The sequence below is a fragment of the Lissotriton vulgaris genome, chromosome 9 (assembly GCF_964263255.1).
Source record: "Lissotriton vulgaris chromosome 9, aLisVul1.2, whole genome shotgun sequence".
Taxonomy (NCBI): Eukaryota; Metazoa; Chordata; class Amphibia; order Caudata; family Salamandridae; genus Lissotriton; species Lissotriton vulgaris.
Window position 1 is genome coordinate 791296797 of NC_141697.1, and position 72089 is coordinate 791368885.

The 72089-nt window shown below is 43.6% G+C and overlaps 1 protein-coding gene and 1 non-coding gene across 2 annotated transcripts; one reads left to right on the forward strand and one right to left on the reverse strand.

Annotated features, from left to right (window-relative positions):
* Window positions 1-16378: 16378 nt before the first annotated feature.
* TRNAS-GCU (transfer RNA serine (anticodon GCU)) lies at window positions 16379-16460 on the reverse strand. Its single transcript has one exon. It is a non-coding gene; the product is annotated as a tRNA-Ser (tRNA).
* Window positions 16461-17092: 632 nt separating this feature from the next.
* B4GAT1 (beta-1,4-glucuronyltransferase 1) lies at window positions 17093-54787 on the forward strand. Its single transcript, XM_086938526.1, has 2 exons — window positions 17093-18760; window positions 48589-54787. Exons 1-2 carry the CDS (start codon window positions 17618-17620, stop codon window positions 48778-48780), a joined length of 1335 nt encoding a protein of 444 aa, XP_086794652.1. The 5' UTR covers window positions 17093-17617; the 3' UTR covers window positions 48781-54787.
* Window positions 54788-72089: the final 17302 nt, after the last annotated feature.

Genomic DNA, 72089 nt, shown 5'->3' on the forward strand with positions numbered 1-72089 from the left:
TTGATGCCGGGTCCCCCGAGGGGGGGCCCCGCCTGCCCAGTTCTTGCCCTGAGCCCCGTGAGGCTCCGTCACGGCCCCTGGGGCCCCCAGTGATGCCGGGTCCCCCGAGGGGGGCCCCGCCTGCCTGCAGTTCTTGTCCCTAGCCCTGCCTGGGCCCCGAGTGGCCCCACCACGTGTCCCTGGCCCTGCCTGGGCCCCGAGTGGCCCCACCACGTGTCCCGGACCCTGCTATGTCCAAGTCCCCCAGCGGCCCAGCACTTAGTGGGCCGCTGCCACGTTTAGGTTTGCCCTGGGCCCCTTGCAGCCCACTCAGGACTCCGAGACTCTAAGGCGCCCTCGCCCCAGGAAGGCCATCTGGCCTAGGGGGCGCTACTGACTATTATCAATGTGTTGCTGAGACTGATTATGTGTTGCCCTGCTGATGGGGGCCTCTGTTGTGTTATGTACCTTGCCATTCCTTCCCTCCTGTATAACCTTGCCTCATGTATGTCTATGCTGGTTAGAGTGAGTTCTATTGCTGGTTCTATGAGACCCCGGGGCGGGACGTATTCTATGCTAAGCTCCTGGTGATTGTGTCCTAGTCCTAGTCCGAGGAAGCTCCCAGTGAACATGTGTTCTAATGCTAGATCGATCATGTGCCTACTCCTGGCAGGGGCCCCTTGGCCCTGCCCTGTTCTTTCCCCTTGTAACCCCTGCCGTACCTCGAGCCCCTTGTAAGGTGTATGTTCCTATGTGTCCTTCGTAATACAAAGACTATTTTCATATATATATTTGGTGTGGAGTTCCTTTTGTGGGGGGGGCCCGGGAGGTTGTTGTTGGTGGGTGCGTGCGCAAATGCTTCACACATGTCCTCCGAGATAGGCCTGACTGCCCGCGCCGCGTTACCTAGAGGGCGAGCAGGGGTCGACTTTACATAGGAGTGGTGGTCTCTGACTGGCTGTGGCGCAAGCCCTGGCCGGCCGGGGGTCCCATTTCCTACAGTTATGCTCTCTAACATACAGAACAGTTGTTTCCTTAGTTGTAGCCCTCCCATAACACTTATTAGAATAGCATGTATTTCATTTCCAGTTTACTTTCAGTCCAGTTTGCTTTTCTTGGGTATACAAATACCCCATGTACCTTAGTAAAAACGTTCCTTTTAGTGAATTGGGCGCCTTCAGTCATTGTGATGTTTCAAAGGCTAAGATAAATGTATATAAAAATTACTAAAAAAAATACTGTACAGTTGTTTTCATTACTACATATACATTGTTATTTATATACTTACAATGTTGAATTTGAGGTCGTTTTTAATGCTGATGCACTTTCTTTGTTGTTTGATTTAAGTTTTGTTGCTGATGTTTCTGTTGGTAGAAAAAAAAGATCATTTTAATATTTTTGTTTAATTGTGAAGGAGGTGGTGGGAATTTGGGATAAAGGTGGAGTTTGTGGGTGTTTTAGGTAATTGTTTTAATTCAATTTCCTTTCATACTTACTTTATTTCTCAGTCGATTTTTCCAGTGTTTTGTAATTGTTTGGATGTTTTAAGAATTATCTGTAGAGGAGACATAAATAGAAAAAATATATATTAATTATTTATTGAGTATAAATAGTTGTTTTTTAAGACTAGCAGTGTGTTAGTTTATAGATGACATTTTACTTACTTTCTGAAGTAGGAAATAGATTTTTCTTTAATGAAGTCCTGTGTTCTGGCAGCAATCCGGCAGAGTTTCGCCTTCTTGTTTCTTTTTGGTTTGAGGTGTAAAACAATGATTCATTTTCTTGTCTTGATATAGTGTTTAATTAATCGTTTGTTTGATTTCATTGGCTTATTTTAATAGTGTGTGTTTTTCATTGGTTATCATTTATTGTTTTAATTGTTTTGGTCGTTGTTTTCCATATATGGATATTTTACAGATTTAGTCCATTAAAGTGTATTATATTGTATTTGATATAAAATAATGTGTGCATATTATTTAAGTATAATATTTATAGAGTTATTATTAGTGTGTTTGTAATATATTTTGTGATTATATTTCATAGTTAAAAATATACAACATGTCAATATAACAACAATATAGACATCAATAATATTGTTTTAAAAAATATATTGACATGTTAAAAACTGTTGAAACATACAAAACTTAACCCCAAAAATATAATGTTATCAATAAACATACACTGCATACAAAATAAATCAAATACATGCTTGTTTCCGGTCCAGGGAAGACATGGCTTGGCAGATCGGGCTGGACTGTTCCCATGAGGCACAGGGTCAGACTGATTTGCATATGGCCATGTCTGAATCGGGGTGGTGGAGGAAGCCAAAGAATGGTGATGGATTAAACCCAGATCAGTTGACTGGGGGTGAGTGTTTGATTTGCTCAAACGCTCCGCCTATCATCCCCTTTGGTATCGCTTTGTTCGCCCTAAGTTGGCAGGGTATTCCCAGATGTGGGTCCCTTGCTCACTTTGCCACTGGATTCAAGATAGCCTGGCTGATGAGGGTTATGAACCCGAAACCGGTCCTAGGATGCTTGTTTCCGGTCCAGGGAAGTCCTGGCTTGGCAGTTCGGGCTGGACTGTACCCATGAGGCACAGGGTCAGACTGATTTGCATATGGCCATGTCTGAACTGGGGTGGTGGAGTGAGCTAAAGAATGGTGATGGATTAAACCCAGATCAGTTGACTGGGGTGAGCGTTTGATTTTCTCAAACGCTCCGTCCATCATTCCCTTTGGTAACACCACTCAAGGAGACATCTTACACTTAATATGATCATGCTAGGACTTGCAACAAGTAAGGTCACAGCTGCTAAAAGCCCCCTTTAAGCAGAAAGGCATCCACACTAGGAGGCAAGCTGTGCTGGCTTGTTTCAATCCGGGGGACAGGCAACCAAACTGCAAAATGGTAAAATTTCTAATGTTGGCCGAACAAAAAATGCCTGAAACAACAACCCAATCTCAGCCACAGAAGCAAGAAGATGCCGGTGGAGCACTTGACCTACAAACCGGGTGCGACTTTTCTTGATCTTAAGGAGCACATTTTACACCTCTTGCAACTCTGAGAAGGTCCCAACAACTGATCTAAACGCAATATACTGCTCCTCATCACACGCACGTCTGACATCAGCAAAGCTTGGGTACTGTACTGCACATCCTGGGAACCAATTGATTCCCACAAACGCTCGCACTGATAAATTTTAACTACTGTACAGTATTTTTTGTATGTCTTTTACTGATTTTATTGGTGTACAACATTAGTTTTAAATGTATTTTCTCTTTTCAAAAATGTTGCAATGGTTTTTAGTAACTATGCAAAATAAAATCAAACCTCATCTAAAAAGCAGGACAAGCGGAGTTAGAGAGTCCAGTGTCCACTACAAGCTGTTTTGCCTACCACTCGAGCGCAGGAGCGCTACAGGTCACCTCTACCAACCGCGCCGCCGCTCCGGGACTACGAATCCCGGCAGCCTTTGCGGCGGCGCGCTGCCCTGACGCGACTCGAGCGCCAGGAGGGGCTACAAAGACGCTGAGCCCTCGGTGGAGCGGGGGAGACCTCATCTAAAAAGTGGGACAAGCGGAGTTAGAGAGTCCAGTGTCCACTACAAGCTGTTTTGCCTACCACTCAAGCGCAGGAGTGCTGCAGGTCACCTCTACCAACCGCGCCGCCGCTCCGGGACTACGAATCCCGGCAGCCTTTGCGGCGGCGCGCTGCCCTGATGCGACTCGAGCGCCAGGAGGGGCTACAAAGACGCTGAGCCCTCGTTGGAGCGGGGAAGGCCTCATCTAAAAAGCGGGACAAGCAGAGTTAGAGAGTCCAGTGTCCACTACAAGCTGTTTTGCCTACCACTCGAGCGCAGGAGCGCTGCAGGTCACCTCAACCAACTGTGCCGCCGCTCCGGGACTACGAATCCCGGCAGCCTTTGCGGCGGCGCGCTGCCCTGACGCGACTTGAGCGCCAGGAGGGGCTACAAAGACGCTGAGCCCCCAGCGTCGCGGGACGCTCGCGGGACGCCCGGAGCGAAGCCCGGGCAAAGGGCGGGCCCTCTACGGCCCTCAGCGGCCAGAAGAGGCTGAGCTGGGGCACCCCCCTGAAGTCATCGTGTTAACAAGGTATTTGTGTATCTAGCACATTATAACGACTATCAAAGCCATTTACATTGTGTTGTCAAGCGACCTATTATGAGGAAGCTGGCTAAAAGTACAAGGATGCCTACACTAAGATCGAGCACCAAACAAAAAACGGACATCCCACAACCAGTACCAACACTAACTGCTATTGACAAAATGCTACAGCAGACAATAGGGGTCGTAACTAATGCGATAGCAAACACTGAGAGAAGGATGTCCCTACCACCAATGAATATTGTTCAAGACACACAGGTGGCTACCGATCTCTCTGTAGTTACTCTAGATGCTACAGATGACCCAGATACTAGTCTCGGCGTCACTTCTTCTTCCTTTGTTTCCGTGCGCCCAGGCCCCTAGCGAGAACACGAAGGAGACAATGAATATAAACACTAAAAAGGCGAAATCAAATAATATGGAGGGAAAAGGGCCCAGAGAATGCTTAAAACATGGGGGAAAAAAGGCCAAAGTAAAACCACAAACCATAATTTAGTGGCACCCATAAACCCCTCCACATCTGGAATTCCTTGCTGGATCACTAATATGGGGGCTGATCTGAAAGCTGATTTAGAAGATACCATCACTGCGCTGATCAAACCCCTTATGTCTAAAATTGATAGACTAACCTCTTTGATAAATAATAAGGGAGTTGGCCCAACAAGACAATTGGCACAGGATAGTGCTTCAACAAAAGTGAGACATGATGGGGGCTCACCCAAAAAAATAACAAAAGATAAGGCAGCACCAACAGCTGAATTGGCATCAAGTAAACCAAAGAGAGCAAAACAAATGAATACTCAAGATGTACAAAAAGACTCAATATCTCTTAACCCTGGCAGTACCAATGTGACAACACAGGCTCAAACAAAACAACGTCAAGGAACTGCTCAAGTACCAAACGGAAATAAAGACCAAAGTCCAAAAGATAACCCTAAGGCAAAACCCACCGCGTCAGCGAACGCCCTGGAAAATAAACCAACATCGACCCGATTTAGGACAATTAATCATCCTCCTGAAGCTTTGCCCTTCGTGGCCGTGTTGACAGGAGTCCCACCACTAAGAGAGGGCAAAAGGGAAACACATTTGGAATCAGTGGTTGCAGATAAATAGACCCTTACCCCCTAATATTTGTGGTGAAATCCTCATAGTAAGAAGGGGGGGAGTGGATTGGGAGAGGAACAAAAACAATAGCAGGGGATATAATAACAGTTATTTCAGAGACATTGCAGCAGTAAATTACATATGCAATGCACCCCCTAGTAGATCTCATACACAAATCCATCCCGTACATTTATCATACTTTTACCCCTATACACCCCAAAGACCTGTGCAGAGAAATGGAATTCCGATGAATAGGGTCCATCAGATGGAACCCCAGTACAGACCGGCCCAATGGCAAATGCCATATCAAGCGACCCCAACCTATGATCCCTTTTTAATTCAGCATGCGCACTGGAATAGGTTTAGCGCACTTGAAGAGGTCGATTGACATGCACTGGAAAAGTCTAGTGCTTTTGACACTCCCATAAGATCAGAGGAGGAAGGGCCAACCGTAACAGGAATGGGAACCCCGATTATTATAGGATCCAAGAATGGTAAGGGAGTTAGTAAAAAGAGTTTAAAATCCAAAAAAGGGAGAAATAAAATAATAGAACAATTAGTTCATAAGACAACCCCTGTGCCGAGCAGTCAGGTTAGTGACATCAGCCCAGAACCCCGTACCAATACACCAACCATAGAAGTAGACCAGGAAGAGTATCTACCAAGGGGTCCAATAGAACAACCTATTGGGGACAACCATGAAAATCTTCAAATTATATCCTGGAACATTGCAGGATTAGCAGCCAAATTTGAATCTCAGGAATGGCATAATTATATTAATAAATTCCAAATCATATGCCGGCAAGAAACATGGGCGGTCGATCCAAGCGAGTATAGTTTAGAGGGGTACAAATGTTTTTCTGTCCCGGCCATAAAGTCATCATCGGGTAGAGCTATTGGGGGACTAATAATGTATGTAAACCTTCACATTCAGGGAGTATGGTCTAGTTTTAACTGGTACTCACATAACATACAAGTTGTAGGGTTTCGTTTTAAAAGATTAAATCTCCTTCTACTTAATTGGTATAATGCTGTCGGCATGATGGCAAAGGGGTCCGTTGTTAAGGAACTGGACTCCTGCCTAGAAAAGTTGATCTCCTCAAATGAGACACCAAACCCCCCAAGTATAATACTTTTGGGGGATTTGAACTGTCATCTCTGTGATAATCTAAAACCATTTAACAGAGACTGGTCAAGATGCACTATAGTGAAAGGGCCACACTTTGCTCATGTAACGGAGGGATGGGATCTAGAGAAACTAATGAAAAGGCACAATTTGGTCCACACTTTGGATCTTGTTGAGTTAGGTGAAAATGGAGACCTCAACCCAACATTCAGAGGTAGGGGTTGCCAGTCCTTTATTGACTTCATTCTAGTCTCACCCCTATTAAAGAGAAATATTAGTAACATGGCCATAGACACAAGCATCTTTAGTGACCATAACCCTTTGACACTTGTACTAAAAGGGTTTGATTTTAAAAAATTCACAAAGAGAACAGATGTTATGGAAAAGGCAGTGGATCAGGGAAGGAGGATTAAGTGGGCTAAGATTGATGGAGACAGATTTTATAAAAGATTGATAACAGAGGGACTAAACGCCATAAACACATGTCTTGATCCTCTAGTGGAAGGAGCGCTAGTGGTCAGCGCATTTGAAGAAATTGCACGTCATGTAGATAATCTTCTGAAGACCTCTAAAGATAGTAAAGTGGCTTCCACCCCACGTTGGTTCGACTCTGTTTGTACTAAGGCGCACAAAAAACTGAAATTTAGCCTCCATGCTAAACCCAGGTGTTGGACCCGGCCCGTTGGGCAGGTTCACCCCTAGACTTTTTGCTTTTTACTAGCCTGTTTATGGAACCTGGTGTTGGTGATTTTAGGCCTCTGCGCACTTTTTCACTGTGGTACAGTGTAAAGTGCTTGAGCTCTCTGTGAATGTGTGGTGAGTGACCTGCCCTCCCATAGGAATGAATGGGGAATATGTATGCCCATGGTAGTTCCTGATGCGTGGGGAGTGCAGGGGCGAGTTTGGTATGAGCGAACTCGTGAGAATGAATGCTGCAAAATGATGTATGCGGCATGACTGTGTCTAGTCTAGAAGTACTACTTTTGGAAGTTGGAATATTTGTGTAAGTTGGTGCTAGCGTGTGATTGGCTGGTGAGCCTGGCCCAGAGTGCCTGGGCCTGCTTGTGGATTGACTGTCTGGTTTGAGGATGACAGGGGCTAGAGAGCCCAGGAGGTTGTCTGAAGTCAGCCCATGGATGAAAGGCAGCATCTGCTGCCAGGGAAGTGGGAGGAGATGGCACCTGATAGTGAAGGGCTGTGCCTGCCTAACTACAAAGCTGGCTCCACCTCCCGCTGGGCGACTGACACCTCTGTCCCTGATACTGAAGGGGACTTCCCTCTAAACCAGTCTAGCTGGTTCTCACACTGCCTGCTTCAAAGGACTTCAAAGGACTTCAAAGGCTTTTCAGTGTATAAGAAGGGGCTGTGTCCCCTTCCAAAATGTTCTTGTTTCTAACTTGAATCCGCCAGGGGCATGCTGCTGCTGGGGCTCAGGGGAATCCCTGGGCCCTGCCCAGCTCCTGGACATCTGATGGACTGCTGGGGGACTCTTCCTGGCTGTCCCCCTGCCTGGCTGCATCTTTAAGGACTTTTTGCTGGACTTCTTGAGCTTTCTGTGGACCCTTCTTGCTGTAGGGGTCTGCTCTGGGGACCTTTGGCGCCTGGGAGCGCTGTGCTGGGATCCTAGCGCTTGAGAGCGCTCCTGGCTGCATTTTGAGCGTTTCGTTGCACGCATTTTGCATGAGGATTGGCGGGTGCCACCCCGCTTAGTTGATTATTTACTTTGCGAGTGCCCACCTCGCTGATTGCCAACTTTACTTTCGGCTGCCCACGCCGATATTTTGATTGCCTGTCCACCTGCCTGCCTAGGAGAAGGGCCGCTGCGCTGCCCGCAGCGACCCGGAAGTGCTAGGCCGGCCGGCCAATCCCAGCGCGGCTGGCCGGAAGTCCCGCCCCCGCAGCCCGGGTGCCGAGGAATGGCGACCGCGAGCCCGGGGAAGGAAGGGAGAGAAGAGGACGCATGGCGGCGGGTCGGCCGGGCACCCATGAGCTGAGGGAGCCCGACGGCATCTGTGGAGAAGGGCCGGGTGATCACCGCCGGGCCCGAGAAGAGGAGAAGCTGCGTGGCCGCTGCTGGGGGCTCCCGGGTGTCGAGGGAGCCCTGGCGAGGGAGAGGAAGGCCAGCGCGAGGCTCCCCGAATGGAGGGAGAGCCTCGAGTGCAGAGAGCAGCTGTGCTTGCAGGCGGGGCTCCGTGGCGGAAGAGGAGCCCCGCGCTGCCCAGAAGAGGAAGCCGCCGCCCGGAGGAGCCCCGCACAGGAGAGCCCGGTGAGTCAAAGGGCTGGGGGGCTCCGTGTGGACCGGGTGAGACGGGGGCAGTGCTGTTGCTGCTCCGTGAGGGGGCAGATGGAATTTTGTGGTGTCGGGGCACATTACCGGTGCCCGCCCCCCTCCCCGTGGGCTGCTAACATGTAGGGCGGCCCCAGATGGCAGCGGGCCGCCCCACCGAAGAGAGCATTGTTGGTGTTGAGCCCTGAGAGAGGCTCGTGGGGGCATTTTGGTCTGTTTGGAGCCCGAGGGGCTCCCTGCCGCATTTCTTTTGCTCGAGTCCCCCGTGAGGGACTCCAACGACCCCCGCAGTTTGAGAGAGCCTGTGTGGCTCAGAGGGGCCATATTTTGTCCAGAGCCTGTGTGGCTCCAGCGTGGCGCAGTTCGCGCCTGAGGGCTAGTGAGAGCCCTGCCGCAGTTTTGCATCCCAGCTGCCCAGCAATTAGTGAGCGGCTGCACCGTTTAGGCGCAATTTCAAGAGAGTCCCTGTGTGGGACAGAGAGGGCACAGTGGTGCCCGGCCTTCACAGTTGCCCAGCACTTTGTGGGCAGCTGCTACGCTTAGGCATTTTGTACTGTGAGACTGGCGCTGCATGGCAGCGCACCCTGACTTTGGACTCAGGGCATCTTTGCCCCACAAGGCCAGTTGGCCTAGGGACTGCCACAGGTAGTGGCTTATGTAGGGTTGGCGCAATGTGATTTCTATGCTTTTTAATAGTTATTGCTAATGCGAGTTTTTGCGCTATTGATTTATTATGCACCTCTGAATGTGTTACTGCATCATGTGTCTTTCTTTCCATGCGCTGCACCTCTGAATGTTTAGTCATCATGTGTCTTCTTGCGCTGCACCCCTGAATGTATTTTATTGCATCATGTGCTCTATTCTTAACACCTCTGAATGTTTATGGCATCATGTGTTTCTCTTTATTACTCCTCTGAATGTAGGTTATTGCATCATGGGTAATGTGTCCTTTTCCTAGACCCCTAAACGCTGAGTGATACTTAGGTGGTTGTCTTTTCTACTCCTCTGAATGTAGGTTTATTGCATCATGAGTAATGTATTCTTTCTTAGACCCCAAAATGCTGTGTGATACTTAGGTGGTTCTTCTTCTTTAGTACAGGTGGTCCTAGTAAGGTCCTGGTTCCTGTTACCAGTGGTTACTGGTTGTGATCTTTGTGATTACCATTTTATGTTTATTATTTCTTATTCTAGAAGTGCTATATCTGATTTTGACAGGCGCCCATGTGGCCCTGTCTTGTGTACATAATCCCTGTGAATATTGCCCGTGCCAGTTGGCACCATGTATATGTGTGATTTTATCTGGTGTGTTTTTACAATACAAAAGTTATTTTTATAATAACCTTGTGTGGAGTCTCTTTTGTGGTGTGCCTAGTATGTTGTTGCTGTTGTGCGCTGGCGCAAATGCTTTACACATTGCCTCCGAGTTTAGCCTTACTGCTTGAGCCAAGCTACCAAGGAGGTGAGCAGAGGTTATCTTGGCGTGTGACTTCCTTGCCCTGACTAGAATGGTGGATTCTGCCTGGCTTTGGCGTCAGCCTTAGCCTACCAGAAATAGCCAGTTCTAACACCAGGGATAAGCTCATAATAGCACAGAACAGAACTGAATATAAAAAAGCATTGAATGGTCGGAAAAAGAGTTTACAAATTCAAGCCTGGGAGGATTTAAGGGAGGCTGCAGAAAGGCGAGACATTTCAGGTTTCTGGAAGGTCATTAATACCCCATGCTTCCAGGACCCAGGAGCACCTAAAATAATGAACACTATCTTACCTGAACAATGGCAGACCCACTTCCAGAGCCTTTACAACTACACAGGACACTTAATCCAGGGGGTAGGACCAAGGTTAACCCAACATTCAAAACTGGACTTTTCCCTGAAAGAAGTAGAATTGGCAATAGTAGGGCTCAGCAAGAATAAAGCACCTGGCCCTGACGGAATACCCCCTGATCTTTACCTGAGCAATATAGATCTCTGGGCCCCGCTGCTTACGAGGGTTCTGAACGAGGCAGTGGTGGCAGGACTGCCTCGCTCTTGGTCAACAGCAACTATAGTGCCGATCTATAAAAAGGGGAATCGCGATGACCCTCAATGCTATCGCCCTATATCTCTAATAGACGTGACAGCGAAAGTATTGGGGCGCGTCATTCTACACCGTTTGCAGGAATGGGCTGATGAGCACCAGGTTTTGACAGATGTCTAATATGGCGTCAGGGAGGGCAGATCCACTACCGATCAATGTTTGAACCTGTACCTTCTGGCAGCAAAATACACCATCGCTGGTAGTGGGACTATATATATGGGGTTCATGGACCTCTCCGCGGCTTTTGACCGTGTAAACAGAGAAAAACTTTGGTTGTTATTGTTAAGTCTAGGAGTGGATCAACCCCTTGTAGATGTCCTACAAACTCTACACTGGAATACGTCTGCAAGTGTGAGGTATAACCAAGAGGGAAGTAAGACTGACCCCTTCGTATGCACTAGCGGAGTGAGGCAGGGCTGCATTTTAGCGCCCTTCCTATTTTCTATATATATCAATCTCCTGTAAAAAGAACTCTTTAAGTTACAGGTAGATTCGCCCCAAATTGGCCATCGAGCGGTGCCGGTATTACTTTATGCCGACGACGCGGTATTGTTAGCCAGAACCCCGTTGGGGTTGCAGAAGTTGATTGACGGTTTTGTCGATTTTAAGGCCAAACTTGATTTATCGACAAACCTGGAAAAATCTTATATAATGTCAACATGATCAAAGGAAAAAGGTAAATTTATCTATAACATCGGATCACACAAGATTGGCCAGGTTAAGACCTTTTCATACCTTGGCGTACTGTTTGACAATTAATTGAACTTCAAACCCCTGGTGGAGAAACATGCAACGAAGATGGCGGCGTCATCAGGAGCCATTATGGGGTTCGGGCGAAGACTCGGTAGATGGTCCCCAGAGCAAATACTAAATTTGTATAGGTCAATTTGCTGTGCTAAGGTTACTTACGGTGCAGAAGTATGGGGTTTTATAGACAAAAAATTGCAACAGATACAGGTGGAAGAAAATAAATTCCTCAGAAGAATTCTGAAATTACCACAGAGTGCCCCGGCCTACATTATTCATGAGGAAGTTGGAGAGTCTTACATTGAAGACCGGATTAAAGTTAAACCTCTCTTGGCTTGGGTTAAAATCTGGACCAACCCTGACGCGGCCTTCACAAGACAAATTATAACAGACTGCCTCAAACGTGACAAAGGGGGTCATATACCCTGGCTGAAGTACATCAAGGACTCTTTGGAGGAGATTGACTGTAAAAATTTCTTCACAGTCCCAGAATCCCTAACTGCTGAGAATAAAACAATGGTTAAAAAACTCTTCTCAGAATGGTCACGCATGACTAGGGCAGAGAGGGAAAGACGCAAGCCCACTGTTTCATCTTATTGCCAACTAACAGTGAAGCAAGGAATGGAACCATATTTGAGGGTCATGCATAATGCTCAGGACCGATACCATATGACCCGTTTTAGACTGAATATGCTCCACCACTTATTTGCGGTTCCCTCCGGGTTCACTCTTACAGTGGAGGCGAAGGGTACCTGCGGCTGCGACGCTAGGTCTACGCAGGATACCCTTCACTTTGTTTTGCTATGCCCCTTTTATTCCGCCCCAAGACGTAAATTTTTAGTTGGGATCCTGAAAGAAACAAAACTCAGACAAGCAAAAATGGCCTTGAAGTTTCTACAGGAAGCTACAGATGCCCACACACTGTTCTGTACTGTAAGCTTCATCCGGGTAGCATTGCGGCTAAGGAATACTAGAGAAAATTGACTCTAATGCCATTTAATCCCGTAAAGACAATTCCTTTCCCCTAGCCTAATGAAATATGTTTTTAGCCAACTTTTTAATTCATACCTTTTTTTAAAAAAAATTGTATTTAATATTTGTGTGTATACTGTGTATGTGCTTTTATGGTGTCTTTTTAAGTACCGAATAAAGACTAATAAATTGAAAATTGAAAATCAAACTTGAAACATAAAGAGAGATGGTTATAAAAAATGATTACAGATGATTTTATATAAAGTTTTAGTTCAGTATCAAGTTGGGCCTTTGCAGAATCTAAAAATGTGAAACCATGACTGGTATTTTTGTCTGGGAAAGGTGGAAACCCTATGTACAGCACTCATGGTGAGCCTGCTTCATCCAGTGTGCATGTTGTAATGGTCTTTAAATTGCAAAAAAATTACCATGACTTTCCGAATGGAACAAAGTACCGCAGAAGAGGCCCCACTATTGATGTGTACAGTGGGAAAGCATCTGCTCTTTTCTGTTAGTTTCTCTTTTTTAGCACCACAAATTGTCCTTGGCTCTCAAAGAAACTTATATTATTTCCCTCATAGAGGTGGGCAGCCACTGAAAGCTTGAACCAGGCTCGAGCCAGATGCCTGGCTCTGTTTCAGTTCAAGGTCCTCTTCCCAGGAACTTAAGAGAGAAATGCTCTTAACTTTGTTCAGTCCCTATATATATATGAGATATGCATACACTGTAAGAATGTCAGATGTATTGGTCGCCCCAGTATTTACACAAATAACAATTTAAAAACCACTATATTTTTTTAATAGCGCTACAGTGCTACTCATCATAATGCAGGGTGTCAGAGCGCTTTACAGCACACATACACATTATACATTGACAATAAATTATATGTGTGTACATCAATATAAAGCATATGGTAAATAAGACAGGGAGGGCTACAAGGTGTACGAGTCACATGTAAATACCTCACTGTGCTATATTAGAAGGATTACAATTTACGACTGGATTACAGTTTACGAACTACGTGTAACAAAAGGATCTCTGTCTTAAAAACAGTAACCCACTTACCCTTTTACACAAAATATAAATCAATCCATCTGGGTGTTACATAATGGGCTTTGCCGGCGACTTAATAACCCTCTCTGCTACTTTGATTCAAAACTGGGACTAGACAAAACACAGATCTTTTTACCAAATATGTTATCCTCCAGAGTTATCTTACCATTATTATTATTCCCTGAGATTTAGCTGGCACACAAAGATCTCTGCAGCAGGTGCCTTAACCCCATATCAATATTTTGGCACAACTCCGATGCAAAATCTATTTTGTTAAATATTGTAATACGCTCAAATGTACTCATTATAGACCTGCTAAACATTTATGAGGTTTTAAAATCTGATGTCACATCCTCTGAGGTCATGGGTTGTAATGCCACTTCCTGTGATGTCACATGTAATGATGTGCACTTCCTGTGATGTCAAACGCAGTGAAGGTCACTTCCTGTGATGTCACGTGCAGTGACATCATATTCTGCCGTAGTTGGTGATTCCCCTTCTTCTTTTTTAAGACTTGAACCCTTTTAAGGTCTCGACTAGCGTAGCTGCGCACATGCGCAGATCGCTCGGCAAGATTTTATGTAAATAAGTACTTTTAGAAAAGGGCTTTAAGCCCTGCCCCTCATTCCATTGGCCAGCACCAGCCATTGGAAATTAGCTGTCCGTGTTGCCTCCCTTTGGCTTTTTTGTGCCGGCCCACTTGGACTACCTCGCCTGCTTTACGTTCGTCGTAAACATTTTCTTATCTTTATGGGGCCATGTGTTTCAAACAAGCTCCGGTGCGATCCTCTTTCGCTTTTGGGTGCGGCACTCAGTACATGCTGCGCTGCTCCGCGTTGTTGTACCGGGAGAGAACGTATTGCTGACACGAAAAGGAGTGACCAGTAAACAAGTAATGCTGATGCGTCATGACTTATCATTAGCAGTAATTTCATACATTGGCACAGTGACAGAGACCATGTGGTGTTTTGCTTCCGGACACCATATATTGTCGTGACCTGTGCTCAGTGATTCACCCATTATGCCCATCAGTCCCGCACCTTTTATCTCCCCATTGCGCTTGTTACACCCATTTTGCCCGCCAGTCCCGCATCTTTTATCTCTCCATCACGCTTGTTGCACCCATTATGCCAGTCAGTCCCCGCACCTTTTATCTCCCTATCGCACTTGTTGCTTCTCTTGCTGCGCAGAGCCCTCGCTGTCATGTCAACCCCTTACTTCCCTTTCCAGCACAACCCTCTTACCTACCCCATTTTTCTTGCCCAGCCCTCACCGTCCTCCTTTGTATCCAAAGCCTTCGCTGCCTCTTGGATGCTAGCAGCGCCCACAACCATCTCCTTACCTCCACTTTTGTTTGCCGATCACTCACTCCACCCCATTAGCTTGCAGAGGTCTGAGGCGCAGTCTGACGTGTGAAGAATGGAAGGTTGGCACAGGGAGTGTGTGCGGCCTATGACATGCGTGGCACGGCATTTCATAAAATATTGTACGGTCATCAGGACAAAAGTCTGCAAAGTGGTGGACATGTTCTTTTATGCACGTTTCTAACTTGCACCACGTGGCGTGGGAAATGCTTCATGGCACTGAGAGTCCGTTCGTTGTCTTGTATTGAGTTGTCCACAGGAGGGGGGAGGGATATTGTCGTCTGGGTGAAGTTACTTACTAAGCATTAGTGTTTATTTGATATCACTGTGTTAAGCCCTGAGCCGCTTCATGGCACTAGAGGACACTTAAGGTGTGTCATTTGCGTCCATATCGCATTACACCCACCCGATAGACTCTAACCTCAGCCTCGCCCTCCCTCTTTCATGAAACTGGACTTATTTAACACCCCTCCCTACAGATCTGAAGTATTCCTGAGTAACAAGTATGGGGTTTTAAATCATACACAAATGCTATATGTCACTCAGAGCTGCTCCTTCGGCCGCTCTTTTCTTCTCTACCACGCTTTCTCTTCCCCTTTCCTCTTTCCTGATGCGCCCTTTCTCCTCTCACCCCTCTCCCTGTAGTTCCCTGCTCCCATCCCTTGTGTGTCCACAAACCCTGGGAAATGAGTGCTTCACTTGAGGCAGCCCTGCATAAGATGCCCGCCTCGCCAATCTGCTATATTAAAGTGAAATAAAAGAATGTGGGGCCCCTGATTTCTGAATTGTACTTCAGACCGCATTTATTTCATAAGAGCATTTTCATTGTTATTCTGCCTCAACAGAACATACTAGAGAGTGTGTGCATGTTATCATTTCTTTTCGGAAACTGTTCATAAAATGGGTTTAAAAATCATAATTAACTCATAAAGACAGTAAGGAATGGCGTGGTCGGGGGAGCCGCGTTGTCTACGCACTTACCAACAATTTTTAGGCTTTTGCAAGAGTTTGATATTGGCATTCTAAATGACAATACCTTTTATTTATCTGTTTTAAAAACAACACATAAAAGGCATTGTCATTTACAATGCCAATAGCTCAAACTCTCATAAATGCGAAAACTATCTTCTGCAACACTATATTCTAATCCTCACTATACTACATTCACTTTAATGCTATTCTTCTCATCATTCTCCTTCCAAAATCTTAAACATTGCTCCTCTCCTACTAAATTATGCTTTAAACTAGTACCCAGTTAACAAACCCAATACTAATAACATAACATTTCGACAAATCAAAAACATACACTAATAAATGCAAAACTAAAAAACAAAACCATTTACAAAACAAATTGCTTTAACTTTAACAAAGACGAGACCTTTTGCATTTCCAATGCTTGTTATCATATTATTATTATATGCTGTTTGCTGCACAATTCACATGCCAAACATTTTCAGGGCTTGGCTGGTGCATGAGGTGTCTTACCAGTAGAAAGTAATATACAAGTAGTTAAAATAATATTGAACATTTTAAAAGGTTAACGACGAGGATGGGATTCGAACCCACGCGTGCAGAGCACAATGGATTAGCAGTCCATCGCCTTAACCACTCGGCCACCTCGTCCTGACGAATGCGAAAATGCTTTACCTTTTATATGCCTAGTAAGAGTGGTGTATGTTTTCCGAATAGATATAAAAGGGGGATAATACCAACAAAAGGCTGCTGTGGGCGAGTGCAAAAACTCAGAGAATTTAATGTGATTTTTTTACGTTGTGAAAACTATTTATCCAAAGTACTTCTGTAGGCATATTTCGGGAAAATGTCACTATTCCTATAAGATTTCTTACATTCCGATATAAGCATTATAACTGATTTCTGTCCGTTCAAAAATATTATTTTAGTAACATTTTAGGTTTACCTTTTAAATGAAACTGGCGAGAATACCACGAAACGCCCCATTCTAAGATGGCCGCGATTCAATACTCTTCGTGTTGTTTATGTATATGCATTACTACAGAAATGTTATGAAAATCAGCGGAATGCAAATTAACAATCTAACTTGCATTTCTACCGTCTCATAAAAAAACTATGTTTACAAAGCCGAGGCTTACTGGTTAGTGGGTGGTGTTCTGGTGGCACAAAAAGCAACCCGTCCCTTCCAAAATGGCCGCTTCGCTGACAGTCACTCAAAATGTTAATGCCCCGATCTTTCTTTTATGTCCATGTTATTGAACCTGCTCGTTTGCATTGAGGTCAGTAGGAAAGCTGTCGTATGCGTGCTGTGGTGCAGTAGATCGAAGGATGGTGTGCAGGAGGGTTTGCGGGTTCTGCTACAGTAGAACATTTTATTGTGTTGAATATTTTCGAGTTGGCACAAGTGGTGTGCAGGGGACAAGACTGTCGGTTGCATGAGTGGGATCCTGGACACACTTGCAGATCAAAACTGCCAGACCAGAGGCTCGGGCTTCAATGCACGATCAGTGTTGCAGAGTATTCAGTTAAGATACTGATCATTTGCAGCTGTAGATTTCAGCAGACATTTTTCGTATTGACGCCCTTGATAACAAATCAGCTTGCACGACCCTCCAAAGGATGTGACCTACTGTTGCAGTACATGGGGCTCTTGTTATTCCGTTATTCAAGCGAGTAAATGTTTAGCAGCCCAAGGACCTTGACAGTTAATGTTCTTCGATCCGGTGGGCAGATGCATTGTGATCCCGTGGGCAGAGGCAGTTGACACCTTGTGATCCTAGTAACTCTTAAAAGGTTGTGGGAAAGCAATGCCGCTGCCTATGAAATGCTCTTTCTTTAAGGTAGTCCTGGCTGCCCTGCTGCTTGTAGCTCTTCTGCAACTCATCTATCTGTCCGTCCTCTCCGGACTGCATGGCCGGCAGCAGAGGTTCCGGTTTCTGGAACTCTTTGAGACCAGGAAGGCTGAACCACCCCAACACCATTGGGACCAGGAGAAGAAGAGCCGACTCAAGTTGTCACTGGCCAGCGGAGGCATTCTGGACTCAAGCGGTCAATATCGGCTCTATAAAGATCTGATGAAGGCTGGTGAGGAAGCAATAATTGAAGACGGGCCAGGGATGGGACCATGGGCAGCAGTAGCCCCGCTGCCACCCAAGGAAGATTTGGTCTTGGCTACTCATACTACTTTGAACAACTTGCACAACTTGAGAGATCTTCTGGCTCGTTGGAGAGGTCCAGTTTCGGTAGCTTTGTTTGCTCCTGGCCCAGAAGAAGTGCGCTTTGCTACCATGATGATCTACATCCTAGCCACTCTATGTGCTCCAGTAAGGGAATTGGTCTCTTTTCACCTAGCATGCCATTCTGGTAACTTGGCCATCTTTCCAGAACTGGAGGACAGCAGTGAGTTTGCACGCCTGAAATCCTGCAATGATGTGTTTGGGAAGTTGGCTGACACCGGGACCAAGCTGCGCAACTATGACATGGGGGCTAACGCATCCTACCCAAATAACCTGCTGCGTAATCTGGCCAGGGCTGCAGCTGGCAGCCGCTATGTGCTGGTCATTGATATGGACATGCTGCCCAGTGAGGGACTGAGACTATCCTTCCTCTCACTGGTGGCTGGGCAACCCAGCACACCTGAAGCTGAACACATTGTCTATGTGGTGCCTGCCTTTGAGATCAGGCATACCCGTAGGATCCCAGGTGCCAAGGCAGAGCTACTGCAGCTCTACCAGGTGGGGGAAATGCGGCCATTCTATGAAGAGCTCTGCCCTCGTTGCCAAGCTCCTACCAATTACTCCAGGTGGCTTAATCTCCCCACTGGAAATGAGTTGCAAGTGGCCTATGGGGTGGAGTGGAAAGATCCTTGGGAACCCTTCTACATCAGTTCCAGTTCTGTGCCACCCTATGATGAACGCTTCAAGCAGTATGGATTCAACCGCATCAGCCAGGTACGTGCCATAGGAACAACAGCACGATAAGATATTTTCCTGAACCCTGTTTATGTCAACTCCTTAGTTTTTATTTATTTAGTATAAGCAGCTGTAGCACCGAAGTATTTCTACCGAAGTACAGTCTATATTACTCGGGGTATAAGAGATACTGTTATTCACTGCTAGTAAGCCAAGGGATACTGTTAGCGATGTCTTCAGTGGGATGCAAAATGTTATCATATAGTTACCTTCCTTGGGTAAGTGAGAAACTCCAGGCGCCTTCATCTTTTTCCTACCTGTTCCAAATGCCTTCTAGAGTATAAGACTATGTTCTCATTTTCCAGTCATTGAACACATCCTGACACCCAAAAAACGCCAATTCCTTTGCTAATTGGAAACACAAATTCCTTACCAATGTTCAGGATGCAATGGAAGGCCAAGCTAGGTAATTAATTTGGAAGCTGTAACGTAGAACTAGTATCTTGCCATGGTTTTTAGGTCGAGCCTATACCATTCCGCAAGGAATGGATAGGGTCGAATTTTAGTGTGCAAAATAATTGTCAAACCAACAGCGGATTTTCAACAGTTCACGTGAACAAGCACGCGCTTTTCCCCCACAGGCACCATCTGTGCGTCCACATCAAAGCAATCAGCCTCCCTCCCACTGGCATCTGAAGCTTCCCCCAGCGTGCGCTCGGCCTCAGGCAGGCATTTCAACCTCCCCTAATTATTCACTTGACTTTCACGGCCGCCAGGCCGTGCGTTTCTCTCTTCCCCCCCCCCTCCCCACAGCAATACCAAGAGCTTGTTTGTGATTTGTGACCCTTGTGCATGCTGCCACAAATACCTTACATATGTATTCGTGGTAGGCACAAAGGGTGAACAGAAGCGATGAAAAAGCTGCAGTTCAAATTCATGCAAACGCTTTGCCACGTGATGCCTTTCTTGAAAACCTTTAGCTTTGCAAACCTTTTGATGTGATCTGTTAACTGTAGATTATCACTGGAACCTTGAAATCTCGTGTTCTTTGAGGGCATTGGCATTTACATTTGCAATCGGGACATGAACAGTTGAGGAGCTGCCCGCGCTCTGCTGGGACTTTGATTTCGACATTTTGAAATCGGCGCTCTCTAAAACAGAGAATGGTGCAAGTTGTTCAATGCTTGATTTCGTTCACAAGGTCGCATTAGCTTATCTTTCCACGAGGCGCCTTCTCTCCTTCGGCCTTGCTCAAGTGCGCCTGAATACAGAGGGGAAAACCTCTGATGGCAGCAGGTGAATGTCAAAGTTCACCAATTTATTGTGAACACTTTTACCTGCCGCCTGCATCTTACTGTACCGCCACGCGCATGCGCAATACCCCTTGCTCATCCCACCGCCTGACATTTCATTCCCGCTTGAGTTACAGCATCATACATCACAAAGCCGACACATGGACAAGCACAGCGGGAGATTGTTATCTTGTACTGAGAGGCACATTTATGTCCGCTACAATGATACTCGCCCAACTATTCATCACTAGCCCATCACCTCAGTGGCCTCACAATCCTGCTCTCCACTACTATCCTCCATATACCTCGGTCCCGTCACGATCTGCTATGCATGTCTTACAACCAGCTGCTTTTCAGTTGTTTTCGACTTCCCACCTTTCCCTTAACACCATTCACTTTCCCGGTACACATTCCCTCCCCAGCACCGTTTATGAGACTCCCCCTCTTGCCTCACTAGCACCGCCCAGCCTCCCTCACTTCTCCTACATCCAGGTGCTCCTGGATATTCAGTTTCTCCCCCTTTTTACACTTCCTTCTCCTTTCTTCGCCCCGTGCTCCCACTCTCCTGGTTTGTATGTCTTCAACTACACAAACTCACTTATCTCCCCTTCCTTCACTCCAGAGCCCTCCCACATCCCCCACCTATCCCACTGCCCTGTAGTAACCTCATCTCAGTCCCATCCATCTCCTTCCCTGCCATCCTACTCACCAGCACCCTTCACTGGAGCTCCCACACCCCCTTCACCCCACCAGCTGAGGGCCCATCAAGCACATCATTGCAGCTTACATAGTCTTCGCTGGTCTCCCTGGCCCCACTGGACCTCTTCGGTTCCCCTTTAGATGGCGATCCCTCGGTGGCGTGACATGTTCCTGCGTTCTACTTCTCTGCTCAACTAACCTACTTGACTTGTCTCACCGCTGCGCGTCCTTTATGTGCCTGGCTTTACTGCCGGCGTTGGTGTGATGTAGCTTTACTCCAGTGTTTATGCCTGACTCATGTCTTCTGTCCCATTTCTAGCACATCCCTACAGCTCTATAAATAACAGTGGCCATAATTGCATCCCTCAGTGACAGCTCATCTACAATGTAAAATGTACCAGTCTGTGGTACACTTATTAAATATTGGCACTACACAGATACATACTTGGCGCCATTTGCTTTATAAGCATGAGACAGAGCACATGCATTTAGGCGATGTTGCTACTGCCACCTTTTAGCTTTTTAGGTCGAGGTACGAATGCAGCGTAGCTGCTGCGCTAGCGAAGACTCTATTGCTATGGCTTTTGTGCTGGAAGGGAGACAGGAGGTGGGACGCGCGGACTGGCAATGTGCACACGTACGAAGTGCATCTCCTGTCCATAGGCGTGCACATCGCCTGTCTCCCTTCGTGCACCAAAGCGGCAGCACATCTGTCAGCGCGCATTCCCTTTCCCTCCCAGGTCCCCCCCCCTCAGCTCTTTGAAGTCATCGCAGCTGGTAGAGAGGGGCACATAGAGGGCTCTCCGTGTGGTATGCCCCGTCTCCCCTTGCACAGCTCTTGTTGTTTGTGGCTCCCCCCCCTTCCTCGTTGCCCCCCCACCCTCTAAACTCTCACACAGCTGTAGGATTCTCAGAGCTAAGAAACCTTGCAATGCGACTCTCCCCCTCGACCCCAAAGCACTACCCCAGCTGCCTGCCTCTCAACTCCAGCTGCGGCATGTAAAGGTTAACGCTACATTGGAAGTCTCGTCTGATGGAAATCCGCTCATTCTCTATAACTATATTTCTATATATACATCTGTATTATAATGTATTTACTATCATGTAAAGCGCTCTAATGGCTGCGGGTCAAGTTTGCGCTATTTAAAAGTCTCCAACCTCAAAAAACAAGCATTTGCAATGCAATAGGTCTTGTTTTTTAAGCTGTTTTATTTTTAGTAAGCTGTTTCTGAGGAGAACTTTGGTTGGTAGTTCCCTATTTTTAAAGCACAAGTTTGTGATACAGCTGCTGGGTGAACATCTGCAGCGTGGTGCAACTTATGTTCGAGTGTTTTATGACTCCTTTTGAACGTTGATTGCCCCAGTAGCTGCCAACTCTTGTGAAACTCTGGTTCCTGAATGTGACATGCATTTGATCTTATGTTGGCAATCAGACACGGGCCAGGCTCTGCTATTTGTGGTGTGGCTAGAACTTCAGAGCGCTCGTTGAAGGCAAGACGCCCCTTTCCTTTTGTCAATATAGTATACTCTTCAAATTTTAATATTTGTAAGCAGTAATTGAACGAATACAACTAACATATCTGATGACCGCTATTTGTAAAAGGAAACAAAATGCCCTGCTGACATATGCCTCTCGTAAGAGTATAAATGAAAGGTTGAACGAGTCAGAAAAACCTGTCTAGTCGCACACTGTTCACACGGTGGTTACTGCACACCTTATTAATATTATCGTGGTGATATCAAAACTTTATCAAACATGTTCAACAATTATTTAATCATCATGAATTCATCTTTGATAATCGAATAACATATCATGTATCGATCATTTCAAAACTTGATACATAAATCATAACGTATGTTCAATGTACATTTACAAAAGAACAATTTCTTCATGCATATAATACTGCGTTGCTCATTGTATTAACACATTTTTGTTCATGCCCAATGCATTTCGGTACAAACGGTACCTTCCTCAGGGGCCAATCTGAAAAAATAAATAAATAAAAGAACCACCACAGCACCACTCAGCACCACCACAGCACCACTCAGCACCACCACAGCATCACTCAGCGCAACCACAGCATCACTCAGCGCAACCACAGCATCACTCAGCACCACCACAGCATCACATCACTGGTTCAAATATGTTCTCTCAATGTTTCAAGCTTTCTTACAAATGTCACAAAAAGATGTTAATATTTCACTTCTGTTCTTGGATTTTCGTCACAATAAAATACACTGAACATAATCTTCTCAAAAGGTATTTACAAAAGTTTAAGCTATTGCCATTATAAATTACAATCACTTGTATTTAAGTATTAATTATTTAAAAAAATTAAAAGCCATTGTTATTTGTAATATCAATACATCTAAGTCACGTAAATACAAAACATGTTGCATTACAAATACTATAGGTCTCACATTTGCCAAACTTATAACTATTGGCATTATAAATGACAAAGCTATTAATTTAGCTATTTTCAAAACCAACACATAAATAAAAAAAATGTCATTTACAAGACCAATAGCTCTAACTTTCCTAATGCAAGACCTATTGCATTGCAAATGCTTGTTTCACCTAGTAACCCTCCAGCCTGTGATATCAAAGGCACTTCACTCTTTCTTTGCTACCTGAAAGAATTAGAACATGAAAGAAAAATGTGTCCTTGTGTATCAACTAATTTCTCACTAGATACAAAACCGGTAAAACCATAGATCAGGCCCTAAGTTCTAAGTGGTGGTACTCGAGGATTTAGTGGGTAATAAAATGCAAAACATTTAATATTTTTGACAGATCATTCAATTCTGTCTTAATCTGAGCAATGATGATATCCTTACAGTAACCCCAAAAACAGAGAGAAGTAAATTAATCTCATTATCTTGATTTATCATGTTGTGGCTTTAGTACTCTTACAATTTACTTTCCAATACGTTCTAATATTGTATTGTATTATAATTGCATTTATATAGCGCTTACTACCCCTGACGAGGCGTCTAATCGCTTTTTCAGCAAGTATCACGCTTCTCTGGAACCCATAAAGTATTAGTGGTGAAGTAGTATAATAAAATATGAAAGTAATTTCAGTGGTGGATATGTTAGTCAGTTATTTGGATTCAGAAGGATAGTGGAGGGATAGAAGAGGGAAAAAGGTTTTCATTTATATAGCGCTTCTTACCCTTGATGGGGTGTTGGAGCGCTTTTTAGGCGAGTAGCACGCTACTCCGGGACCCATAAAGGATTAGTGGTGAATCAGTTTAGTGAAATATGAAAGTAATTTGAGTGGTGGATATGTCAGTCTGTTATTTGGATTGAGAAGGATAGCAGAGGGATAGATGAGGGAAAAAATGTTTGCATTTATATAGCGCTTGCTACTCCTGAATGCGTTTTGAAGTGGGTTTTTTTTCCGGCGAGTAGCACGCTTCTCATGAACCCATGAAGGGTTAGTGGTGAATTAGTGTAGTGAAATATGAAAGTAATTTGAGTGGTGGATATATTAGTCTGTTATTTGGATTGAAAAGGATAGTGGAGGGATATACGAGGGAATCATTTAGACATTTGTTTATTTGTTTGTTTCTTTTGGAGGTCATGGCAATAGGAGGAGGCTTGGGGTGAGTAAAAGGTATGTGGAAGGGTTAGAGTCAGAAGGAAGGGTTTAGAAAGGCTTGTTTTGGGGATTGGAATTCCTGATGAAGAGCAGGTCTGTTCCATGTATCGCTTTGTGGGTGATACACAGCAGCTTGAACGTAAATAATCAAATATGTATCTAATATTCAGATAAGTTCTAGTATGCATTTCTATTTGCTGAGTTTTAAGCTTCTGCTGAAAAAAGAGAAAGAATGTGTGTTTCAGGAGAATTTCTGTTTCTTTATGTAATTTTTTTACTTGGCAAAATGTTGCCTTTTTCTAATCAAATGCAGTATCTTTACATAATTCATTCTGGCACATTAAATTGGCCGTAGGGTATCTGAGGTAAATGGAAAGGAATTCCGTAGAGAGAATTCAATATATTGAGGTCTGGATGTAAGCACGAATTATCAACATGCAGGAGCTCAAAACTGGATTCCAAAGTAGCATTAATCAATTGTGAATTTAGGCTGAGTTGACAACCAAATTAGAGGAGTGCTTTATTCGGGTGGAAGATACGGCAGTGAACTACAATAAAATATTAGCTTATTATAAGGCCTAAGTATTTTTATGAATTACGAGTGTAAGAGTACAGCAAGCAAACATGTCTGAAGACATTTAAGAAAATGATACAGATATTGTAATATTTTTTCAGCAAAATTGTTTTTTTATGGAATGAAGTAAACCTAGTGTAAATTAGAAAGACCACAACAATATTAAATGGCCAGATCCAGTATTAATATGTTGTGGAAATTATGGGATTGTAAAGATTGGCCTATTTCTAAAACATTAACTCAAAAGGGGTTTATTAGGGCTCGTCTATCAACCAGCACAATCTGTTCCATTGCAAAACACCTATTGTGGGTTTACTACAAAACGTATAGTGGGCATAGAGCACACCCATTGCTTGATTACCATTAGTCGCTCTCATTTGCTTGCTTCTTCTTCAGTGTCTGGCCTTCCTCTTCTTGTGTTTGTCCCTCCCCTGTAGCTTAGCCATTTAACCACCCTTTTGGCTGTCCAATGTTCATATTTAGGGACCTACTTTCAGCTATTTGACACCTATACTCGTGGGCTCACAGTGTACTTATTACATCCCTGCCACCCTCCTAAATATCAGATGTGCTGGTTCCTTCCTAATATTTTCTTATTCAGATTTTTAAATGTTATCATGGTACTAGTTCTTAAAGAATTTGGCTTTATGTAACTGGTTAATTCATCTTCATGTTGATAGGCTGCATCTACATCATTTAAAGCTCCAAAGAAGCTGATTTTTAACCATAAAACATATTTGATGTTTCTACTTATCTAAAAATGTACATGTTATGTTATAGTGATTTGTACGGCAAGCTAACCAGCTCGGAGGGTATCCTCACTCTCTAGAAGATGCAATCTGAGTTTTCTGAGTGGAGCCTAGTTGAACAGACGGGTTTTAATTTTCCTTCTGAATTGTAGGAGAAAGTTGGCTGCATCGATGGGGAGCTCATTTCAGGTCTTGGGTGCGATGTAAGAGAAAGTGTGTCCTCCCATTTTTGCACATCTGATGCAAGGACCGTGGACGACGAGTAGGCCCTCTTGTCTGAGGAGTCTAGACGGGATGTGAAAGGGTATCCGGTCATAGAGGTAGGCTGGGCCTAGGTTGTGTAGTGCCTTGATGGTTGGGGTGAGGCATTTGAAGGTAGTGCGTTTTAGGATGAGTAGCTGAGGAGGTGTTTGGAGATTTTTACTCATGGAGGAAGATCAAATGTGAGTCTGGCGGCTGTGTTTTGAACTACTTGGTGTGTTAGTGAGCTTGGTGGAGATGCCTACGTAGAAGACATTGGTGTCTTCTAGTCTGCTGGTGAGAACTGCCTGAGTTACTCTCTGCTGATTTCTAGTGGGAGCCATTTAAATATTTTCCTCAGCATCTTGAGGGTGGGTAAGCACATTTATGCTACTGAGTTGAATTGGCTGGAAATAGTGATTTGGCTATCTAAAACACCTATTATGACGTAGCAACAAAAAGAACACAAAAGACTCAAAACGATGATGGATGGAATGCTGAACATTGTCAAACATTCACCCCAGTACAAAGATCTAGCCTAAATACATTGTTCTTTTGCTCGCCATTCCAGTTTGGACCCACCATATGCAATCAGTCTTGACCCTGCTTCCCATTGGAACAGGCAAGCCCGAACTGCAAGACCAGGTCCTTCCTGGACTGAAAACATGCATCATGGGACCGGTTTCGGGGTGTCACCCTTCAGCAGCCAGCCTAGCTTGTATACAGTGGCACAGTGAGCACAGGACCCATATCTGGGCGTAGCCTTCCTGCTTAGGGTGATTTATAGCAACACCAATAGATGATGGGCAGAATGCTGAACATAGTCAATCAGGCGCAGTTCCCTACCAGTCACCCCAAACATACCTACAAAACCTAACATGCCTACCCTACCTAACCTAACTACAAAACATGATTTACCACTTCATTTATCGAACTTAACCTGTCATACCTGCGTACCATAGCTATGTTACTTACCATACCTAACTAATGTACCTAACCAACCTACAGTACCTTCCTAACAACCCAACTTATTGTACTGGACTAACACACATACCATGTATAACTAACCAGCACAAACATCTATCTGTTACAGTTCTACTGTATTTTATAACTATATACAAATATAACACACAATCCTTCTCTTTCAACATGTTTTTAACAAAACTAACAGTTACTACATAACATCTAAAAAAAAAAGAAGCCAGACCTTTTGGCCTTACCGAACCTTGTTTTGTTTATATATCCTTTTTCAGTGGATACAACTTTTATTAGTGTACTTGAGTGAAGGGGAATAAAACTACTACGTGTTTACAAGAATCCAACTTTTGAATTAAATTTATGGGTGTATGCATTAAAGTGAACACTGCTAAGCACAGTGACATTTATTTATTAGGGACAGTCTACTTTCTTCTTGTTTAGGAATGAATAAAAATATTGATACAAGGCATGATCATTAATTTATTTATTATGGCAGATATAATTGTGGTACAATGTTTACCTACGCATGATTAGACCGGTCAGTATTTGGACGTTTCCTAGTACCATTGCAAACTATCCATACCCTTATACTTGACCAAACACCGCACGGGTTTAACAACATACTTCTGATGTGTGACGGAACCATGCATGCCATTACCGTGCATGCCTTTCCAACGCGTCAAAATGCCACGCAAATGCCTTTATCACGAAACTTTTATATGACGCATATGCCTTTACCACACAGTCCTTTACTACGAAAATCTAAGTATTTAGCAGGAAAGTATAATATATATACTTATCGATCCCAAACCCCTAAATTCAACCACCCCTAAATCCTAAATATACCCTTCCTACCCAAATACCCTTGCCCACCCTAAACCCTAAAAATAACCTTGCCACCCAAATACCTTTACCCATCCTAAACATACCCTTGGCACCCAAAAACTCTTACCCACTCTAAAAACACTGTTGCCACCCAAATACTTTACCCGCCCTAAAGCACAGTTCCCACCCAAATACCCTTACCTAACCTAAACCCTGAAAATACCATTGCCACCCGAATACCTTTACCCACCCTAAAAATACCATTACCACCCAAATATCCTTACCCACCCTAAACCCTTAAAGCACCCTTGCCTCCCAAATACCTTTACCTAAACCTTAAAAATACCCTTATCATGCCAATATCGTCACCCACCCTTAACTCTAAAAACACCATTACCACACAAATAGCCTTATCCACCCTAAAACCTAAAAATAACCTTGCCACCCAAATACCTTTACCCATCCTAAACATACCCTTGGCACCCAAAAACTCTTACCCACTCTAAAAACACTGTTGCCACCCAAATACTTTACCCGCCCTAAAGCACAGTTCCCACCCAAATACCCTTACCTAACCTAAACCCTGAAAATACCATTGCCACCCGAATACCTTTACCCACCCTAAAAATACCATTACCACCCAAATATCCTTACCCACCCTAAACCCTTAAAGCACCCTTGCCTCCCAAATACCTTTACCTAAACCTTAAAAATACCCTTATCATGCCAATGCCGTCACCCACCCTTAACTCTAAAAACACCATTACCACACAAATAGCCTTATCCACCCTAAAACCTAAAAATACCCTTGCCACCCAAATACCCCTACCCACCCTAAACCCTAAAAATACCCTAGCCATGCAAATACCCCTATCCACCCTAAACCCTAAAAATATCCCTGCTACCCAAATACCTTTACCAAGCTTCAACCATAGAAATACCATTGCAACCCAATACCCATACCCATCTTAAACCCTAAAATTACCCTTGACACCTAAAACCGAAAAATACCCTAGCCAGCCTTGTACCCTAACTCACCCCTAAACCCGAAAAACACCCATACCCTAATATTTGCGTGTGTGTATATATATATATATATATATATATATATATGTATGTATATACATATATATATATATATATATATATATATATATATATATATAATGTATGTACCACGTGACTCCTCTGAATCTCTCGGCGTTTCCAGCTTAGCACACCAGCAAACAGAAGGAAGACGGACCACAGAACTTCAGCATCATAACGATTTTATTCGGTACACAAAAAGCAGCTACGCGTTTCTGGCAAGTTATGCCCTTGATCACGCTGCAACATGTACTAAAGACATAATGCTTTTTTAAATGCAAAGTTCAAAGGGAACACCCCCTCACAGTGACGTGATGTGTCATGTGACAAATAAACAGTGAAAACATACTGCCGCAGTTATTCATTTTTTGAAAAAACAAACTTAATAAGTAACCGGATAAATCCCGGATTTTTGTGTGTACAATACGGAAGGTATATAAACCTATCACATATAAACGTTCAACAATGGAGCACAATCTAACTGTATAAATACAGATTACTTGTATGACTTAAAACCATTCTTACATACAATATAATGCTCATAAAGCTTGTCTGATCATATAACAGGGGCAGCTAATAAAGTGTATATATATATATATATATATATATATATATATATGTGTGTATGTATGTGTACGTGTGTGTGCGTGTATATATATGTGTATCGGATCGGAATATCACGCAGGAAACACCATGTTTAACATGTCCGAACGCAAAGATGCGGCAGTAGACATCTTTAAAAATAAGAATCCAGACATTTCCAAACCACCTCCTAAGACTAACACGGAGACAACTAGTACTTTAACTATCCAGTACAGAAAACTAGAAAAACTATATGAGAGAGAACTGCGGAAGTGGTGGGAGGGGACATCGCTGCAGGGATATATTGAGGTACAGAGGGGACCAAGAGGACTTTGCATTTTTACTGTCCCTGCCTATGAAAATCCTGATCCCCTCCTACTAGAAACATGGGCTGCACACATAGCACTTTCGTGTAAAGGGATGCTCGAAATCCTAGTCCAATTTGCTTGGAGTGACCGGGATAAGGTGGTGAAGGAGATAGAAGAATTGGAAGAAGAACTTTCCAAAAACCCCGATAAAGTCGAACAAGAACAATTAAGGGCATCCATGAAGAAACGATTGGAAAAATATGAAGCAAAGATCAAAATGAGGAAACAGGAAAAGTTTGACCGAGATGAACAGGACTATATAATGGGTAGGGTCCTGACCGTCTCTAAAAAATACGACCAACCGCGAAAAGATCTGGCCAAGAAAAATCAGACTCCGGGAACAGCATCGGAAGTAAGAGTGGAAACTTCCGACTCGATCTCACTGTGAGCGAGGCATCAGTTGATGAAGCAGCAGGTTCCTCGACCACGACATCGAAGACTCCTTTTCAACAGGAGTTCAAAGTCATAAGAGAGAGCTGGCTGAGAGGTGGAAAAAACAAACCTCCGGAAAGCACAGACAAACCAGACGTGGCGGATGGAAAGGGAAGAGGCAGAGGAAAAACCAACACAGCCTCAAGAGTGACAAGAAGTCAACGCAGAGGGAGGTGGTAACACAGACCAACCACCTTACCGTCATAAATCTATCACAAAGAAAATTGACAACAATAGAAGAATCTGTTCTGAAACTGGGACTTACATTCGGTCCGAATGCAAATATGGAATACACCCAGACCAGAATAGATCTCTATACGTTTATCCGGAAGATCAAACTACATAAATTCTTCAAAGTAAAACCCACTGCCCTAGAGACTAAACATCTGAGGTTCAACAAAAAGAATACCGATCTCCTCATGGTAAATGACCTAACCGCATGTGAAATGCTACAAATCCTCCGCTCAGAAAGTAACACTGCAATTAGTGAAACCACGCATACTCTGACACAGAGATTAATGAATGTTGAAATTGATCAAGAAGTCCTGAAAAGTGGGTTAAAACTACCATCTAAATTTGTGCCACAAACTGCCACAGATGCGATTGACACATTCTCTGAGGCAGTTATCAGGGATCTGATGCACATAAGGACAGAACATACTTCTCAAAAGAAATCTTTCAACATCTCAAAAGAACAAAAAATGGCAATAACCAAATTATCAGAGGATCAGACAATCATATGCAAACCATCTGATAAAGGAGGTAATATTGTGATCATGTCAAAAGAACAGTACGTGACAGAAGCCATGCAGCAATTACAGGATGGGACCTGGTATGCCATAATATCCAAAAGGGATTATCTTGAAAGTGTGGATATGCTACATGACCTTTTGAAGAAGTGGCATGGGAAACAGATGATAGAATTGGAGGAATATTTGTTTTTAAAAACTATACATCCTACCCTACCAACGTTCTATCATTTACCTAAGGTCCACAAAAACATGAACAACCCACCTGGAAGACCGATCATTTCATCTATAGGGGGATTAACCGAGAACCTGTCCACATTTTTAGACCACTACATGTTCGAATCTGTGCTCTCTCTGAAGTCATACATTAGAGACACTTCTGACTTCATTGAGAAAATCGAGAACCTACAATGGCAACCTACCTATGTACTCTTGACATTAGACATCACGAGTCTTTATACGTGCATCGAACACGAGAAGGGCCTGCATTATGTGAAATATTTCTTGGATAAGAAACCATTGAAATTTGCCATGCACAACAAAATGTTGCTAGAGTTGATTCAATTTTGTTTATATTATAACATCTTTCTATTTCAGGATCAAATATATAAACAACTGTCTGGCACAGCGATGGGCTCCTGCTTCGCCCCCAGCTATGCGAACTGGTTCGTCGGCTGGTGGGAGGAGCAGGTAACCTGGGCCCCGGAACACGAAACATCTAATAACAAGGTGGTTGCCTGGTGTCGATATATTGATGACCTGTTCCTAATTTGGGATGGGTCGATAGAAGAGGCTAAAGAGTATATACAATTGCTTAACAACAATGATTGTAATCTGAGATTCACGGGGGAGATTAGCCAAGAGCAGGTCAACTATCTAGACCTTCAAGTTACTGTAAGAGATGGTAAGATATGTACCTCACTGTACCGCAAGCCAACAGCGGGACAGAATCTCTGAGAGAGGATACAAACGTAACCTCCTGATTAATGCCCTCAATAGAGTGAGAAAACTTCCGAGACATTCTCTCTTTGAGAAAAAGCCACTCCAAAACACTAATGGTCAATTTCGTATGATAACCCCCCTATTCGGCCAACTCATCGAGATTGAGATCTATAATGAAAAAACACTGGCACATTCTAAAGACTGACCACATTGTTGACCCAGATATGCCAATTGTTCCATTAATCACCTTCAAAAAGGCCAGAAGCTTGCGTGATTATATGGTTCAAAGCCATTTAAATCCTACACGCAAGAATCAGGGAACATTGAATGATGCAAAGGGCTTCTTCCCTTGTGGGAAGTGTAAGGCCTGCGCATTCAGCAAACGTACATTATCATTTGAGGTGAGAGGCTGCAAGGGTGGTAAGAGGATAAATAAATTTATGTCATGCCACACAGATTATGCAATTTACTGTTTGATGTGTCCTTGCCAAATGAGATACATTGGCAGCACAATCAATCCGGTGAAACTAAGAGTGCTTGAACACATGCGAGTGATCGCAAACAGAGATTTCTCTTATCCGGTCGCTCGACATTTTGCCATAAAGCACAATAGCAACAGGGATCTGTTGAGGTTTTTCTGTGTGGACTGCATATCTGAAAATCCACGAGGGGGCAACAAGTTACAGATGCTCAGGAGATTAGAATCCCGATATATCATAGACTTAGAGACCAAGGCCCCGGGAGGGCTGAATATGGGGGAAGAATTGTCATCTCACCTGGGCTGAATCTTGTCTGTTTCCTTATAATTGCTCTTGTACGACCCTTATGTTTTTGTTTTTGTTTCTGTTTGTGTTGAACTGCACTCTGTCTAACTGAATTTGGAAGAAAATCAATGTATTGGAACAGAGGATTTGAAATTGTCTGGATGGGTGCACTGACTTAGCTCTAACAGTATGATTATGCGGTGGTTCATGGATATGATGCACACTCTGGGAACTAGCAGCCTCATTGGCTGCAATCGCCGATCCACGGCAAGATTACAACGAGATGACCGCTTGGCCTTACGTTGACATGCACAACTATTATGCTTAAATTAAAGATACAATTCTGTATATTAAAGAACACCAGATGCACCATGTCAATGTTCACCACACATATGTAAATATGTATTAATACGGTAATTGGTAGCCTGACCGATTTATGGGATGGCTATGAAATATGATGTATTCTAACATCCATACTGTTATGTGTGACATAATAACATACTACAAGATGGCGCTTGTGTAAAAATACTCACGGTAGTCCTATGTTTATGTCTGTCACCCACGACGATGTGATATAATGTTGCCGCTTCGCGCGTTTTCATGTAAACACCGACGAAGGGAGTTTCTCCCGAAACGCGTCTGTTTGGATAAATAAATCCTCGTTGCTGAGAACAGGAACCCCGAGAGTGCTGTATATTTTTTCCAAACCCGGCTGGGATTACTTTGGGAATATTGAGCAAGCATGTGTGTATATGTATATATATATATATTCAATGAAAAAAACCATTGGTTTTAGGCCATATATAGTTAGGGATTTGCATTTACAAAACCTTATTTTACTCGCATAAAACCATTGAAATTCCATATATAGTTAGATGCGCTAACTATATATCGCGCACCCGCAATCCACTGCTGATGATGTCACATATTACATCATTCATGACATGGTCAGTGACATCACTGATGACATCACTGATGACATCTCAAATGACATCACTGATGACATCACTGATGACAACACCCAGTGACTGTATGTTTCTGTAAAGTTAAAATATGTCTTACATATTGAAGAATGAGTGGATGTATAAGTGTCTGGATGAAGGATTTAGTAGGTGCATGACTGACTGTATGAGTGAGTGATTAAATGTGTCTCACTGAGTGCATGGGTTAGTGACTAAACTGTCTTAATTTGTGCATCATTATGTCTGTTGTTCTGTAAACTGTTGCATGTGTTGATAAGTAGCTATATGAGTAACTATATGGGTTATTGATTGGTTGCCCAAGTATTTGTATGGGAGACTGAGTGTGTGTGTGGGTGGCTGGGAGGTGTATGACTCTGTGCATAGATGTGTGAGCAGTTGATTCACTAGATGTATGGTTTCAAAAGTGCATGTGGAAACAGCTGTATGGGCGGTTGACTGTGTGCATGAGTGTATTGGTGAGTGAATGGATATCTCAGTGCTACATGTCAAAGTAAGTACATATGTAAAACACAGTACATGTGAGAGTTGACATATATAAATAACTGTGCATAAGAGCCAGTGAATGTGTGAGTGGCTGTATGGATCATTGTGAACTTGTATCAGGGATTGTATAAGAGAGTAAATATGTGTTAGTATATGTTTGAATAAGTAAAGTTTGTATAACTGTATAGTTGAGGAAATGGAGGTGTGATTGATTCTTTGCATGACTGACTAGGTGTGTGAGTAACTCCATGGATGAGTGACAGTCTGTGAGTGTCTGTTTACACTGATTGTATCTAAGGTTATATTAGAGTCTGAAGAGGTTCATCGTATTATCACATGAATGATATCATCAGTGATGTGATCAGTAATGTCAAATGAGATGTCATCAGTGATGTCATTTGAGATGTCATCAGTGATGTCATTTGAGATGTCATCAGTGATGTCATCAGTGATGTCACTGACCATGTCATGAATGATGTAATATGTGACATCATCAGCAGTGGATTGCGGGTGCGCGATATATAGTTAGCGCATCTAACTATATATGGAATTTCAATGGTTTTATGCGAGTAAAATAAGGTTTTGTAAATGCAAATCCCTAACTATATATGGCCTAAAACCAATGGTTTTTTCATTGAATTTTCAAGGTTTTGTAAATGCAAATTCCTAACTATATATCCACTATAACCTATGGTTTTTTCTGTGAATTTCATTGGTTTTTTAATAGCAAATATGAAAAGCTTTAAAATGTCAAGTACGTGATAGATAAAAACATTTTCGTATTTATGCACGCTGATGTGCTTTGAACGCTGCACCCCCCCCCCTCCCCTCTTTTGTCTTAGTAGTACTCTCTCTTTGCAGATAGTGAACGGTAGTTAACGCAAGCCTTTGCCCCCGTTGTAATCCGTCGTGCCTGCTTGTCTCTCCATTTGATTGATTGTTGTCCAAGCATTTACTGTTTTAGAATTGGTTCTCTTTGGAACATTCTCTATTTACAAACAAGCACAAAGTCGCAATACTCTGTTTAGTCTTTGCAGATAGTGAAAGATCGTGTAAAAAAATAAAAGTAATCGAGCAAAATCAGTAGGCCACTAATTGGATCTCTTTTTGACCTCGCTAAAATAGAAATATTAGGAACAACCCTTCATGAGAAATACGAAAATAGTGAGATGAACTGAGCTCCACACCATGAGGGCTGCAAGACAGCTCGGCTCCATCACCCATCCCGCACAAAATAACGACAAACCCTATGCAAATATTAAAAATATAGACAACACACCAGCAAAGAAACAGGGTAAAACATTTTATTAAAAAACTATTTACATAACGTTGGTTTATAAGATGATGTCAGTAGTGGACCGATGTGTGAATAGGTCGAAAGCAGCACAAGGCTCCAAGATCCGGATGGCAAGCTCCTGGATGTTGGGTGCCATAGTTCAGAGTTCTGAGTTTGAGCCTTTTTCAATGCCTGTGCTTTGTTGAATCAAAATGGCGGCTTGACACAAAGCTGACTCAAGCGTTGCTACTGATGCTATGCAGACCAAAACTGGTTTTCAGTTTGTACATTTTTCTAGATTTTTCAATCCAAGTTTGGTTGACTTTGTAGAACGATGGCTTCAAATTTTCAACATACGGTGTGGTGGCGCTGACTGGGAGGGGGCGCTTCGCTCCTGCCCCCTCCCCAAGTAAGATTTTCATACGTGAAAGTACGTTAATGGTTTTGGTCCCTGAGTTGCTTCGATGTCACTGCCATTCTCAAATGGCATAAGTTCTGGATGTTGGGTGCCATAGTTAAGAGTTCTGAGCAGTGCTTGTAACACTGTCTGAAGCTTATTTCCACCTACTGCAGCTTCACTTTTCTCAAAGTAAGTGAGTGTCGTTTGTGGACCTGACTGCATTAGAAAACAATGTGATATGTTACCTTCCTAAACAGCTTGACGGAGGCCCCTGAGGGGCGGTGTGATGGCCATGGACTCGGAGAAGACGCTTGGCTCCGACACCCTCCCCAAGTCTTATAGCACTGGTGTAGCCTGAGATCGCCCCCGACATAGGCGGCGGGCTCCCGGGGTCTGGCGGAACTTTTTGCCTTTTGATGACTCTTCAATTCTGAACCTTGTCCCACAATCCGTTTGACCTGAAGACACGCTGTAGTGGGGCGCCCCTTTACCGTTTCAGTTGCCATTCCGCCCGCTTTTGCTACACTGTGCCTCTTCCGCCATTCAGCTGTTTACCGCCCGCTCTTGCGACTACAGCGTCTCGCTCATCATGTAGTTGAGTTGCTCCCGCTCTTGCGGTGCAGCGATAGGCGGCTGCCACAGGACTCTCAAAATGGCGGCCGGCTCTTCGGTTTTGGGCCTGGTCCACTAAAATGGCCCTGGGACACCTTTGAACTCGGACGCTTCCCTGATAGGGCTTGGGTCCCATTCTCGAAAAGCGTCCCCTCAGCCGTGAAGATTCTACAAAAGTCTTGGGGGCCTCCGACTTCCGCATGCTTCTGGTGGGGAGCGGCTGCCATGATTGCTCGTGGAATGGCCACGACGGAGCTACGAGATGGTAGTGGTCTCATGCTGACGCCAGCTTTAGTCTGAAACATCCAGAAACACTGTAGACTACCAATTCGATCAGTTCCGGTAGCGCCCCAACATGACCCGGAAGAGAAGAACTTGCCCTCCCCTCTTTGACTGATGGTTCTTGTTGCCTGTCCCCTCTGTTGTCATTTAACAGAACTTTTTGGACTGCTGAAAGGGGTTGTGTTCCGAACGCTGGTTGGTGGAGACATTTTGACTATATTCTTGACCTACGTTGTCGCGTAATGCGTTATATGACACGCTGCGTTAGCGCACCCGGAAGTGATCCGAGGCGCGGCGCGCAGCGCGTAACGTAAGCATAACAGGTCATGTGACTTGTTAATAAAACTTTTCATTGGTTCATTTTACTTTTGTTAATTTAATGATGAAAAGCTTGGTCATATGACCTAAAAATTACGCTTTTTATTGTTTTCGAACAATATTTTTTTTTCAAACATATGTTATAATATTCCAGGCTAATGTACTTTCCCGGAAAATTTACAACTGTCTTGCAAGTAAAATATATTCCTTTTTCGAGAAAAAGGGCGTTTCTTCCTTCCATGACGGAGCCGTTGAGTAAAAGAGATTCCGCCTGCTGTCTTAGTCGCCGATACGCCTGATTATCAGATTCTTATCGATCACTTTATGTTGCAGACATGAAAAACACAACTGCCCTTGACCATTTATCTTTACTGCGTTCCTACATATTATACCTTTTATCCGTCATGTAATTGGACTGCTTTATTTCACTTGCCTTTTACTGATTCGAAAACAGTGACTAAAAGTAAAAACTTTACCAATGTAAATACTACTACCGTGTTTTGTTTTAAAAACCTTTATTGTGAAAATGGCAGTATACAAATACGGGCCTATAACCACGTGGGCCGGCCACGGAGCAAACTGAAATCGTATATGATGAGGAGACATTTACACTGTAGAAGAACGTAACGAGCGGGCCATTAGGTTGCAAGAACAAAGGTGTCTAACAGTTGCGGAATCGGTGGACGTACATTTTGTAATTAAAATAAGACAGGGCCACTTACAATAACATTTTCTAGATATACATTTGCGGGCAAGGAGTTACGAGTCCCATTTATACCGGCGCCATTTTGGGCGAGGCCGGGCAGGTCCAAGATATAGTCAAAATGTCTCCACCAACCATCGGCCAGACCAGAACCCCTTTCGGCCCTTTATGCTACAAGATGGTGTCTTCCATTCAGAAAATATTGTTGGCAGCATTTTGAAAGGAAACAGAAACAGCCGTTCTCCTAGTGAGTTTCACATTGTTACATTTAGGAAGAATGTTGAAGAGTAGTATGTGGAAAATCTGAAGCCATTTTTCTACAAACTCTCAATCAGACTTGGATGGAAAAAAAAACCTGAAGAATGTACAAACTGAAAACCAATTTTTGTCTGTATAGCATCAACAGTAACGCTTGAGTCAGCTTTGTGTCAAGCCGCCATTTTCATTCAATCAATAGCGTCCCCCTGCACACATTCAGGGACCTGGTCGTGTCTTCAGATGAAACGGATTGTAGGAAAAGAAGCAGAAAGGAAAAGGAAAAAAGTTCCGCCGGACCTCGGGAGCCGGCCGCCTATGTCATGTGCGACCTTTGGCCACACCAGGGCAATAGTGAAGCTGCAGCAGGTGCAAATAAGCTTCAGACAGTCTTACAAGCACTGCTCAGAACTCTCAACTGAGGCACTCAACATCCAGGACTTGCCATTCGGATCTTGGCGCCTTGTGCTGGTTCCGACCTATTCACACATCGGTCCACTACTGACATCACCTCATAAGCCAACGGGGCACCCCACGCCGACTTTCGGCGCAGCATTGTAGGATGGCCACACCAGTGCGGCAATTTGCTGGACACCACCTCGGTGCCATCCGGATCTCGGCGCGTTCGAGTCACTGTACCGCAACAGTGACCGCAACTCAGCTGGACATGCCGTCTTTCGGCGCAGCATTGTAGGATGGCCACACCAGTGCGGCAATTTGCTGGACACCACCTCGGTGCCATCCGGATCTCGGCGCGTTCGAGTCACTGTACCACAACAGTGACCGCAACTCAGCTGGACACGCCGTCTTTCGGCGCAGCATTGTAGGATGGCCACACCAGTGCGGCAATTTGCTGGACACCACCTCGGTGCCATCCGGATCTCGGCGCGTTGTGCTGCCTTCGGCCTATTCGCACATCGGTCCGCTACTGACGCCGCCTCACGTGCCAACGGATTTTCTACGCTTTTTGTAGCCCTATGCCGCATAACAGGTCATGTGACTTGTTTATAAAACTTTTCATTGGTTCATTTTACTTTTGGTTTCCTAAAGATGGAAGGCTTGGTCATATGACCTAAAAATAACACTTTTCATTGGTTTAGAACATTTTTTTTTCCCAAACGATGAAAGCCCCACCTTGTTTCTGGATCATTCAGACTGAAGCTGGCGTCAGCATGAGAGCACCACCATCTCGTGGCTCCGTCGTGGTCATTCCGCGAGCAATCATGGCAGCCGCTCCCCACCGGAAGCCTGCGGGAGTCGGGGGCCCCCAAGACTTTTGTAGAATCTTCACGGCTGAGGGGACGCTTTTCGAGAATGGAGCCCAAGCCCTAGCAGGCAAGCGTCCGAGTTCCAAGGTGTCCCAGGGCCATTTCAGTGGACCAGGCCCAAAACCGAGGAGCCGTCCGCCATTTTAAGAGTCATGTGGCAGCCGCCTATCGCTGCACTGCAAGAGTGGGAGCAACTCAACAACATGGTGAGCGAGACGCTGTAGCCGCAAGAGCGGGCGCAACTCAGCTGGATGGCCGCCACCTGGGGAGGCCCGTTCACGCCGCCTCCCCCACGCCCCCCCCCCCCCCCCGGGCCGCCGCACGTCAATTTTCGGAGCAGCATTGTAGGATACCAAAACCAGTGCGGCAGTTTACTGGACATCACCTGGGTGCCTGTCGTACATGTTGTGTCACCCATGGGACACTGGACACAGTGCCATCAACATCTCAACGCGTTCTGCTGCCTTGGGACTATTCGCACAACAGACCGCTACTGACGAGGCCTCCCCCCGCACCACCCGGGACGCCCCACGCTGTTTTTCTGTGCTGCATTGTAGGATCCCAAAACCAGTGCGGCACCCAGGCGACATCACCTGGGTGCCGTCCAGAACTCTGCACGTTGTGCTGCCTTGGGACTATTCGCACAAAAGACAGCTTCTAACCATTGTTGCTTTTTGGGTTGAAAAATGTTTAAATGTTTTTAGTTTTTGTTCCGTTCATTATAGTTAAAAGTTAATAAAGTTTTATAATCTTACTTTGTTGGAGTGTTATCTATTTTTTTTAAAACGGGTGAATGGGGCCTTGAATCGGGTTATTGTCATGTGTGGGCTTTGGAAGTGTGCTGCTGCAGGATCGGACATTTCAAACTCAAATGCACGTTCTTTTTCTTACCTTTCCGAAGCATGGAGCGCAATAGCAGGCAGAGAAAGGGTGATGCACGTGTTGAACACTACCTGACCTGGCAAGTTGCTGGCAGTGCCCCCCCGCCTGCTCCTGAAAGAGGGCACACACACACCGCCGCCCCGAGTACTTCACAAATCTTTAAAAGACCATGCGCTTGTTCATGAGGCTTAAATGGTTTATCACCTCTTCTAGAACCCCTGCATCGACCCTCTGACGTTTCCTGGAAAAATTACCATGTAACACAATACCAAGCCCTGTCAGCTGAAACCCCCAAGGAATCGTGGGGCATATTATCAAGGGGGTTTATCTCCGCTTTTTTGGCTTTAAAAGCCATGAAAGCGGAGATAAAATTATCTCCCTATTACCAAGCTGTCGCTAACACCAGTTAGTGACAGCTAAAAGGAGATAGCGACCATCTTGGGCCCCGCTTTGCATGTCAGTGATACTTATCACTAATGACATGCAAAGTGGCGTGCCAAGATGTTAGCGACTGGAAACAGTCCCTAACATCGCTATCTCCTATTACCAACTTTTGGAGATATTCGCGCTAAGCGCGAATATCTCCAAAATCTTACACCTGCCCTGAGCAGTTCTTAGCCATGTTATCCAATGGGAGGTGGATAACATGGCTAAGAGCATTTGCTCGATAATACATGAATATCGCTGACTTTTCTGCGATAATAGCAAGGTTTATCTGCGATAAAAATCGCCGATGTGCGGCGATAATTTTTGTCTCTAAACAAGTTAGAGACAAAAATTATCGCTAGTTGTTCGTAATATGCCCCCGGGTTTTTGCTTGCAGAAATCGGGAGGCGGGAGACTAGCACTGAAATCAGTAGTCTCACGCCTGAATCGGGAGGGTTGGCATGTCTGAATTCTCTACAGCTGGGGCCATACCCTACATCCGCAGGGGTAGGTGATAGCCTGGGACCAGCCTGGCATCTAAAATGGCTGCCGTGCACGACAAAATTGTGGCATTGGAAAAAAGGCAAGATGGCGCAGCCGCTGGAAGAGATGTATCAACATATATCAGCCTCCTCAGCCACCCTCAGGAAACATAGGGGATTAGGATACGTCTCCCGCACCCCCTTATACCTAGTAATTTAATTAACGAAGCACAAAATGGCGAATTCCCGTTTCGCTACCAGTTTGCGGCCCAGTTCGCGGCCCGTGAAGCGCTTCTACCGTGAAAAATCATTTTTTTTTTCTTTTCCCCACGGGACCCTTTAATAACCCCAACAACATTCCTAGGGGGTCAAGAGGGGGATACCTTGCCCCCTTTCATTAAATTCCCCCTTCGTTTTTCACCTCTTCTTCTCTCTCGATCCTACCGAGAGACAAGATGGCGGCCGCTCCGGACTGTCACGCAGCAAAAAAAAAAAAAGCTCACGCACAGCCGCTGGAAGAGATGTATCAACATATATCAGCCTCCTCAGCCACCCTCAGGAAACATAGGGGATTAGGATACGTCTCCCGCACCCCCTTATACCTAGTAATTTAATTAACGAAGCACAAAATGGCGAATTCCCGTTTCGCTACCAGTTTGCGGCCCAGTTCGCGGCCCGTGAAGCGCTTCTACCGTGAAAAATCATTTTTTTTTCTTTTCCCCACGGGACCCTTTAATAACCCCAACAACATTCCTAGGGGGTCAAGAGGGGGATACCTTGCCCCCTTTCATTAAATTCCCCCTTCGTTTTTCACCTCTTCTTCTCTCTCGATCCTACCGAGAGACAAGATGGCGGCCGCTCCGGACTGTTTAGAATGTTGACAGACACTGGAGAGCCAATCAGCTTTCTGCGTGCAAAGTTCCGAAACGCGAAAAGTAAGCGGACCGGATCGCTGCCCGGAGCGCTGTTACAGATATATATCTTGATTTAAACGTTAATTTCTCAAAATCCACTGAAGCACATATATTGAGACCTGGCAAAGGCACATCGGGCTAACAGTCCCTACAATTTTGCCAAGTTTCGTGCAAATCCATTCAGCCGTTCGAGCTAAAAGTGAGTCCAACCGCCCTATGGAAAACTCAATGTTAAAAACGCGTTTTGGGACCCCCCTTTTTTCTCAGCCCCCCTTGACGAAACCCCACCAAATTTTCAGGGGCTGCTCAGAAACAAAATGTGCCATTTTCCTGAAAATTTCAGCCGATTCCGTCCACAAACGCCAAAGTTATTAGACATAGAATTTTCAAAAATCCCATAGGGAATTAATCCTAACTATATATACCTACTGGCGATAGCCAGTAGGTAATATATATATATATATATATATATATATATATATATATATATATATATATATATATATATATATATATTCAAGCCCTGGGAGCAGGGTGAAACGCGTTGTGGCGGTGGTGCGGGCGAAATAAACAGCTTCAAGCACATGTCATTGGGTCTGCATTCGTTCTTGGCAGCGGCGAGCATTGGAACGGAGTGCTTGATATATGTATAAATATATATATATATCTATACCTCCACATCCACCAAAAGCAGTTCTCCTTCACGGACCACCCACGCAGCTGCACAACAAACATGCTACACCAGCGCTATAAATGAAGATACCAACAGAAGCAACATTCACTTCAAGATGATCAAGAGGGTTAATCAGCCCACTCCTGGACCCACCACACCCACACTTCATTGAAAAGCGCACAGCTGTAAAAGCTCACAGCTGTAAACTCTTCAGCCAAACAAAAACACAACACATCTGCAGCACCAGGGCCTACATCTTTCCCTCCACCAATTGCCCCTGTGCAACTTTGGAGTATCCTGTTCATGTGAATGTCCTGCCATTATCTCTCCCCTGCTCTGCAAGTGTAAATGTGCTGTGTGCTACATAGAATGTTGAAGTGATGATGCGTATTGGAATGTTCGGTGCCTGTGAGGTGAAGTGTGACAGCTGAAGAATGGGCTGGGCAGCAGTCCGGCTGCTCCTGGTGGGGCTGCTACACGAGAACTCTTCTACCTGTATTATACTACAATAAATCATCTTAAACTACATCCTGCCTGTTGGACCTCATTACTACTTATTATGGCGACGAGCTGGTGACTAACCTACGTGCTACAAATGGACTTCATGGCCCTGTATATCAAAAGAGGACCTGAAGATGAAGTTATCTACAGAGCCTAAAGATGCTGGCAATGTAACGTACATTACCAAGAGGAGGTATCTACAGAAAAGAAAAAGCGCTTACATGAAACCAAGAAGTTCTTCACAGATCACCAAAGACAACCACAACAAAGCAAGTAGTTCTCCACACAATACCTAAGATGTCAACAAGAAACAAGTGAAAATAATGCGCATCGCCCCGCAGCCCTACCAGTGTCCTTCCATCGGACTGCTCCAGTCTAAGTGTGCTGCGCTTATTGACATTTTTCATGGACGCTGGCTTTTCAATATTAGTCTGGAGATCCCTCACTACAATCTCACCATGCTGTGCCATCAGCACTGTGTTTAAAGTATATGGCAGCCTGTTTTGGGTGCATTGCGGCTGAAGTTTTGTCTTAGCAAACTACCCTTTATTGGCATGTTCGGCTTTTGTGCCGTCTACACTGTGTGATCTTGAACACATTCGCCTCTCCTCTCTAGAGAGATGAAGTTTTGAAATGCAGTACTTAGTGGAGTCGGCTTGCTGTTGTGGTGTCAATCAATGCTTGTTGGAGTTTCAACATTCTCTACACATGCATCGCAATGACTGAGGTGGCGGTGGACCTAGGGGGACTGCTTGATGTTTGTTTACCACTATCTGTGGTGAGTGCCTAAACATTGTTTGTTCTCCTCAGAATTCAACGCTCGGCCAGTATAGCGGCCGTTTCAACTGTTATGCAGTTATTAGTTATTGCGCGTGCTGCTTACCTCACTTGTAGAGCCATGCAGATCATCTCGATGACGAGAACCCTCTATGACGACATGCCAGCACTTGCTGAGGGACACTGTTTAGTGCCCGAGCACGCCGGGAGCCATCTGGCACAGCGTATCGTGCGTGCCGCCATTTTCCGTTTGGCGTCTACACGGAAACGAGAGGCATGTATTCTTCCATCCTTCAACTACGGATAGTGTGCCATCTACCAACTTAATCTTACGCACCATCATCTTTGTTACTAGTGAAGCTATTCCTACAAACTTCAGTAGATTTGTGTACTTTGGAACACATTAGCGCTCACCGCAAAGAGCCTTCTCTGTCTCAAGATGAGACTAGGATGTGTTTGCCCCACAATCTTCATTATCGTGGAGCAGCGGATGAATCCCACATGGGTGCACTGCTTCTGGGAACATTGTTGTGCACCATACGATAAGTTGCAAAACTGCAATACTTCCTGTTTTGTTTTCAGGCAATGATATTTCTGTGCTTTACATGTGCATTTTGGCCCTATTTCTTGTTCTAAATGTCCCGTTATGGGAAGGATGAGCACGTCCCCATGCTCAATTATCAATTACATTCAGTGCATATTTAAAGTCACATACCTGACACAGTCGGGAACGTATTTATTGTATTTGCATCATGTTTACAAGAGTCAGTATACCTAAAGGGAATTACTCCGTATCTTGGCTCAACATACCTGGAGTGTAGTTTGTATATCTGTACTTGGTTGAGGGGTCTTTCAAAGTTGCTTATCCCTCACAGAAGCATCTAGTTTTAGCGACTAATTTGTTTTTACGTCTCTTACACGCAGTACATTAGACTTAATGCTATTTTATCCATTCACATCGGTTTTATGTTACATAACCCTCACACAGGGTACCTGCTTATGGGTCTTAGTCCCTTTTACTTTTGCTATTCACCCATATGTTAGGGGGTAGGTATTGGGTTTCAGTCCTATTCACTTTAGCTTCCCTCCCCTATGGTTGGGGGTAGGTCATGGGTGTCAGACCCATTTACATTATCCAACCACCCTTATGTCAGGGGTAGGTCATGGGTTTTAGTCCCCTCTTCACGTACTAGTGGTACATAATTACTCTTATACAGTGTATGTTTTAAGGGGTGTCCGTCCCATCTCTGCTAGTGGTTATCCTCACTTGAGGGTTGTCCCTATGGGTGTCACTCCCATCTTACACTTTTATGGTCACTAACCTTTACATGATGATCAATCCCCTGTTGGGGTACAGTTTATTTTAAGTCTACAGTTAGACTTTGCTGTTGTTTTCTCACCACGATACTCTTCTATTATTTAACATTGTCAATTTGAAAATGGGGGAGGATGAGGATGAGGATTGTATTTTCTTCTCATCGTCTCTGTTTCTTGCTTGTTCACTTCTCCTCGTGATGTCTTATCTTCTTTTCATCCTTGGAATCTGGACTATATTTGGTTGTTTGTCTTCCTTTGTCCATAGGATTTTCCTCATTTTAGTGTGACTCTCTATTTCTTCTTAGTATAGAAGGAGTTTCTTCCTTCACTACTTTGTGTCTGGTTGTTAGTTAAGTGTTTAGTTGGTGTTGTGCTATGTCTTGCCTCCTTGCATGCCTGTCTGGCCAGTGGATGTGTTTGAGGGTAGTCTTTGATGCATTTTTGTCAACCTTTTATTTCGTTGTTTCCTTTCCCTTACTTTTGTATTCTTTTTCTTGTTTACATTTATAGAAGGGGAGGATGGGTTATATCTATCTGTTCATATTTATCTTTTGGTTCCTTTTCTTTTACTTCCATCCATATTTCTGCTCTCTCCTCTTTGTTCTCTTCTTTGCATTTATTCTGTTGCATTTTGTGGTCCTCTCATTTATTCATTTTCTTGGTTCACATTGTTTTATCTTCTTTCATGTAACCATACTTCTGCTTCTGTTATATAAGAAAGGGGGATATGTAGTATCCTGTTCGTTTCAATGTCCTACTATTATCTCTCCCCCTGCTCAGCCAGTGTGAATGTGCTGTGTGCTGCATGGAATGTTGGAGTGATGATGCAGATTGGAATGTTGGGTGCCTGTAAGGTGAAGTGTGACAGTTGGGGAATGGGCTGAGCTGCAGGCAGGCTGCTCCTGGTGGGGCTGCTACACTAGAACTCTTCTACCTTTTACTTACAACAAAAAATCCTCTTAAACTACAGCCTGCCTGTTGGACCTCATTATTGCAAACTTCTTTGCGGTCATTCTTTAAAATCTTCTAATGCATAGATCTCAACAACAACCTCAACTGCCTCATAGCCACTTCCCATGAAGACCATATCCTTTCTTTCTTTTTTTCTCCCCGCTTGAACATCATCCATGCCTCATTCACCAAAGTCATCTTCCTGGAAACCCTCAAGACTGCCCATAGCCTCACACTTGTGAAGAAACACACCATAGACCCAGATGACCTTGTCACCTGGTACCCTTTCACCCATTTACCTGAGCAAGGTCATGCCAAAAGAAGGCTGTGCTCAATACAGTACAATCAGTCTTCTTTTTAATGACTATCAGTGAGAGTTCAGGTAATGCTGAAGCACTGAAAGAGCCACCATACAAGTTGTAGACAATGCCGTCTTGACCACAGACAAGAATGGTTCTTGCGATCTGATAAATCTGGACTTCTCTGATGCTTTTGGCAATTTTGGCAACCCTAACCTAATTCACAGGCTGACCCCTTGAATGGGATTCACCACCAGTCTCCTTCATTGCCCCCCCCTTCTATGTGTCTCATCACCATCAACTCATCCAGACCAGCAAATTAAGATTCCAGAAAATTTAAATCACATGTGGAGTACCACAGGATACTCAATCTTGTCTCAGAAAACCTTTTGCCTCTACATGGATACTTTTGGAGCCTACGCGCAGATACCAGCATAAAAATTCATCAGTAGGCGAGGACACACAACTCTACATAAAATTATTATCAACTCAACGTTCAGTGACTCGAGCACTGCATTTTCCTCATTCCGACTTCGATGTCCAGCTCCTATGTTAAACTCAACCCCCAAAACAACAAATGCCCTCCTGTTTTACAACAACAACAAATAAAACTAGTCCTAACATAGCAGACCTATGTCAACATGGACAGCTTCAGTCCCCGGCTATGAACCAAATTTTAAGTCATTTGAGTACAACCTCAATACTGACTTGTTCTTTACGAAACCCACAGTCATGATACCAAGATTGCATGTTGCCACCTCTCCTCCTGAAAAAAGGGAAACAGTTCCCCGATTAAAGAGACCCAAAACGACTGTCCAAGCAATCACATACTTACATTCGAATGGAGACAACGCTCTGCCCCACAACTTCCACTGTGATCTCACTGAATTGCATTTTTAGGCCACCGCACTCTTCATCATAGGCCTGAAGAAATTCACTAAATCACTGTGACCCTGATTAAACTTTTCTGTCTCCCCTTGCATACCCGCATCCTCCTAAAAAACGGATGAATCTAGAAGGCAACCTTGAATGGCACCCATGCCTATCTTATAGACAAACTAACCCTTCCTAACATATCACAGCACAACAACCAGGCCTGGAGACAAAGAAATGTGAGAAAAAAACAGGAAATTGCTCTTCTCCACACCCATGATATGGAACATCTTCATGACCATCAGAATTGCCCAGTACCACTCCATAAAAAAAGACCTAAAGATTCACCTCCTCAAACAGCACTACATTATGATATCTTAGAAAGGCCCTTAAATGTACAGACTACCGTAGACTCCCTCCCCTCAACTCTAAATGGGCCAGTATCATAGCCTTGTGCAGAAGTAAGGTTTGCAGTATTTGGAAACCCATATACATACATACACATCTGTAGTACAATGTGCAACCTTTTTACTCCAGCAGCTCGCATCCCCTGCCAATCAAAACAAGCATTTCACCTAAGCAAAGTTGCACTCCGACCCTGGATGCAATATGTAAGGAATAATTAGCAGTGAAGTTAGCATTCAACTTCAGATAAGGCAATAGTTTGGCTAAAGTGTGTCAGAGATACTTCTAGGTGCAGGACCGAAATGATGAGCTCATCAGCTACTACAGTATTATTTTAATCGAAGACAATAGAAAATAGAAACGAGAAATTAGGATCATTCAGAACAAAGGGTATCAAAGCAGTAGTAGCACGTTGTCTTTTAGATTTAGGTTGTGAACCTGTCTAGAAGAACCTCAGCGCGTACAAGATAAGCAAAATATTGATGTGTCAAGCTTGGAAATTGGCAGATGTGAAATTTAAATTATTTGGATTAACCTGACGGAGCTGTTGAAACGAGTCAAACATGTTCACTCAGTGGTCAAAAGGGCCCATGATATCCCTACTCCATTTTCTCCAACGAGTCTCTGGAAGGGCATTTGTTACAGGAGTCTTCTCTCGTTACTCAGTTCAGTGATGCTGAACCTCTCTCACATGGCAGTAGTAGATGAGCAGTACAAGGTTCTAAAGTATTATGAAAAAAGGTTTGGTAATTTAGGTTTTTTCCTTTTTAATTGGGATTTGAGTTTGAACGTGTTGTCTAGTGGGTTTAAAATGCTTCTCTCTAAACACTGTTTTTCTGTATATATTTTTGAAACTTTGTGTGTTGATACTTACCCCAGTGTGCTTGGCTGTCCTCCTCCAGGCCTGTGAGCTGCACGTGGCGGGATACACCTTCCTGGTGATAAACAACGCCTTTCTGGTGCACAAGGGGTTTAAGGTCTCCGGTGACTTCCACGCAAAGAAGGACGCCGAGAACCAGCACAACAAAGTCCTCTTCCGGCAGTTCAAGCAGGAGCTGAAGACGAAGTACCCCTCGTCAGGGCTGCGCTGCTGACCGGCACCGACACCAGAAGATTGTAGGGGGCGGCAGCCACACGCCTTTCACCTTCCGCTACGGACTGGACACCAGGCGCAGGTTTGGGGGAGTGCCATGATCTGCGAGGTCCCCTTGGTGCCCAAAAGACAGGTTTCAAAATGACTTTTCTTGTTACTTGGTTTTCAGTTTTGTGTGGGGCAGGCGGCTCTCGGCTGAGCAGAAAGGCGCGAGCCAGCAATGGAGGAGCCCGCGCGAACTTGCCCCCTGGAGTTGTGTTCAGGGATTGCCACAGCCCTCATCCTCCGGGTGACCTGGGTCATTTCTAGAAGGCAGTCAGCGCACTGGCTGCTAGCCACAGTGTTATTTGACTATTATTTTGTTTATGCCTTGTTTTCTTTCTGGACAAGGACTGGAATTCATGTTGACCAGATGGAGTGAGTATGATATGATTTGCAATGGTTTGATAAGCTTTTTTGTTTATTTATTTTTGCTTTCTGAGCCTGTTTACATCCTGTTTCTTTCGACTGACACTTCCTCATTGTCCAGGAAACTACCCTTGGTGCAGCTCAGAAACTGAATTCGGATCCGATGTATGCGCTGCAGTGTCTTCAGTCCTGTGTAGGCAGAATGTTTTGTCACTTTGTAGAAAAGTGAGGTTACATCAGATTCCTGATTTGGGTACTTACCGTATTCGAAGGATGTTAGGATGGTAGCGCATGGGTCCTTCAATCCAGGAGGTTCCTTTTTAATGTTCCCTAGACCAACAAAATGGGTCATCGTCGCAGAATGAACATGATGCTGAAGAAGAGATTTGGTTTGCCTGAGGCAGGTACTTGGTCTGCCAGAAGCGGATTGGTTAGCAGTTAACACGGTTGCATAAAACAAAGTCATGCACATAGTTCTAAAAGCTCCTACCTTTCAAAGAAAAAGTATCATCACAAATGTACATTTGCAGAAACTAATTCAGTCTCAGAATACATTGTAGTTAAGTTCCACATTTCACACTATATCATGGATATACTTTCACATTGGACAGGAATCTTGTCCGTCTGTAAGTCCAACCATTTTGGGTTATATTTTTTTGGTTACCTGATGCAGGTGATAAATCGCTCTCCTGGGGCAGGGTATTCCATTACGCTGAAAACTGGGTTTATTAGACTGTTGGGTGCTTTTAACCACCGTGTGTCCTCTGCCAAGTTTCCTGCCCTAAAGCTTTTGTCACTGTGGATTTTATTCTAGCTACTTTTACCAGACCTTGTATCTGGCACCCAATGCTGCTTGTATCATATGCCCAGGGTAGGACTGCTTCCGAGGAGGTTGCGGCCTCTGGTAGAAGAATTGCATCCTAGGGGATGTCCGAATATTCAAACAATATTTCTTTTTTGGTGGGAGTGAGTACCTCTTTCCTGTTGAGATTACATTTTCTCTTTCGATGTCTTCCTCCACAACTCCCATTTTGCTGGCACAGTTGCCTGGTTACATCTGTATGTGGAAATCAGAGTGGAACATTCCAGCGGGTGCACAGACTGAAAGTCGGCCAAACTCTGAGTCCCACCGGAATATTTAAGATGCTTTCCTTTCATTTGCCCTTCTATTCACTTTTACTGAATGCAAAATGTCTTGCCCTTTTCGTTCCTTAAAATATGATTTCTTCCAACTTTCTTCTCATTTTTGAAAAAAACAGATCCTGTCTAGTGCTTACAAATAACATATTTGGGTATTTCCTAGACTATCCCTAAAACATCTCCCTGTATAAAATCCTCAAATGTTGGCGAGGGTGGCGTGCCTGATAATGTGTTTACTCATTCTATAAGCCTGTATTGAAATTAATTTTGTATGACTTGAATTTAATACGTTTTTCTTTCACCTTCTTTGCTAATGGAGTTTTCTTATCCTACTGTGCCCCTTACTAAAATGTGCATTAGATGTAGGGCTTGTCTACAGGGGAAGTGAGTGGACTTGAGACAACATTTTGGTGCAATGAAACTTAAAATAATTTAAACTGCTAACCACATAACGTATCTCTATAATAATAGAAGCATAACATATAGCTGGGGGGAAACGAAGTCTGTTAACTGGGAGAAATCTTGCACTGTAATGTGACATGTGAAGGACTATAGTTTGATGTTGCCTTGGTGGAGAAACCAAGCTCAGAGTGCAGAAGGGTCCCATCTATGACTAGTACATAAGCAGTGCCATACAAACAAGAAAGTGGTGGCAGATTTGGAGGAGTAGTAGATATGTAATAGAGCCGAGAACAGTGCCTTGAGTAGGTACTCACCGGAAGTAATTTGAATGTTAAAGTGGATCTATCATAACAATCCAAAGTTGATTCCACAATTAGACCAGGGGAACAAAATCTAAGTAGACATGAGGAAAATGGCAGTCTTTGGGTAAAGGTGCCCACCACGGATGGAAAATGAAGGAAAAATGAAAGGCAAACTAGGCAAGGTTGTAAGCATGGCGACACGGGGAAACTGAGCAGGAATGGAGAAGTAAGTAAACATTTATTCGTAACTTAAAATCTAAGTACTTCTTGGATTCTCAGGCAGTATATCATTGGGTAACTGGTAGTATGTCGATGAACCAACACGGTTCATTGACAGTTAACCACAGCACCATTTTTGGAATGGAAAGTAGCTATAATTGGTTGTTACACACATGACTTAGCTTGGTGGGTACTAGACACCAAATTTCAAGCTTACAAGCTTCGATCGAGGTTGCTATGTTAAGAACATGTATGTTTCTGGCAGATCCACTTAGGAGGCAAAATAGAAAACAGGCGCAGCTTCTATAAAGCAAGAACAAGATTTTATATTTGTCATCATATGTAGTACAAGGAGAGCATCCATTAGTAACGTTTGTATTATGATGTTTCACTGCCAGCCCTTGTGTGGTCAAAGATTTCAAGTATAGGAAATTGATAATGAAGGGAATATGCCAGACTGTATTCATATGACTACCTCATTTGTATTTCGAATGCATACATTGAGCCCTTGAAAAATAATCGAAAATAAAACCTTGTTGCAATTACTTGACAGTACAGACAATGCGTCAAACAATGAGCACTGCTAAAAAGGAAATACAGTAAGAGGTGAAAAGGTAAGATTAAAGCAACCTATGTCACAGGATCGTTCTTAAGAAAAACAGAAAAGTGCTAATTAATCAAAGACAGTCATTCAGAAGTGTTATCGCAGAAAGATGTTAAAACTTTTGTAAATACACACGACTCAGCAGATAAACATTGGAAAATGTATGGGAAAAGACCAGACTCCACAAGGAGCTTAAGAATGATGTTAAAAAGCGAAAGTATTTTGCACAAAACATCACGTGAAAATAGCTAAATGAGCAGGAAAGCGACCCACCGTAAGAAGGAATGCTAAAAGCCACTTGCAGAAAGTTGAGGACGTTGGGCAGACCACGATCCAAAATATTGCCATTGAATATAATGGCTAGATATCAAAAGAATTCAGACAAACCTATTTGCTGTCAGCAGACTCAAGAACAAAGTTGAATATGCAGCTAAGGATCCCATTCAGAGCAGATCATTATAGGCTAGGATGTGTGTTTTACAGCACCTGATAAATACAATCACCCAGGGATGAAGTATTAGCTGGGTGTGGGGAAATACCTCACCCTTCTATTCCACTTTTTGGATGGTAAAATGAAGCACAAAATGCAGATTCATTGTTTATCACACCAAAAATCAACGTTTTTGCCTTTCCCCCAGATAAATCTCACCAGGTTTAACCTGCTGAAATCTAAGTGGATTTGCGATAATCTCACAGTTCGAAGTTACGAAACCCCATGCAGCCTCCTGTTTGCGCAGGAATCTAAATTGAGCCCTAAATTCGACATTGGCGTTTGATAGATTAGCCCTTTTGCATTGTCAATAAAAGGTCTGTTTTGGAGTAATGCTGGCCCGGGCAGCAAGTTTCTGGATTGCATTCAAGAATGGGCTTCTTTGTAGTTCTTAAGAACTTGGAAATTTGAAAGCCGACTTGATTTTCACTCTAGATCAACCAAGCAACCATTTTTCTCCAGATCTGGTTCCACTTCAGGAATGCTCTCCATGCGAGCATGCATGTTTCACATACCTGTTAAATGTTAAGTTTGAACGAGTTTCAAGATTTTTCCTGAATGCTTGGTGCTACCATCAGATGGGCACACCATGACATTTTGAAATCCTCCACACGAGTCAATATCATTCCCAGTACAATTATTTCCCAAAAGTGGGAATGCTGGTAATGTATCCCAATAATTATTAAAACCCTAAGATAAAAGAATCCTTTCCTTTTTCCACCCCCTCTCCCCATTCCCCCAACCCGGGAGCTTTGTTCACAGCCATTTCTGATGTGCCGAAGGAAAACTCATGAGTCCGTCATGCTGATATTCAGTTCTCCAAATTTAGCTTCAGGTAGTGTTAATGTTTTTTTAAAGAAGATCTTTCAAAGTGGGGTGGTCTAGAAATTGCATAGCAAGTACCTGCTGTCAAAAGTTTTCTTCCGACTAATGGGTAAGGAGATTTCTGAACTTTGTGGGAACTGAGGGAAAATACAAAACATTTTTGTACTGTAAAGTAAGCACAATTGCCACAAAATCTGCCTCTACCTTAATTATGTTTGCCGGTATGAATTATGTTAGCTATCAAATGCATCAAAACATGATTCAAAACTTGTCTTCAGTTTCAGTTTTAGTGTGTATTTACACTACAGGGCTTCTGGGCACACCTATTCCACCAGTAAACCGTCCTGAAACTTATATTTTACATAGATAGTGTAACTGGCTCACTAGGTGTCGCTTATCGATTCAAGGTTGCAAACTAAAAAAAGATGCAAATTGTTTGGAATTCTTTTACACTGCGAGTGCTTTCATGGAAATAAGCATTGCTGCTTTCAGAACACTGATGTAAATATTTTCATGATAAGGTACATTTTTTTGCCTATTTTAATTATATTTAAATGTGTATGTAGCTTTCTTTGTTCTTTCTGAAAGACAAAAACCCTCCCCTCAGTCAATCAGGTGAGGATTATAACAGCCCCCGGGCAAACTTTCACATCTTGAATGCAGCTGTTAAGCTGTCAATCGGCGAAAGTTGACTTTTGAAGGGTGCCAGGAGGTGTGTAGCACTCCTCAGAGAATGGTTTTAGTATTGTTAGATCGATTTAACTTCACAATTAAATTATTATTTTTGTTTCTAATGTATAAGTCATGCAACTGAAGGTCAATTATGTGGCTAGAGGATCAAAGGCATAATTATATAGGGAAATACTGAATGTGTGGAATCATGTACATTTAGTTGCCTTTGCGCCTATTGATTGTGTACACCAGTGGCCGCAGCAGGCATAAAACAAAACTGTGAAAAAAATAATTTTACATCTGCAATCTGTAAGACTATCTGAGCGGGCTTGCAACGTTTTGAGCTCATGTATGTAGTAGTCCGCTAACTGCAAAAATATGGTGGGAAAATAATTTTGGTGTTGAAATCTATGCTGAAATGCCCCATTTCGAGCTCCCATTATGACACTGTCCTGCTCTTGATGTACTCCTCTTTGTTTGACTTAAAACAAATGAACAACTAATTTGTTCGTCCAAAATGTAAGGATTGTATCAGTAAATGCGAACCACCACCTGTAGGGGTTGTAGGCATGCTGAAATAGCACCTGTTTTGTACTGCAATTCTGGCAATGATAAAGAGCTTATTATACAAACACAATAAATGAAATACATCGTTTCACAAGACCAGACAGAAAATCTAACTTTCGGCTCAGAAAATAGTCGGTCCTTTTTCTGTTGGTAAAAAAAAGTGATGCTCGAACATAGTATTGACACGTCTTCTTACTTTCTAATGGAAAGGGTAAGCAGCAGTACTAAGGAATTACTAGTGTTTGGATCTGTACTGTTAGGGGCGAGTGGGCCCTAATCCTTAGACATAGCTTGACATGGGCTAGAACAGGTGCCAGATGCTCAAACTAGGAGTTTTTGGACAATAGGACTGTGCCCTAATAAAGTGTTTTGAAAAAAATGATGTGTTGTGATACTTTTTGTAACCTTCCAATTTCACCATTGGGATTCATAATGTAGTAGAAATACTTTTTCCCATTTGGGGCTATTTCATGTACACCCTTTTCACTCCAGCTTCGCCTCATTCTCTTGTTTCTGGTCTACAAGAACTGGCAGCCATCTTGTTGTCAGCCGTTTGCTCCACCCGGAAAGAGGGAGGTATTTTTGTACATGCGCACTGTCTTGCCTTGTGTTAAATGGGGTTCTCAGGGATTTCCGATGTAGATGAAGAACAAAGAAGTTTCATCAGCATTCACTTTTCATGGAAAAAGCTAGCATAGTCATAAGATGCTTGTTCTGCAGGCTGTGTTTCCCCAAATAAGATGTATTCATTGATATTTATTTCTGTGTATTGAGCAAGTGTTTTCAAAGCATTATACCTTTTTATAATTTTTTTTTATCATGTTCATCTCTCATTAACCACAATATACGTCTAAGAAGAGGTCCAGTGATTTGTGTGTTAAAGGGAGCAGGGCCAGCAACTAGTCATAGCACAAGGAACTTGTAGAAAGGGATGGTTCAAATGTTCTGACCATAGATCTAGCAGGCGAAATGATTGTGGATTTTCCTTTAGCCTACAGGCACGTGGTGGATAATTCAATCATGGTTTATGGTCTGTCAAAGTGGAAATGGTAAAATGCAAATCATGTCAGGTGTACTGGGGCGCTGCCGCTAATCCTGACACAGACTTCTACTAACCAATTCTAGGCTTATTGTTGCTTTACACTGTGCCTCAACATGTAATTGCTGATTCATAAAATATACTGCTATATGCAGAGACATATTTCTATTTATAAAATAGTTCTTGATATAGCTATTGATAGTTCTATAGAGAAGGGTCTTGAAGAAACCTGCAAGGAATTTTCGTTTAGGAATAAATGGTAAGAGATATTCAGAGGCTAAACTTCAGGAGGGGTTCTTGTGTCGGCATGCCCCCCAATAAAGGTATTTTCTGTTTAAAAGTTGGATACAGGTCCTTTCGTCGGGTATGGTGAGGTGTCTGTCGGATTTCACCAGGAATTTGCACATAAACGCAGACAAAAACACACACTCTCTCTCTCTCTCTCCTTTCAAAGTCTTAAAAAGTTGGTTATTTCACTAAGTATTGTGTTTTCTCTCACTTAGTACCACTACCAATCTGCACTCCTCTCTCTTTCCATTGCCCCTTTAGCCCCTCTCATGTGCCATGCTTGTCGTATAGTGTATTTTGACATTATATGACGGTGTGATTGTTGGGAAATCCGAAGCCCCGAGGCCCCCCCCCTCCACCCATCTTACTGACCAAGCTGCGCCCCTGCAGATATTTGAAATGCCACACGGATAGCGGTGGCAGATATTGATTTCCCACACACAAGGAATCTTGAACTGCTGCAAATGTCCCCGTAAGAAGAGAGAGAAGAAAGACTATTGATTGTTGCCTTCTGGGAGAGGGCCCACTGGAATGTGTGCAGGGTGCATGGAGGAAATAATACTGTGCAGTTCAGCAAACACATGTTAACAAAATGTCTCTTATAATAAATGTGTAAATCAGTGTTTGTTATCACAGTTTTTCCAGATATCATATGGTATTATGCCGTACTGCATATATCTATATATATGCATTACAGAGGTACCATTGAGCCTCTATAGTTTGAGGCACATTCCAATAGGAAATCCAATACTGAATCCTTCCTGCCTCCCTCTGATGTAGCTGTATCAATCTTATCAACTAAGAGTATTCACCTCCTTCATGCCTGTATTTGATAGGATTTACCTTGAGAGCACTTATGATGGACCTACAAACGCCCCCCCCCCCCTTCTTGTGATATAAAGTATCTGCATCAAAGTCAGGGAAAAAATGCAGTGGGGACTTGTAAGAGCACGCTCACATTTGGGGTACATCAGTCAAACGGTTGACAAAGGGGATCCCAATCCTATTTTCTGTCCCAAAAGTAGGTATGTTGGTATGTATTTTGTATTTATATAGTGGAAACCCAAGCCAACCGGCAGTGGAGTGCTAAACAGGGTCAAAAGCAAAGGCAGGCAATATTTGATAGGAGAGCCAGATGGCTCGTGGAACTATACTGCATAACTATGTTGTATTCTGTAACGAGGTGTATCTTCAGCTTTTTCCTAAGTTGAAGGTGTTTTGGGGCAGTCCTGGTGAAATAGGTGCACAGGTGGAGAATGGCTGTTGCTTTATTTGAAAGTTGTTTGTCTGATGATGTGTTGGGCGTGAGTGTGCTTTGACTACAGGCGAAGATGATCTTGCCAGCCAGGTAGGCAGGAAGGCTGACCATGACCGCTTTGTAGATGACTTAGCTGGTTTTGAGGATGGATAATGTCAGCTGTGGGAGCCAGAGAAATTGGATTGGAGATGGGGATGATGTGGGTATATAGCTGTAGGCATGTAATGAGGCATGCTCTAGAACTAAGGATACCCTTAAAGGGAAGCCAGTGAGGAGGCTGGGAGGTCATGGAGCAGAGCAGTGCTACCATCCAGACATCCAAATGTGACAGTATGAGAGCTTTAACAGCATTTCTTACATTGCTTTCTTGGAGCAATTGCTTCACTCTGCTAAGGAGGGAGAGCACAGTTTTTATATAGCGCGAACTCGATCCCGAAGATATTGGAGTGCTCTACGTGAGCATCAGATACATTACACAAGGACACATTCATCTTGGTAGGCATGGGAATATTAAGTGATTTGCCCAGAATCACAGGATGTTGAGCCGTCGCTGAGACCAGAACCTGGTTCCCCAGTTCGAAAGTTGGCAGCTGGGGTCGTTACGCTGCATCCCAAGGAGTTTGATGTTTAGGTGAATCCGAGGGAAATGGCATTTTGTGAGAGATAATGTTCGATTCTATAAAGGTTCATGTTGTTGGGCAAAGTTGGAACTAGTTGTTGCTTCTTGTGCTTGGTAAATAGCAGGAATTTCGTTTTGGTGGGGATAAGCTTCAGGTAGGGTCTGAACATCACTGTTCATAAGGGTAGGGTGATAGATGGTGTCGAAGGCAGCTGAAAGGTCCAGTGATATCAAGAGGCTGGGTTTTTCCTTATCTGCAGTCAGGAAGTTGTCAACTTTGATTTGCAAACTAGCTGTTTCATTGCTGCATTGTGATCTAAAGCTTGATTGATAGTTGTTCAGGAGATGATTGAAGTTGAGGTGATCTTAAACTTGTGCCTAGACTGCTAACAAAAATGGACTTCCACAGAAAGCCATATTTGTGAAACTTTGAACGGATGATCAACAATCAAACCGCATTTGTAAAGCGCAACACTGTCACCCTTAGAGGTATCTGGGTGCTCTGTCTCCATCGTAGGAGAAGGAGCCGCCACTGCTGCAGCAGCAATGGATGTGGGGGGCTATGTGCAAGGGCGAGTGAAGAGGAGCGCAGGTGTTTAACCAGTTGGTGGAAGTTCAGTAGATGGTTGATGTGGGCAGGTCTTAGGTTGTGGAGGGCTTTGTAAATGTGTGTGAGGATCTTGAGTTGGCATCTCTTCTGAATGGGGATCCAATGGAGGTCTCTCAGTTGGGGGGAGGGGGGATTTGGGTTTGTCTAGGGAGATGCAGCCAGTGCACCATTCTGTATGGTCTAAAAGCTTCTGAGGAGCTTGATGGAGATCCGGGTGTAGGGGGCGTTGCCATAGTTGAGGCGGCTGCTGACAAGGGCTTGAGTGACAGTCATTCTGTTATTGGTTGGTATCCATCTGAAGATGATGGTTATCAATGTTTTATGGCACAGTGGTCTTTTGGACATTTGCCACCTTTTCTAGGTATTGGGAAATTCCATAAATCAGTGTCTAGTACACATGTCAACTGATATATACAGTCACAAAAGTTAGTTTGCAAACCATTTTTTAAAGTTCTAAACATTTACAAACCATATTCCAAGTCTGCAAACTATGCTTCAAAGTCTACAAACTATTTTGAAATTATGTAAACATTACTAAAATGCAAGCACTTTAGAATTTTTCAAACTTATACAGCATTTGCGAAAATCAGACAGCCTTCACATAAGATACATAGTCAATAGTCAACATACTTCGTACACACGCCTGATACACATACTCAACATATGCCACATATCCAACAGTCAGATACCACACACTATAGATGCTACACTCATTACTCAGCGCTCTTAAAAAGACACTCCTGATTACGTTTACTTTCAGAATGATACGGGCCAGACACACGTCAGATGCACGCACTCCAGGACGCCTGATGCACACCTCTGAGACACACAGACCTAAAACTCACACACTCTACACCCAGACTGGTATATATAGGGCCACCACAACTGACAGATGCAGATCGTATCGTATCGTAGGGGGAACTTATAAAGCGCGCTGACACCAAGGGTTTCCTGGCGCTGGTAAAGAGTACAGAAAGCAGAGAGACTAGACAGATTGGGGAAAGAGCCAAGTTTTTAAAGACTTGCGAAAGAGGGTTAAGGAGTTGGAAATTTTGAGGGGGAGAGGGAAAGAGTTCCAGAGCTTGGGGGCCAGGTGAGCGAATCTCCGGCCTCCGGATCTACAAAGCTTGAAGGAAGGGACAGTCAGAAGGTGAAGGTGAGAAGATCTCAAGGTACGGGAAGGGCAGTAGGGACTGATGAGGGATTTGACAAAAGCAGGGCAGGGACCAAGTAGTGACTTAAAGACGAGGCAGCCGGTCTTGAAGGCTGCCCTGGAGACGACAGGGAGCCAGTGGAGTTTGACAAGGAGGGGCCTGGCAGATTGCCACTTCGGAATCCCTAGAGCTAGTCTCGCCGCCTGATTTTGGACCACTTGTAGTCTAGCCATCGATGTTTTGGGCAGGCCGTGGTAGATCGAATTAGAAAAATCTAGGCGGGAGAGGACGAGGGCCATGATGACGTGCAGGAGGGCATCAGGTGTGAAGAGGTATGCCACTTTCCTGATCCTGCGCAGTTGGTAAATGCTGGGGAAGACTAATACACACACACGCCATGTGAGACGTACACTCAACACAGAGAATTCATGCACATTTCTAAACCATTAATAAAACTATTTTAACAAAAATATAACTTAAGTTGTTATGGAATTAAGATTGATAAGATGGGGTTATGATTGATAAGATCTCTATAGTGTCATTACCATTAAAACTAAGCAGTTCGAAAATTGACACATGAAGGTGCTGCCTACATTAGGATGTATTAGGTCGCCTTAAATACCACTGGAATCAAGCTATCCTGGCTGATGACGGCTGATAGCCAGAAACCAGTCCTAGGATGCTTGATTCCGGTCCAGGAAGACATGGCGTGGCGGTTCGGGCTGGACTGTTCCCATGAACTGGGGTGGGGGTGTTGAGCAAAATAAAGATGGATTAAACCCAGATCTGTGACTGGGTGTGAATGTTTTGCCATTGTGCAACATTCCTTCCATCAATTGTTGTTTTTGCATTTGTCACCCCGAGTGGGATGGGTATGCTCAGACGTGAGTCCCGTGCTCTCCACACCACTGGAGTCAAGCTATCCTGGCTGATGACGGCTGATAGCCAGAAACCGGCCCTAGGATACTTGATTCCTGTCCAGGAAAGACATGGCTTGGCAGTTCGGGCTGGACTGTTCCCATGAGGCACAGGGTCAAGGCTGATTTGAATATAGCCATGTCTGAACTGGGGTGGTGTGGAGTGCAAAAAACGATGGATGTAGGCCCAGATCTCTGTACTGGGGTGAATATATGACATTGCTCTGCATTCTGTCCATCAATTGTTGTTTTTGCATAATGCAAATTGATGCCACAAGCAAAATGGCTTCAGCTCATGCTAACAGTAGTTCCTGCGATTTCCACAAGACAGCACATTCTTCATTGAAATTAACTGTAAATTAGCAGACATACACTTTTAGTTATAAAACTAATTTGCACTCAAAGAATAATGTGAGGAAATCAGGTTTCAGTGAATATTTATCATCTGTGCATCACAAAGTAAAGTATGTTGATTTGTTTTGATCTTGTTAAAATCTTTGTTTCCATCACACTTCAGATTTACAAAATATGTGCTTCATTTTTTTGCTTTCCTATCTGCTTAATATGTACAGTTCATTTACAGTTATTTAAATTTTGTTGTGGGTTACAATAAATGACATCCAACAGCCGTTCATATTAACATTGCCAGTACCCAGTAAGATTGTCATATAATTCACTTTACTTTTCTTTTTCTGATTGCAAAGTTTGTAACCACTAAACCCTTGTTAAAAAAAAGGCATAAGCAGCAGTTTGTCAGAAGGCATAGATTGACATTTGAGCTCTGTTTTTGAAGCGTAGCAAATGAGACTAGATAAAAAAAAAGCTTAAAAGGCATCTTTATTTATATGCTTGGACTTTCACGACTCACCAAAAATTGACTTGAGACCCACAGTTTGCAAAATACTGCCTTAGAGTCAAGAAGCTCTGAGGCTTCACAGGTCATAGATCGCAGTTGCACCTCTTAGGAGAGCCCTGCCAAGCTTCTCTGCTTTTGCTACCCAGAAAATGAGGAAGTCCTCTTATAGTCGGTCCTCTATGTGCCATTGCCATAACTTGGCTAATGCCCCTGACAGATTTTGACTGTCCCAACTCTCAGCTCCCTGTCATAGAGTTTATTTTATGAACACTAAATATGTGTGGCATTTAGCAAAAGTGAAGCGGTCTTGTGTGACATTCCCTTCATGGGATTTGCGCTATGGCATCCAGTTCAGCATGATAATATTTGTTCCTGTATCACTTCTTGTGTTTTCCTCCCTGAATCCTAGCAACTGCGTCCACTTGGTCAAAACTAATGGCTGAACCACAATTGTGATTTCCATGTGTGCGACACTCACGTTAGTGCATGTGCCAAGCAGACATCCATTGTGCATCAAGCAAAATGCATGGTGCCCTTAAAGTCTTCGTAAGCAGTATTTTAGACCCATAGACATCAATGACTTGAGTCAGGATTTGGCCGAGTGCTTGCCCACCCTTTTATCTCAATATAGAACTGCTGGAAGGGGAATGCCTCGTGCATTGTATACAGCTATCTACTTTTACACTGAGTAAGTAATACGTTAATCGCATGCAAAACTGGTATCATGACTATTTACTGATCCAGCTAACGCATTAATCAAGGATGTGTGTTGGGGCTTAGGCCTGTCTCGGGAAATGCCAAGATCCTAAAATAATCTGTGATCTAGTAGGTGCATTAAGCATGCCCTGTTTTGTTGAATGGGACTAATGTTCATGTCCTGGGTTGATGACTTGAAGAGGTGGTGGCAGCGTTACGATTTTTTCCACTTAGTAGTCCTGACCATATCTTTTTTACCTGTCACAGAAATGAGTATGGCCTATTGGCCCCTCTCAGTTAAAAATTCAACTTCAGTGTGGTACTCAGACCTGTGTGTTGACATTAGGTGTGCATGCCGAGAGCACCTATACATTGTATATGTGTGGCACATACATGACAGTGAGATGTTTTGTAATGTATACTTGCTGGAAACTGAGGGATCCATTTTTGGCAGGCCCTAGTAAAGCATTGAACAAGTTGAGGAAGAATATAACTTCCCAAAGATAGTGGAAGTTTATTGCGTTCATTCCTAGAGGTGGAGGGTGAAAACCCAGACAATGAAGTGACAGAGGATGGAAACATGGCAACCCCTAGAAATTCTATGAAGACGTTTAGCAAGGGATTGCTGATTAAAGTTTTCTGAGCACTCCCATTTGGAAGATGGTATGGGAGACTGGGTGAATCAGTAGAGTCTTTTAAAGGTGGGTAAATGTCTAGGCAGATTCTGTCCTTCTGTCTCCCCCTGATTACTACTTAAGGAAAGCAAATGCTATCCAGGTGAGCATGCTTCATTGTGCCCTTGTTTTGGATACACTGGCTTGTAAACAACACTATCACTACCTGCTGTGAGATCCATCATCTTATACAAAGGGTTTGTCTGTGCTACAGACAGAAAATGACATTTGAAAGAGCACTCCCCAAGCCAGTTCTAGAACCAGAGGATCAACATCCTCTATCTGGAAAATGAGCATGAAAGTGGGTCCCAAAAGACCCCACTTGGTTTCAGGTTCTTCTTGACCAGGGAATGGAATGGCCTGCAGAGTACATAAAGAGCTGCTGTAGGAGACCAGCTGGTATTGACATGATAGCTAGTCTTCCAGAGTTGAGAGGAACACCTCATGTCTGCAAGGTAAATCTGATGACACATATGGGTATTAAAGCTCAGCCCAATTCAACTTAACGACTTCCATACCACCTAAAACTCTATTAAGGTTTCTTCTCTTGATGTTGAGACTAGGAGCCAATCACCCAGAAATGAGAATTGTAGGAAAGTTCCCTTTTTTTACATGGGCACCCCCACTTTTTGTCTGGTATTCAATGCAATCTTGACAGGAAGTGCACTGGGTTCTTGCTAACCAGGTACCCAGGGTCAGATCTCTCACTAAACTGTACAATTGTTCCCCAATTGGCAATACCTTAGACACTCCTATAAGTTCCTTGTAAATGGTACCCCAGGTACCTAGATCAGTGGTACTAAAGAGGGTCTCTAAGGGCTGCAGCATATATTATGCAACCCTAAGGGACCTCCCGCCCAACTCATGCAGACTGCCATTGCAGGCTGCATGTCTTGGTGCAGACAAAAGCGAAGACACAACAAGGCAGACATCCCTATGTGCCATGCCTCAAGACACTGCCTGCAGTATAGTAAGTCACCCCTACAGCAGGCCTTACAGGCCTATGGTAGGCTGCACTATACTACATGTGTGGACATATCTGCATGAGCAGATTTGCCCCTGTGCTGGCCGGTTCAATTACTGCCAGTGCAAGTGACCTGGGGAGCCCTTTTAAGTACACGTGCTGGACACTGGTAAAAATGGGTTCCCCAGCTATATGATGGCTTCACTGAAACCAAAAAAAATGTTTAGTATCAAACAACTTGTATTAATAATCTCACACTAATATCAGTGATGGATTTATTAAAACATGCACCCAGAGGGCACATTGGGGGTGCCTCCTGAAAACCTACCACATAATAGTGTTCTGGCTGGCTGGTTCTGACCAGCCTGCCACCATAGATGAGTTTCTGACCCCAGGGGTGAAGGCCCACACTCTCAGGAGGTCAGGAAAATGACAGCTCCTGCAGAGGGTGTTTTACACCTCCTACAGTAGGAGAACCTGTAAATTTGCATTCCAAGGCAGGGAGCTTCAAAGAGCCCGCTGCCTTTGGTATGCTAATTTGGTTTCCCTTGGAGATGATGCTACACCCCCCTCCCCAGGGCCCATTTGGCACCTGGATAGGCAGGAAAATTAGTAGTCAGAGAAGCGTGTTTAACCTCAGGCTAGTTCCACTCCTAAGGTGGGCTACCTGATGTGGCCACAAAGTTTAAAAGTCTGCCATCTTTGTGATGGCAGAATTAGGAGCTCTAGGACTGGGTTATGCCCACTTCCCACAGTAAGTGGTCACATAGAGGGTGTAGTGACCCCAGGGGTAAGTAGCCCATTGGCAACTACTTTACACTCCCCTAATGCACCTAAATCTAGATTTTAGGAGAGTCCCAGGCACCAGGAAATAAGATCCTGCCAACCTGAAAGAAGAAGAAGGGCGCTGAAGAGCCGCAAAAGCAAGAACAGTGGACCAGCGACTGACTTGGCGTGAACCCTGACGACCTGCCTGCTGTCCTCGACAGTTGTGCCAAAGACGACTCGTCTTGCTGCTGCTTTTGCCTCCAAAAGCCTGGAAAGACTGCCATCCTTCAGCCAAGACCCAGGAACTCCCATGGAGTAGCAGTGCTGCTTCCCTGCATCCTCCACGTACCCCAGAGAGCTGTGAGGACTCCGGACCACTACAAATCTGACACTGGAAAGCACCACTACACCGGTGCCCCCTAGCCCGAGTTGAAGTGGGCCAATGGTGCCAGTGTGGTCCCCAGACTCCAGATCAGACGCCCACCGTGGATTTGCCAACTGTGGGCTTCTAACACCGCCTGCAGCCTCTTTGTGCCGGCTCCCTCTACCGCGAGGGTCTCCGGTGACAAAAACCCAATGCCACAGGACACCTCTGGACCCAGCCCGAAGAGAGGAGGGACAAAGGTGTCCCCCATGTCCCCAAGCATCATGAAGCTTCAGCCCCCTTGATGATTCAGCCAGACCGGTCCCCCAGTCCCAGCTTGCAGCCTCTTTTTGACCAGACCGATCCCCATTGATTTCAGCAGTGTACCCAATGCACCTCTACACCCAGCCACCCGAGGTGACCTGTTGGTGCTGCTTTGGACCCTGCCCCATACTCACCCTAAGTCCGGAAGATTGGTCCTGTAAGTCACTGTAAAGTACCTGTATGCAGTATATGCCTTTCCTCCAAAGGATAACATTACTGCTTCAAAAATTGCTCTGTGTGGACTTTTGAAAACTGTAAATATTTCTAACTTGAAACAAACTTACCTGGTTTCGATGATGTTGGTGTCTAAATTTATATAAAACTGTGTTATTTTTATAAATTGATGTGAATCTCCTTTTTTTGTGTTTGAAAAGCTTTATTTATTATAACAATGATAACAATTGACATCAGGAAGGAGGATATAAAATATACAATTCAAATAAGGAATATTACAATCCTAATGACAAGCTAGAGAGCTAAAAGCATTTTATGGTATTTTGAGAAGGAAAAAGGGGGCAGGAGGGGAAGGAAAGGGGGAATAAATAAAATAAAACCAAAATATTGTCATAAACCTAATGGTAAAGGCAAAAAGCGAATATCAGAAAGTATATGGGATATGCAAAAAACATTTTCATAATAAGGGCAGTAAAAACAGTATGGAAACATACAAGGAGGAGAGAGTAAAATCATTCAAGGGGGTTTAAAATTTTCGGAATTAATAGGAAACATTTTCTGCTGAGCTAAATGATCAAGGTATACAGTAAGAGGTAACCAGTAGAGGTCAATATTACGAGGTGGTTTACAGAAGGAGGCAAAGGAGACGTTAAGTCTATGGAAATTACATAAAGAGTTCCACCAATGTTGTATGGAAACACTTGTAAGAGATTTCCAATTAGAGGATATGTGTTGAAAGGCAAGTACAAGCATGAGGTCGAAAAGACCCAGGGAGTGTGAGGGTAGAGTGAGCGTATCAGAGAGACTGCCAAGAAAAAGAAGAGGGGGTGAGTATGGAAGAGAAAGAGAGAAAATACGGGAGATACAAGACCAAACCTGTTTCCAAAAAGTGAAAACCGTAGGACAGAAAAAGAACATATGCAGAAGATCAGCTTTAGGTGACTTACAAGTCCAACAGGTAGAGTCAAAGGAAGCTGAGAAGCGAGAAAGGGAAAGAGGAGAAAGATAAAGTCTATGATAAAGAAAAAAGAGAGATTGAGTGAGGGAAGCAGAAAGAGAAATCTTCAAGGATTTGGACCATATTTTATCCCAGAGGGAAAGGGGCCAAGTACAACCCAAGTCGGCCTCCTAGGAGAGTTCCACTTTAGATTTGAGACGCTCCGGATTAGGAGAAGAAAATAATTTATAAATAAGAGACGCCTTAGGAAGAGTATGGAGCAGGGTCAAAAGATGAGAAGGGGAAGCAATGGGCGTTGATGAAGGAAGAGAATAATAACGATCAAGAATAAGTTCCATAAGAAGAGTGTATTTCTGCAGGAAAGAACGAGGACAGTGAAATTGAAGTTGAAAGTGTGGAAAAGAACAAGGCAGTGCACCATCAAAGAGCTGACAAATCCAGATAATACCCTTAAGCCTCCACAAGGTGCAGCTGATAGGTCTATTATTTACAAGAAGAAGGGAATTATACCACAGGGATAATTGTAAAAAAGGTTCACGCGACATAGATGCAGGAGAGAATAAAGGTTTAAGAAGAGAGGAAGTATGTTTAAACAAGGGGAATGAATCATAAGGAGATTTAGAAGAGAAACGTATGAGTTCGTCAAATTAAAAGGGCGATAAAAAGGAACGCTCGATAGAAAGCCAAAGAGGAGAGAGGGGAGGAGAGTCCAAGGAGAGCCAACGTGAAGCTTGACGAAAAGAAAAGGATTTATGATAGAGACTAAATTAACACCACCGTTTGATTTAGGTCTACAAAGAGATAGCAGAGAAATTCTAGATCTTTTATTTTTCCAAAGAAATTTAGAGATGGAACAGTCAAGACGTTTGAAATAGAGAGTAGGTATATGTACAGGCAGCATGGAGAGAGTATAGATAAGAATAGGAGCAATCATCATCTTAATAGAGTCTAGACGACCCCACCAAGAAAGAAAGAGAGGATTCCAAGAAGAAAATAATTTATCAATTCGGGAAAGAACAGCAGACATGTTTAATTTAACAGAAGAAGAAATAGAATTAGAAAACCAAATCCCAAGATATTTAATCTTGGTACTATTCCAGGTAAAACCAGTGGAAGAAAAGAAATGAGGGAGACAAAACTTAGTCAAAGGTAGAATTTCTGTTTTATCAAATTCGGACAATAAAGAAGGAATAGACGATTCAGGATTTGAAATTAATAAAAGGATGTCATCAGCATATGCAGAAAGTTTTAATTGCTGTTCACCATAAGGTAAACAGGAAATGGAAGATTTCTGGCGAATAGAGGACAAAAAAGGTTCAAGGGCCAAAACAAAAAGTGGAGAGAGAGGGCAACCTTGACGAACACCTCTTTGCAGAGTGAAAGAGGAAGAAAGATGACCATTCATAAGAACAGAAGCTTTGGGTGAAGAATATAATAAGGAAATGAGAGAAATACATTTGGAGCTAAAGCCATGCCATTTAAGTGCAGCAAATAAAAAGGACCAGTCTACTCTGTCAAAAGCTTCTTCAGCATCGACAGAAATAGCAGCTAAAGGCTGTGAGAAAGAAGGGGTTTTGTTTAAAACGTTCATAAAAAGACAAGAGTTATCAGAAGTAAGCCTTCCTTTAATAAACCCGCATTGTTCTTTACCAATAAGGTGTGGCATAAAGGAATCCAAACGTAAAGCAAGTAATTTAGCGAAAAGTTTATAATCAACATTAACTTACGAAATGGGACGATAATTTTTACAAAATTGAGGATCACGACCAATGTTCCCTCTAATTTTTTTCCTCTGTGTGCGGTAGCGTAATGTCTTTGTGCGCTGCAACCAAGACAATGTGCGCCAGTAACCAGACCGCATGTGTGTGGGTACAGTGCCAAATATCATTCCAAACTTTTGCTTAAAGAAGCAAAAAGATGGTGCATTTCCTCACATACAAATCCACGTGAACGGTGTTAAGGCCTGTTTGAAACAGTCCAACATAGCAATTTGAAAACTTGGCAGCTATGTTGCTGCATTTCTTTTCTTGATAGAGCTGGGCTGCGGGGTGATTGTGTGCATTTGTTCAAGTTTTCATGGTAATTTCAGCTCATGACGGGTGCTGCAATTAACATGAAAAGTTTACCAAATGCAGGAAAAATAAAATTATAATAAAGTTGTTCTTCTAATTTTACTTTTCGCAGTTTCAGGGCTGGGTTAGGGTAGGGCTGCATCAAGCTTTCGATTAACGCATTTTAATACTAGTGTCCACATCACCGTATTAAAATGCATTAGTCGCGTATTCTACCGCCCCCCCCCGACAATACTGCACTTGAGGCACACTGCTAAGAAGGCAGCACCAGCACACTAAAATTGTCTAACATATATGAGCATGCAACTGCGCCTTCAAATTTGAAATGCTATGCATCAGAGATAGAATATTCATGAACAGCACTGAGCAGGCAGGCCAGATATTTAACAGATCAATTAGCCGTACCCCAATGCTTTCCTGTGAGTCTACTCTGGGGGTACCAGCGATCACGTGGGTGATCAATGGAGTGGGTCTTGCCTGCTGTTTTCCCACAATCACACTTCCCTTTTGGTGACCAGAAGCACACACATGCTTCGAAGATTGGACACACCGGGTGGTGGTAGCTTGGTTTTGTCTTCCCGCACTCTCCAGCAGAGACGTCACATTACCTGAGCCTCTTGCGCAGGATGTTATAGTTTACAGCCTGCTGGACCCATTTCCTCCTAAGCCCCCGCATCAGCCTGGACAGAGATTGTTGACAAAACAGTCAACTTCTCAGCCCCTGCTGTGCCTTTTGAACATGTGTACTTTCATGAACCGAAGGCACAGTATTGGTCTTGTCACTTGATCCCGGGACTTGATTGTCGTCACAAGTGTTTAAGTGCGACCGGCAGAGGTAGGAGGCGTTTTTAAAAAACAGCTTATAATCCATATTTTCAGACATTCTAATTGTATGATCTGGGTTTGAAGCAATAATCGCTTATATACTTCAAAACACTTTTCTTTGGAAATAATCTGCTTTGCCACATTTTTCAAATCGTCGTCGTTTAACTAGTCTCACCGTCAATAAACCTTGCTTTACCTCTCAAAAAGACAAATAGTTTTTGGGGAAAATGGACTTTGGGAGATTCAGGTCATTACCCAACCCTTACCTCAGCTACCACCTTCTCCACAAGGATGGGCGCCCTGCAGTCTTACTGCTTTGTCACATGGTAGCTGCTGTTGAGAGCACATCATTTCAGGGGGTCAAGAATTAGGTTTTCAGGGAAAGGGAATGGGATTGGTAATTCCAAGTGTTCGTGATTCAGGACAAGAGTAAAAAGTAGAGCTTTCATTAAAATACTCTGCATGCTGCACAGAGAAAGGAATTAAACATCTTTCAGCGATAGAATGAAAATGCAGCTCTCCCGGGGTTTTCTCCCCTCACTGCCAAACTATGTCCCTCCTATTCCTTTCTTTTTTGCAGTGACTCTGTACATTCATGTTGATTCACCTCATGCACTCTAGCTCAGCCATTCTAGCAGCAGGACGATTATTAACCCTTGAAGTAGTCTTCTTGCTTCCTATAAGCACCACACATGCAGTGGTCGAAGTGGGAGGAATCGGCAGGGCACGGCTGCCTCTACTTCTTTAATTTGATACGTTCCGTTCCCCTGCTTTTTTATTTTAAACATGCGTCACAAGATGGCAGAAATAGCCAAGGCCCACAGATCCGGATCTGCATTCATGACAGTTTGGGCGGGGCAGGTAGGGAAGGAAAAGAACTCTGTCTCTTCCTTCTTGCCCAGAGAAGACCAGGACAGTGTCCATTTCTGCTGTGCCACTGGGAAAAGCACTCACTGAGTTTTGAAAAATTAATGTAATAGCGTTAAGGTAACCATGTTATTCCTACCTACATTTTACATGCTTTACTTTTTCTTAGGCAGCATATTACTCTTATCTAATGCGTAATTTATTTGTGTCACATCCAGAAGTTTATAGAGGGGCACAATTGGGTTGTAGCTGAAGGCAGCACAAATTTCTCTCAATGGGGCAGTATGGTGTTCAGTGGAGGAGATGATGTGGCACTATGGCCAGAGTTGCCAAATTTGGAACTGGGGAACCAGGTTCAGCCTTCATGACCAGTCCGCTAGACCACTCTCCTGAGGGAGCACATTCCCTTGCTAGAACTTAGAAGCCCTGGTGTCTTAGCACCAGCATGTGGACCCTAACAGCGGCAAATGTGGTTTAACCTTAAAGGCCTGTCAACCACAATCCATACTGAAGTTCACCGCCAGTCTTGCAGGCTGGCCTATGAAGCAGCACACACTAGCGCGACAGTCACCGAGGTCGCAGGACCCTTGAGCAAGGTGGCTCTAGGGCGGTGTGATCGCACCGGGAGCTGACTTCGGGTGGGGTGACATGCTTGCAAGTATATTATGTTTCTAAAAGCACTTGCTGCCTCCTTCCTGGCCTCCAGCAATTTTAGGCAACAATAAAAACGACATGATTACTCCGGTGATTAATGTCCTAGGAAGAGATGGAGTTTTGTCAAGTGGAAGTTTTGGCTCATGGAAAGGTAGCGCAGAGGGCTAATTTGCCTACTGCAAAGAACATGTACCAACCAGATCACAAAGTGCACATAATGTAAATTTAAAAAACACAAGCGGTTTCAGCTGAAGCAGCGCATTTCCAGCCTACAGTAAGAGAAACTCAATTAAGTATATAGTGCTTACAGACTAAATAACAGATTCTATGTAACAACCGAAGTAAAGGGGTCAGTATCCATGGGAAGTTACAAATTAAGACAAAGCTGTAGTAAGGAGGGACTAACAAGCCTATTAATGAATCTGAAGGCAGCATTTAGGAAAGACAATGACAGAAGCCAATAAAAAATATGGGCGGAGAGTGGGCGCTGCTTCTCTGCCATACTCTACTACAGTAGTCTCGCAGAGCGAGTAGTGCACACGCGCTACCGCTAGGCTCGACCTAAGAAGGTATAATAGGCCTTAAAATGCGCTTTAAGAGCTAAGTCTATGGTTGCATGGTCATATAATCAGAATGTAATGCCCTCTATGGGTTCTTTTTATGATTGTACTTGACTGGTTTAAAAGTCTATAACAAGCATTGCACATGCAATCGGTCTCGCAATTGGCTGAGTTAAAGCTATTGGCTCTGTAAATGACAATGTGTTTTACCCATGTGTTATGGAGTGTATGTATGTATGTAGTGTGTAGTATGATTATGTGGGTTGGATTGGAATTGATAGTTGTGGAATTGTGTGGCGTGCAATATTGGGCTGTAGAGTGGGCTTGTGTAGTGGAATTATGTGGCTAATAATTATGTGGCATTAAGTGTATTGAAATTATGCGGAGCGGGACTGTGTGTTACGGAGTGTGTATATATATGGATTTTTTGTGTTGTGGAGCGGCATGTAGTGGAGTTTAATTATGTGGTGCTCTGCAGAATTTTGTGGCATGATGTGGAATTCTGTGGTGGGGATTTGATGTATGTGCTGTGTTGTGTAATTGTGTTGTTGAGTTAAATTATGTGATTTGGTGTTTTTGTCCATGGTTAAATGTATTGTTTTGCCAGTGATTAATACTTTTTTTTGGTTGTAAATTGTAGTTTGGTGAGCCGTTGTTCCATGTAAGTTACTGACACTTTGTGTGCCAATAACCAAAGTAAATGAACATAAAATGCAGGATAGAGTTGGCGCAGGGAGATCTATAGTTTTGTCTTCAATCAATCAAATGCTCTCTACCTCTTAGTATGTTGCCCACACAGGAGGCAATCGGAATACGTCCATCAGTTATTTCATTCCTATAGCTCATGTTGTCAACAGCATCCATTGATAATGTGTGACACGGCCCTTGTTATTGTCATTGCCTTCCCACATACTAGCCCTCGGTAGATGCTGGAGTTCACTTTAAAATTTCTGCAAATACTTCTTCTGGAAAATGTGTCGCTATATAAAAATTGATCATGTTAGAGTTACAGTACAGATGCATAACAGCTGCTTGAAGAT

Coding starts and splice junctions, on each gene's coding strand:
- B4GAT1 (XM_086938526.1), top strand. CDS start 17,618: ATGCCGCTGCCTATGAAATGCTCTTTCTTTAAGGTAGTCCTGGCTGCC. Junction 18,761..48,588: donor GATTCAACCGCATCAGCCAG/GTACGTGCCATA, acceptor GTCCTCCTCCAG/GCCTGTGAGCTGCACGTGGC.